Raw genomic sequence first — 60,948 nt, 5'->3', positions numbered from 1 at the left:
TTTACTCAAGTCCAGGTGCCGGCGGATGATCCCCTCTTTCAGGTTTTCATCATGATAAAGGCACCACACCCACAGGTATACATTTGACAGGATCTGCTTAATCCCACTGTAAAACTTAAAGGATGATGATCACAGACTCAGTCAAGTGTTTCATCTGCAGGTACATCCACTCAACAACACACTGTACTGAAGAAGAGCAATAGTGTATGTTATTTATCAGTACTTGATAAGGCAGAAGTTACAGTTCAGGACCAAGAGTGGACTGTCTTTAAACTGGAAGGTTGATGGTTTGATTCCCAGCTGCTGTCATTGTGATGAAATGTTTATTCCTTGTGTTGTACAAGACACTTAGATATCCTTTATTTTCATTGTTTTTCCAAATATCTGTTCATCCTAGAAGAGCAATCCTTCCTCTGTGGCTCTTCCTGAGGCGGCTACCATTGTTTTTCAGTTAAAGATTGTTTGTGGGTAGTTTTTTTTTTTTTTTCCACTCAAACCAAGGCTCCAAAGACAGGGTTTTGGATATTGTACGTATTGTTTCTGTCTGTGCTGAACAATGGTGATGTGATATTACACATACACATCTACATTCTGATTGTTTATTTGTTTTAATTAGGGTGCATTGAGGGTTATTACAAATTTTAAGATAGATAGATAGATAGATAGATAGATAGATAGATAGATAGATAGATAGATAGATAGATAGATAGATAGATAGATAGATAGATAGATAGATAGATAGATAGATAGATAGATAGATAAAGTTTTTTTACAGACTCATGGTATACACTAAAAAGCAAATGGATAAATACAAACACAATAAAAAAACAACTATACTTTCAAGAGGCAGTCATACCAGTGTTTCCAGAACTGAGATGTGTAACGAACAGCACTATATGCAAGATTAGCCAACAATAAAATTATAGTATTTTCTAAATGATTCAGGCGACACATAAACTTAAATATCAGATTTCTCAAGACGGCATGCAATGAATTTACTCACTGGCACTAGTTTATTTGGACTTTTTTAGTAAGAGCCTTAGAACATCACTGTATGCCATTGTCATATGAATGTCTGTTGTGTAAAATTCTAGCTGCACTGATGTTTTCTTACAAAAATGAAGTTGGTGAATGAATGCGGTGGTTTGATCTATCTATCTATCTATCTATCTATCTATCTATCTATCTATCTATCTATCTATCTATCTATCTATCTATCTATCTATCTATCTATCTATCTATCTATCTATCTATCTGTCTGTCTGTCTGTCTGTCTGTCTGTCTGTCTTTTTTTTTTTTTTTTTTTTTTTTTTTTTACATCAGTTTGGTTTTATTTGGGCCAAAATAATATAATCCAGTCAGCCTCTGACCCCCACATCCCCCCTCCTTATTTCAGAAATGGTTTGGTCCAGGTGCCAGAGCTCCTAGCTGATACTAGTAAATATACTTTTATCCACAAAGGAAAATTATACAGTATGTTATTCTGGATTTGTATACAAGTGGAAAAAAAATCTATTACTGTTATTATTGAAATGTAAAAGATGGCTTATACCTTTCTCATCAATTTTGCACAAAATCATGAATTCTACTGTAACCACAATACAAACCTGCAGTGTTATATTTTTATCCCATTTTTAACCCAACCCCCCCCCCCCCCCCCCCCCCCCCCCCCCCCGACGACCCATCACAACACCTCCTCATCCAAAATACAGGATGGATTCATCAACTTTTATTTAGGTTTAATTCTTTTTTTTTTTTTTTTTTTTTTTTTTAGCGTTGAGTGCATAAGCAAGTTTATATTCTTATTACTTACTTACTGTCTGTCTGTCGTCTGTCTGTCTATCTATCTATCTATCTATCTATCTATCTATCTATCTATCTATCTATCTATTTGTAAGTTGAAATTAAAAATCTAACTAAAATATCTATTACCTCCACTAATAAGCACATAGATAAATGAAATATAAAATACCTTAAATCTACAGTCTGATGCTTCTAGCCCATTGCTTTTTTGGGTTTTGTGTTTATTAGGGGCTCGGGGCCCTAGTTGTGGTTGTTATACTGTGTGGTGATTACTATGCAAACCATTCATTCATTCATTCATTCATTTCTATCTATCTATCTATCTATCTATCTATCTATCTATCTATCTATCTATCTATCTATCTATCTATCTATCTATCTATCTATCTATCTATTTGTAAGTTGAAATTAAAAGTCTAACTAAAATATCTACTATCTCCACTAACAAGCACATATATAAATGAAACATAAAACACCTTAAAGCTACAGTCTGATGTAAACATGACCATTAGTCCGTCCCTGTCTATTACATAATCCCTGTCCTGGGCCTGATGTGCCTCCACCTGCTCTTCTTCTTCGTGGGTTACTTCCATGTGATTGCACCAGTGGTCACAAGCCGCATGTGGCGCGCGCGGCCCGTGTGACCGCGCCTGTTCCACCTGGACCAATCAGGTTGCAGGAGTCTGTCCACGCCGCCGCCGCCGCCGCTGCCTCCGACTGTCCGCACTGTTTGCACCGCAGCTCGGCCAGGACGGCAGCCTCGGCCCGCCTATCCGGAACTGGAACGAACGCGCAGGTTTTCTCCTCTGAAAAGTCCAACGGCGTCGGAGCGGATTTACGCGTCCCGACGAGTCCTGTCATCCGCGTAAAGGTGAGTGGAACCGGCCGGTACCGCAGCATCACCGGTGCGTGTCCGCGGATGGACCGACCTGCCGTGGACAGTCAGTGTACCGTAACTGTGGAGGCTGGCTCATATCTGCTCCACGAAGCTGCTTTGTTTTTAACAGATACAACCTTTAGACGGTGTCCTGCAATGCAGCTCCGTCCTAATGCATCCCAGAATATTCAGGGGAGTTTAACCCTTTTACCCCTAAGCCTAAAACCAGCCACCTGGACTTTTTTATTATTATTATTTTGACTATAAAGGTTAGAAAATATGCTGTGACTAAGTTCTTTTACCCATTTTTTCCCCCAAAACATTCAATATCCAGCAGTCATTTACAATTTACTGTATGTTTTAATACTGGAACAACAGTTTAAGGCCTCTATTGTTTTTGTGTTTGTGACAAAAACAACAATTAGAAATTCACTTTATCCAAGGTTTCATACCAGAAGTGGACTAGTATAACATAGTGCACAGGTAAAAAGTTAAATAAGTGCCATGCATATGCAGCTGAATTGGTATTTTTTCCAAAGATAATTAGCTTTTCATTGTCACTTTGCAAGCATTGTGTTGTATTTCATCATTTCCAAGAGTCCTGTTATCACAGAGCATTAATACAGACCAGGGACAAGAAGAAATAACAACATACTGTCATGATGTCTACTGTAGCACAGATTATTTACAGCATCCTATTTATTTTGTAATATCATATCTCTGCTGAAGTCATATAAAACAATGTTTGCAGTGCAATGATGTGCAACAGTTGTATTGACTTACATTTTTAATATGGACCAAAGAAGACAACGGTGCAAGTTTGCAAATACTTCACCGGGATATTTCATCTACAGAGTTAGTATCATTTCATCAGCATATGTATCTGTGGGTTTTATTGGAAACCTCGTGAAAGAAAGGGGGAAAAAGTCAATGATTTTCAGATTATGTGGAGTGGATGTGACAGTTCATCCACATTTAAGCAAAACAACTTACTTTTTGAATTAATTCATCTTTTAAGATCTTTCTGCCCTTTCCTGGGACCCCTAACTGTAGTTAATCCTAACCCTAAACTAGGTTTATACAGAAGACTTAAGTGTAACATGCATGTTATTTGTTTTCATGTCTTCTATTTTGTGTGAGGTGTAATCTTGGCTCAAATATAATACTAAACCTAACCCTAAACTGGGCCTCTGGTAACCTGGTGGATCTAAGGGAGGTTAAGTAAACTGTTGAAATGTTGCATATAGTCTCCTGCAAAATAATATAACAGCATAATCAGGCTGCTCTATTTAGCAATAATGATCTAGAATCATTATCCTTAAAGTTTTTAGGCTTAAAACATCCTTTCAAATAGCAACACTAACATGAAGTAAATTAAAGTTCAGGTTTTTGTGTTACTCATGATTTTTTGTTTCGATGTCCAACCTCATTTTCTATAAGTAATGATGCAGTTGTTGTGGGGTCCTGACAGAACTCCTAACCTTCCCAACCCCAACTTTTTAGTTCAACATGTTTGTCTTTATAACTGTGCGCCTGTTGGTTTTGTTCAAACCCTGGCTTCCTTGGCTTTTGTACACGATTATACATGCTGAGATGAATTAGAGGGCAATCCATTCAAGTGTTGGGAACAATGCCCCTGTGGAAAAAAAGAGTTTCTCCGTGGGTCAGGTCAGGGGGGAGGGCGGTGTCACCCCGGTTGCTGTGGAGGCAAAGAGTAACATGGAAAACTCAATTCTCTGACGTCATACTGAGGAGGAAGATATTGGGGGGCTTGATTTATTTGTGTGGGAGCAGGGAGGGGCTGAATAGTCACTGCCAACTTGGACCAACTCCAGACTTCTTTATTGCCTAAAAATCTGCCCTTGTCTTTTGAACAAAATTGTAGAATGACAAAATGAAAAAAACGTTAAATAATAATTAAAAAAAAAAAAGACAGAGAGAAAAGAGAAGAGGTAGAAATTTGAAGTATTCCAGTCATGTCTTAAACTCTCACAATTAAATCTCTTCATAAACAAGTGAAAAATGAAGTCCAAAACCTGCAGTTCCTCAAATGGCCACTTGAGGCATAGACCCCGACTTTACAACATCAATACACATATTTACAGCCTGTTACAAATTTATGCTCTCAATAGCTAGTAAGATAATTTACATTTAACTTAATACTAATGTCTGGTGTGAAAGGTTTAATTAACAGCAGCTTCTGTTAATTGAATGAAAGATTGTTTTATTTTTTTTCTTTGTTTTTTTACTTCCAAGCATTTTTATTGTAGTTAAGAAATTAAACTAGTAAAAATACGAAAGGATTCTCTCATAAATATTTATTGAAGTTTGTAGCAATTAAATTTTTATATATAAATTTAATAGCTACTTGTTGCTGATATGAAGTTTGTGTTGGAATCTGTTTTGTGCTGAAAACTGAATAACTGACATTAGCTAAAATCATTTTTAGCTGAATATATCTAGTATCACTGCTGCAGGTGTAGAGGAGTGTAAGAAACTGAAGGACTCATGGAAAATTCAACCATAAAACCTTTACAGAAATTCATATATTGTTACTATTATCATGGACATAGTTGACAGAGACTGTTATTAGTTTAGAAAGGGTGTTAGTTAATGCTGACAAATGTTTTTATTGTTTTTAGAGTTTTTTTTAGCCATAGTCCCCGGCTTGTTAGACTAGCTTAGCTACTGGTCTGTTATATAACCTGCTAATTAGACCAGCTGGCACTAAACTCATGTGTTTAGGCTACGTCCAGATGACAACACTCATGGTATTTTTCTTTTGCGGATTCTAAAAGTTTCACATCCATAGACGTATTGTTTCAAGAAATATCAGCGTCCAGGTGGAAACGGGAAAACTGGGTTAAAACGATGTAATACATATGTCCCACCTGTATATGGCAGTGTACACAAACACAGACAGAGCCGCAGGATTCACTAAAATCACCACTGCGTATCTGTTTATGCAACTCCGCTGGTCGTTGAGTTGATGCAGCATTACCAGGTTTTGTTGTAGTCCTGCTAGTAAACTTTGGCAGCTGACATCAACCTTTAGATCGGATCGGGACATTCCAATCACAGATGTCATGTGATTGTTATGGAACCAAATAAATTTAAGAAAATAGTTGTTTATTCTGGGGAGTTTGTCACTTCTCCCATACGACTCCATTAAACAGATGACACTCTGGTCGACTTTCAAAGACTCCAAGGCCATGACATGTTTACACCTGAAGATTAGACTCCTGTATCTTTTGTCAACACGTCTCTGACTTTGCTAAATGTTTGTTAGTTGGTCTGTTAATAAGGCAAACTAGAGCTAATGTCCTGTTTTTATACACTAAAAGACATTACCGTTATCAAACACAACAAATATGGTTGCAACTAATGATTATTTTCATTGTCAGTTAATCTGCCAGCTATACTTTTGATAAAATTTTTTGGTGTCAAAAATTTAGGAAATGTGTTTTTAAAGCCAAAGATGGCATACTAAAATATCTCTGTCATTGTTTAGTGTCACTGAGGAGGGAAGAAAGCAAAAAAAAAAATTCAAGCTGTAAATCTAGAATTTAGCCCTTTTTTTTTTTTTTCGTAAAGTCCAAATTAATTATAGATCATCAAAATAGTTGTTGATAAGTAGCTAATTAATTTTAGTAGCTCTAAATACCACCTATTATCATAATCTATCAAGTATGAGAAATTCCTTGGTTGTGTTTTAGCATTACATGTCCTGTTCAGCAGATGTTAGGTCGGGTTTAGCATTAGCATTAGCATTAGCCAGGTGAGTTTCACCTCTTCCTTGGCTCCACCTTCTTGTCCAAAGGTGGTCACTTCTGGCTCTAAAAAACAAAACAATGATGGTCATATTCCAAATTTGATGTCCATGTAGCTACAACCACATAATTTACACAATCTGTTGTCTAAAATTGTCTACTCAAGAAAAAAAAAGTCCCAATTAAGATTAAATATAAAGACAACACTAGCAAAAGGAATATCATTGTAGTAAACACTTATTAATGTCTAAAAAACAACAACAACACAGTATTCCTTCCGTTGTATCTTGCCTGTATAAATATTGTTTTGGGGATTTATGAACATAGCTCAATAGTTACTGTTGTTTTTTTGTGAGAGTCTGTAATATGATCTGTGTGCATACGCAGCCTGTAACTAGTGTTTTGCAGGTATTAAACTGTATTCTAATGAAGCCTGCTGTGCCTCTGTACCCTTGGGCAAACACTTTTCCCCACTGCCAGGTAAACATGTTTGCTTTATCTCCATGTTTCCCTGCATGGTCTCTATGGTGACATAAACGCCTGCTTTATTTGTCGCCTCTGACTGTATTCAGACGTTGTTGGTTTAAAACCAGGTTTTCACGGCGTCGTACCTTTTGTTTTCACCGTCAAAAATGGGTCCGTGTTAAGATTAATGTGTAATCCTCTGTGGTGGTTTGAAGCCACACGAGGCAGGACTGTGGAGCAGAGAGCTACAGGAAGATTTGCCTAAAGCTCGTCTTGGCAGGAGGCTCAGATTGCTGAAGTAACAATTGGAGCCGAGAGCCAGAGGTGATGCAGACGCAGTGTTGTGCTGCAGGCCAGACACCGATCACCTGTTAACAAAAGAACAAACAGAGCACATTCAAAGCAAAGGTTTGATCCATAGCCGTGCAGATGGGGTATCCTGTCCTGTCTCATCCCTCCTTCTCATCGTTACCTCTCCTCAGTGGGTTTTGTTTCACCTGGTTTACCTTTTCTCTCAGTGTAATGCCTTTGTATTTTTTATTAGCAGAGTCAGGGTTTGCTCTTTAAACTGATGTGTAATGTGTTTCTGGAAAGTGCTAGTTCATTATTTGTTTCGTAAGTGCGATATGTGATCGTCGTTCTAGTTGCAGGCTTGCATAAAGAAACTGATTAGCAGTTTTAGTATTAGACTCATTTAGATGTGCATTAGCTTTCTGTAATAATGTTAAGCTCAGTTTTCAAAGAATTTAATAAACAGGAAATAAACTTTCACTACTTTATGTACAAAACACAGTGTGGAAAAATGTCTGACAGTAACAAAATTATCAGTGGTCTTGTATTTTTGAGCCTGTTGTTTGATGGCCGAATTCTCTGAGTCTATAGAGCAAGTAATAAAATAGAAATAGTGGCCTGGGATTTAAAAAAAAAAAAAAAAAATTACCTTATTTTTGTACCTTTTGTGATGCTGATTAACTTGTTTTGACTCATATGTATTTTTCTACTCTTGTTTTATTAAAAATGTTTGGCTTATTTGCAAGAACATATATTATAATCCTATGATCCTATTTTAATTTATGTTTGTAATGATCATTATAGTTGAGTATCATATTACATTTTGTGTCACTGTATTGTAAAACAGTACACAACAACAATCAACAGTATACAGTCAGGCTGTTTTTAATTGATTTTCAGCCATTTTGACCTGTCCATTCCAACCTTACAGTCTGTGCATTTCCATTTAGCTGTTTTTAATTTGTGTAGTTGAAACCAAGAGAATGTGAAAAAAATCTCAAACTATCAGGAGATATGAGAAAACTGCAATGTTCCTTAAAGTAATACATAAAATTATGAATGATTACCTAGAAACTGAAACAACAGCAGTTTCTGAAACAACAAGGAACGCTGCAAAAACAAATGATTCAATGAGACTTTGACAAACTAACAAATTCTGAGTTCAGGTCAAAAGTGTCTTTATAAAATACTACATCTTTTTTGCGGATTTTCTGTAAATTTGGTTAAGATTCATACTAAATTTGGACACTGCAGCACTTTGGTTTCATGAATGTAGTGCATTCATTTTAGTAGGAGATGTTTAATAAATGAGATTTAATTTATTACCATCATGCATATCATCACATTATTTTTACGTCGATACACAGCCTTATTGTTTTTAGGCTAAATTATTTTAATTACCATTGAAAATAGAAGGAATTAGATGAAAATGCCCACAAGTTACGTTGTGGGCCACCACAAATCCAAACTTTATTACAAATATAGAGAAAAGTAGCAAATTTTTGCACTTGTACCATTGATTTCTTCCTAAATAAAGAGGTTAAATGATTGATAAAATAAAGAATTTCCTGAAATAAATCCAGGAGCCAATTACAAGCCAGGTCTATAATAATGGCCAAAGCTGAGGTTGACAAACAAATAAATATAACATCGCCGTGCTGTGCACTTTTAATGCACCTCAGCCAAATGTAGTGTAATATTCTGTTCAAAGTTACTGCCCTATAATTCACATTAGATTGTCTTTGAGTAAATTTGGTGTGGATATCTCAATGCATTCTTCAGATAATGCAGTTTCGTCGTTGAAAGGACATGTCACCATTTGACCTTGAAAAAATAGGTCACGGTCACCTATTTTCAGTAGGCTTCTGCTCCATGCTAAGATGCATCCACAGTATAAATTGGGTGCAGATATGTCAGTGCATTCTTCAGATTATATGGTTACGTTATTGAATGGACAGATGGATGGACGGACAGATGACAAAATGATTATAATACCCCTTTGGCCTGAAGTTGCCAAGGGGTAAAAACCAGTTCCTCAAATACAGGATAAACATCTGGTGCCTGTCATCAAATGTGCTATCAGTGAAACACACTGTTCACCACTTTAATACAGTAAACAATATAATTCAGCTGTGCTCAACATTTTTGCTCTAGATTACCCATCTGAGGTGATGTCCGATTTCAGTCACTGCAGGTGTGTGCTAGTTTTACAAATTTACAGTTTACTGCAGGAAGACAACACTTTCACAATAAAAACTTGAAGTAATAAATACATTCTATCCACTGAGATGCTGGAGGGCTTTTATTTTGAAATGGCAATGGAAGTGTTGTATTTAGAAAAACTTATTTTAGAAAAGTCAGCATCTAATTATGTCTATTCTAGTTATTAAACAGAGGATTTAAGAGATTGAGGCCTGTGTCTAATACAAACCTAAAAATAAAGGCCTGGTACCCTCTACAGCTGAGGTAAATAAAGGCCCGGGTCACTATTTGAGAAAATATCTTTAAATTGTTGTTACTAGTTTTATGTAAGTCGAACAACAGTTTTATATGCCAATGAAGTAGTTGAAATTGTCCTTTAAGAAAGTTTGAGTGATGAATGTGTGTTAATGAGTGGAGTATTATCTGTGTTTTATAAGCTGTATAAATAACCTGCTGTTTATTTTGATGATTTAGACATCCCAGCGTTTTCCTGCGAGGTCAGCTGTGAAAAGGATAAACTCAGATTTCTGGTTTGTTTGAGTCAGATTTGCGCAGGTTATCCTCTTGGATGTAAGAGTCAGTTACAGGTTAGTCAACAGGCTCCGCCTAACCTGTGTTACAGGTGGGACAGTCATTCATATTAGTCTTAGCTGAACCCGTCTGAAGCTTGTTTAAACAGTCATTGTCAGAACAGGCTCGCGTGCTCTGCAAACTGGCAGCTTTAATCTCTAAAGTCTGAAAACCTCATTTCAGACACAGGCTGTTATTAGCAGATTTACCATAAGCTGCTGTGTTGGGGGCTACTTTACTGTATCTGCACACAGTCTTTAAAAAAATCCTTACTTCTCTGACTCTGCAGGTGTTTGTGCTAAAGGGAAGCAGAGGGAGTGGACTGCCGTTTATGGACAGGTTCATAGCTTTCGCCGCTGAAGCTCAATTTTTGTTACGTTGCATCTCTACTGAATTGTTGATCAGGCAGTTCTTGGCCATGGAAGCGCAGTATTAAATATATATTGCTCTGTACTCTGGCCCTGTGATTTAGAGCTGACGTAAGCTGCTACGCTGTGTGATTTGTGACAGTGTAGTGTTTTGGCAGCGCAGCTTTTAATTTCAATATGTATCATCAATAATTTCCTTAACAGAAAGTGATGATGCATTTGCTAATCAGCAGTTTGATACAGTATTTAATACACTTTGACTGCCTTGAAGCTTCCTTTCAGTAACCCTGTGTCCCATATAGATTTATCAAGGATTGTTGTGTTAGTATTAATACAATTCAAAATAAGGCACATTTAGAACACAGTGGAAAATACAAGTCACAAAAGAAAGCATTGATATTAAAATACAGTTTGATGTGTATTTCATTGTAGACAGTATGGACACAACATATTTTCAGGAGTTTCCGAATACAGTTAATGGAAATAAATGTAGCTCTTAACCCTGCAGGGCCACCCATACATAGTTAAAGTTACTCCAGACATTTAAAATGAACATTTTACACAAATTTCTGCAGGTCAAAGCGAATGAACCAAATCGTTTTACTGCAGACAGATTTTACAGGATCCCTATAAACAGAATAGACGATCCTCCCATCTTAAGAAATATAGGTTGTGTGTAATGGGATGCACCACTCCTTGTGTAACTTGTGCCCATTCCACACTAATATGGATATTTTTCCATTTCTGTTTTTTAATAAAACTGTCCACATAACCTTCAATTTACCAAATATCTCAGTACACAAGACAGCGCAAAAATGACTACAAACTGAGACAAATGCTCCAACAAATCATAGTTTTTGTTGGAATTGAAACTGTGGATAATACTTAACTTAGTAGACGCAGAGGCTTTAATCTGTCATGAAGGTGAAAAAGCAACAATAAGTTCAGTTTGAAATATCAGTGTTGGTTGTGATTGTGGATGGAGGTAGACAAATATATCAACCAGCCAATATATCAGGCCAATATATTGATTTTTTTCCAATATTGGCCTCAATTGTTTTTTTTTTTTTTTTTTGAAAGGCGATGTTTAATCAGTAGTAAAAATGTTCTAAGATATTTGATCAGGCACCTGTGTGGGCAGTACTTGAAGTTCAATAAATGTTAAAAGAGTACTAGTGTATGTGTATTAATAATTTCATTTATGTTCCTGCATAAAAATATTAATTATCTGAGTGTTTCTGTTGTATTTTACGGTCAATATGCTTTAAAAAAAAAAAATTGGCCTCAAAAATTGGCTGTAGATATCGGCCATAGGCTGACTACATTTTTACAAATCGGCATCGGCCTTAGAAAAACCCATATCAGTCAACCTCTAATTGTGGAAGTGTATTGTTTACATCACGGGTGTCAAACTCAGATCCTCGAGGGCCGGTATCCTGCATGTTTTAGATGTTTCCCTCTTCCAGCACACCTGACGGTCGTTATCAGGCTTCTGCAGAGCTGGATGATAGGCTTATCATTTGAATCAGGTGTGTTGGAAGAGGGAAACATCTAAAACATGCAGGATACCAGCCCTTGAGGATCTGAGTTTGACACCCCTGGTTTACATGTTGTGGATAGGGGTGTTAGAAAATATCAGTTCTGCGATATATCACAATATTTCATTTCACAATACTGTATCGATATGAAAAATTACTGTATCAATATTTTTAGGTGTTTATTCAAATGCAGATACGGTGCAGGTTCATTTTTGTTTTTGTTTATATTTTATTTATAATTATTTAACACTGTTTTATTAAATAATGGTTATTTGAAGCATCCTAAAAGCGCTTTTTACTGTCTGAGAGAGGCAGATGTTAGTTCCTTTGTTGAGACTGCACAAAAATAATGTTATGATGTTAGCTATGAACTAATAGTACAGTCTACTCTCGTTAAACCGCCCACCGTTATACCGCCATTTCCACCTATCGCCATCCTCCAGCCCAGTTCCATGCACAAACAACACTTATACCATTGATTTCCCGACCGTTATACTGCCAGCGCGATTGCCATCGAGTACACATAAATTTTAACAATGCACTGAAACAAACGCGCCAGACGCTGATTGCGACAAGCTACGAGTAGGTCTACGGAACGGCCACCGTTCATTTATCGCAGAACACTCAGTAGGTCAGGATGTCGGGAAGAGGACGTGGGGTTAAGCCAAAGCCTCAAGATGATGGGGTGTCATTTCCCGACACAGTACAATAATGCTTAAAATGTTTCCCCACTTTAAATGATCCCTTAAAACATAACAGAATCAAGAAACGCAATTAGAATGGGTTAACGGAGGCAGCATAGACATCATATAATAAAGACATGCACATTATGGACGCAACCCGTTGTAACGCCATTTTCGCTATACCGCCAATTTGGCCGTGAACGGAAGTTGGCGGTATAACGAGAGTAGACTGTATATGAATATTTGAGCAGGATCTTAAACTGTAATGTCTGTTAAACATAATTTAAGTTTTAACAGAGGAAAATTTTGTGATATAGCATTAGATACTGTTGTGATCAAATGAAAATGTCTTTAGTATTTGTGCATATTTCTGGTGTAATTCCATTCTTCCAGGAAATAATCTTTTAAAAAAGAACCAAAACCCCTCCAGAAATTGCCTTTTTAACAGTATATCGCGATATATCGTATCATGATATATTGTATTGTGATCCTTGTATTGTAATTTGTATGGTATCACCAGATTCTTGCTAATACACACCCCTAGTTGTGGATGTGTTCATAACTTTGGTCCAGTCCGTCTGCCAAAGGTATCGGTGCTGATATCCATCTACTGCAGGTCATACACTGGTTTATACGCCTGGATTTGATGCAGCTTCATGACATAAACACAGAAAAGACATGAACAAAATTGGGTGAGACACCATCGTTTTCTGTCTACATGAATACACACAAACCTTTTATTTATTTATTTTTACTTTTTATGGCCTAACATGCCATTAATGTGTTCATGAGAAGCCCAAACATGGAGAATCATACAGTGTCAGTTTTGCTAAATATTTGCATTAGTTTGAATGGAGTAACAAAAGCCAGCATAAGCTGAATTGTCCACTGTTACCTTCTGTGTTAGTACCTTATTACTTGCCGCTGTTTAATAAAAAAAAAAAAAAAAAAAAAAAGAAGAAGTGAATGTTCAAATACCAAACTGTATTCAAGTCCAGCCCTCCAAGAGTCAGTATATGAACGCCACATCCACTCCCTGTTGGTAAAGTTCTGTTTGTTCATATATTGAGCAAAAAACAAAAGTAGCAGAACCTTCAGTGGTGAGATTTTTCATATCAATCAGTCAATCAAAGTTTATTTATATAGCACTTTACAACAACATGAAGAAGACCAAAGTGCTTTACATCTAAAAGCATGATTGAATTATAAGATAGAAACAGGTTAGTCAAGTACCATAAATATGCATAAAACAATAGGACACAATACACGGTGATTTAAAAAAAAAAAAAAAAAGTGTCGTTTTCAGAAAGAAAATGGTATTTCATTTTATTCGGGCAGAGAAGTTGTCCAGTTTTATTGATAACATCTAGTTAGTACCTCCCTCATCAAAAAACATGCACCAACATACATTTGACAGCAAAGGACAAAAGAATGCACTTTGTATTCCTAAAAACAGGACTCAGTAAAAGAGAGTAGGTTAGTTGTTAAATAAGAAGGTTTTATGTTACGCAATTACAACCTTAGGTTATTTACCACAACAGGGCTCCATTTACTCTGACCCCATGCCCCATGCTCATTTTACCCCTTCCATTCACCCCTTCCACGGCCAAAGAACCACTTTTTAGCTTACCGGCCAACAGACTGTAAGCTATTGTCGGCATGCAGCATCCGGCGGCGTCGTCTGTCATCCGTTACAAAAATTTCAATCGTCTTCTTCTTCCAAACTACAATTCCGATTGACTTCAACCTTGCTATACAGCTTCTTTATGGTGATGTCAACAAAAGTTAGTGAAATTATTTGGATCCGGATCTGATTCTGGATTTGGTGCCACTTTGAAAAATTTCCCCATTATAACCGATAAGAAGTGGATCGATGCAATAACTCAGAAAATATAAATGATATCCAGTGTAAATTTCTACAGTCCAGCCCTGAACATAAACATAATGTCCACATGCTGATCAGGATCTTCTTCTGGATCCGGAAACATACGGAAAATTTAACGTGGGTTCTTATGGGGAAAACATTTCAATCGTCTTCTTCTACAAAACTACAGTTCTGATTGACTTCAAACTTGGTATACAGCGTCTTTACGATGATGTCAACACAAGGTATTGCAATTATTTCAATCTGGATCTGATTCTGGATTTGGTGCGACTTTGAAAAATTTTCCCATTATAAGAGATAGGAAGTGGATTGATCCAATAAATCAGTAAGTATCAATGATATCAAGTTGGTATTTGAATTTTTTACAGATCTGATTGGAATATGACCAAAACATGGGCTATTTCTGTAATATAATAAATACACATAACTGGGCGATAATAAATGGCATCTGGATACATTTCCCAAAGCTTTTAATTTGGCCGGTAAGCTACAGGGCCATTGGTCCTATTTTTTGGACATGTCACTGTTCTAACTGTTCTAAAAACCATAAATAATTAGAAAATATGTACCAGTGTCTTTACTTTTCAGGTGGTCTGTCTTTATATTTAGCCTTTTGAGTTGGACTGAGAGGAGAGAGCTGCAGAAGGGAGGGTTATATTTTCAGATTCTGGTGTTTCCTTTATCTTTAACTATAAAATAAGGACATTTTAATCATAGCATGTTGTAACACTTACTCTATTTCCAGCTCCTAAAACCAGGTCTTAAATGTATTCCCAGCCAGTTTTCAGCTGATAACCTACATTTGCTGGATAAGAAGCATAATCATTAGATGACAGCAACTAGTTTACAGACTCATTAAACCGGATCTAATAAACAAAGCCTTGATTATTTGACAGGATCATGAATCAAATCTTTACATGTCCCAAATAGCTGTTTTGTACTTTTTGATTAGAGCCCCCTACATGACCCAGAAACTCACTTTTGGTTCAATCCTAGGTTCAATCTCATTGACAAAACAAGAAAAAAGAATAAAAGGCTATCTTTATTCTCTTACTGACAACTTGTGTAAAAAAAGTACGTGAGAAGATCACTGACAATAAATTTCCTGCTCTTTATAGAAGTGGAAAGGCGAATAATTATGGTATAGCTTTGTGAATTAAAAAGACATTACTGTCACTTCCTCAGCTCCACTGTCACTGAATGAGACTTTGATGCAGAGACGGAACAGAGATTGGCATCTATTTATAGCAGCATTTATAAATTGTGGGCCAGTGTTGAGCCACAGCAGAGGAGGAACACTGGGGACTGATTTTAGTTGGAAGTAATTGCAGCTTAAGAACACCTGAGTACATTAAGAGCCGATGAAATGATCCAAGCAGGTCGTCACTTGTTTTTTAATCTGTTTTCGAGGACGTTGCTTTAAAAAGGACCAAGTCTTTTATGAGTCATGGTGTCACTAAGGAATGCATGTTACACTGAAAAAAAAGATTTTTTGGTGTAGTAATGTTTATTAGGGTAACTGTCACAATTTTTATTTTCTAATTGTCAGTATCAATGAGAACTGGAATTATTCAAGTAAAACTAAATATGCCATTCGTGTAATAGATAAACTGCATGGACAGAGTAAGTTCTATTATGTATTTTCACATAATATTCAAAGGTTATAGTCAGTGCACATGAACCTAGAAATACCAGGTAAGTTTTAATAGGCAATTTAAACTGCAGAAAAAATATGTACAATGTTGTGTAAATGTTACTTATATATTGTCCATTAATAAAAGTTAGAAAAAAGTATTGTAGTGAGACACACTAATGGGGGCAGTTTGTGCCGAGTCATGTGACTCGCGTAGTTTACGATGTCACTGAGTCATGTGACGGTTTACTACCTTGCAAGTTGTAAATATTCATTAAAAGCAAGTTTGTGTTCTGTGTTCTGTAGTTCTGTGACTCATGTTCTGCCTATAGGGGGGAGTATCTGAGTGAACTGGGTGGAAGGAGTATTTCAGTTTGACACCATGACTGAACGGTCTATCTGCTGTCATACAGTCTATGCTGTTTTACACACGTTTAATGAAAGTAAATACCACTGCGTTTTCATAAGCGTCTGTTGAATTGGAATCCAAGAAGTGCGACCAATGTTCACTCTCCCATAACTTTGCTCTACCAAAACATCCCAGTATTTAAAAATTACCTTGAAAAGCCATTAGCTTTAGGTGCATTAGCATTAGCATTTTTCAGTTTGAAGCCATCACAGTCTAAGTAAAACTTACAAAGAAAGAGAAAGTAAAATTCAGTGATCATATTAATAATCATCAGTAAATTACCTTTGGTTTTCTGGTAAAATAAACATATATCTGCAATTAAAGTCTACTTGATGATTGCCCTTGTAGAATTTACTTATAATTCTAAGTGCAAATACTTTCCTAAGTTTTCCTAAGTAAATAACACCCCCAATTTTTTCAGTGTAAAATGGTGAAATGTTTTATTTATTTAACCTTTATTTTACCAGGTAGGTTAATGGAGATCCAGTTCTCATTTACAATGATGACCTGAAATGAAAATAAATAAAACATGTTAGTGCAGATCATCACCTGCTGACCTACAGTAGCATGGAAAAGAGCCATAGAAAGGTTTTGTTTCTGAAGTTATGAGGTGCCATGTGCTGTACTGTACTTTGCCCTCATCAGGAATTTATTCTTTACTCTCAACAAATAACACCATATGATAATCTCCTCAAAACCGATTTTGCAGATTTGAGGAAAGGGTTTCACTATGTTCAAACCACGTTAAGCCTTTGAGCAGAGCCCTTTGTATCACACATAACTGTTTGTTTCAGAGGTTAGTAGTCTGTACGGGCAGCAGATTTGTCTGTCTATGATCTGGGTGTACCACAGGCTGTTACAGGGATACTTCTAAGACTGAGCACAGTGTCAGTCAAAGAAATGTCCGAGACTCTGAGCAGCAGTTCAGCTAAGAGGGGAGTGTGGACTCAGTGGAGAATAAAGACGTCTCTTGTGATAAGGCTTATCTGATTCGACAGCTTGTGGCAGAAAACTGACATGTTCATTGATGTTGCTCATCTGGAATTCAGATCCTGTTCGCTTTGAGTCAGGAGAAGTGAAGCTGGAAACTCAGCGATCATTTAAAGGTGATTATAACAGGAGAAAGTTACGTTTATTTGTATTAAATATGCACATGGTTGAATATCTACATTCTAGAGCAGAGTGTCAAGCCCATTTTAGTTCAGGTGCCGCATTCAACCCAATATGATCTCAAGTGGGCCACACTAGTAAAATAATATCGTAATAGCCTATAAATAATAACTCAAAAAATGTTCTCCTTGTTTTCGTGTAATTTTAACCGTATTACACCTCAGCCTCTCATTTACACGTGTGTATTACGGCTTACGCATCACAGTGAATCTACAAATACACAAAACATTTAGTAACAAGCAGAATGTTGGTAAAATTCCACTTTATTTGTTAAGAAATTTCACTGGTCACATTTTTTGTGAAAGGATAGTTTGTAAATGTAAACATTTTCATTGTGTAATTTTCCTTTTTTCACACTAAAAACCCTCATTATTGACCCCTCATTATTCATAGGTTATGTTTTTATTGTATGCTATGTCCCACTAAAATGATTTTAACATCCTTTATTCTTAGTATCTTCAATGTAGTTTTTTCATTTCATCCCATGGGCCGGACTGGACCCTTTGGGGGGCTGGTTTTGGCCCACGGGCCATATGTTTGACAGCCCTGTTCTAGAGAATGCATAACTTATATTTGCTTTGCACATCATGAACATGTTGCTTCTTAAGTTATAAATCTTTCACAAAAGCATAACTTTACAGAGGTAACATGCCTCTGGGTCATCTCTGAGCGTTTGTGCACACGACAGCAGGAGTTGGATTGGAGGAGAGGTTACTTTATTCATGTGGACATGAATAATTAACTCTGTCAGGTCCTGCCAGGGTTCACTCTGAAAATACAGACATGAAGGTACCGAGCACTCAGGCATCGGAAATATTTGATAAATCCAGGATTTCCTGAATAATAGGTTTCTTGTTCACATTGTTTCCCAGCAGCATGTGGTGGATTACACAACCAGAAATATGAGGTGATAAATGGCACGCAGTTAGATAGACCAGATATTTGATATTTCGTGAGTAATATGAGCACATTTAGTCTGGGTAACATGCTGTGAACTGAGCTATTTTTACAAAGGACACTGTCAGCACATCTGTAACACGTTTGACTTATTGTACACTTACTGTAAATTGCCTTGTACTTATGAGTAGAAGGGCAGGGTTTGTATGATTAATGAAACAGAACAGAGTTATACGCCTTCATATGCCTTGAATACATCAGCGGACCTGCTGCTGCATCCCAATGAAGAGCTGTAGAACCACAAAATGTTATCCCTGTGTTTTCTTCATGCACCTAGAGGGTGTTATTTCATATTCAGTGTGTATGAAAAGGGGACTTTTTTGGCAGCACAGGCCTTTTGTCTTGGTTTCTGGGCAGCAGTACCCTGGACAGTGTATCTGGTGTGTGTGTTTTTACTGTATGTGTGTTAGTGCTGATTGTACAGTGCTATTGTGTTTCCTTTTGTTAAAAAGACATAGATATCAGAGATAAGCTTTTGAATGAACATAATGTTCTTTTTAGTTTAGAAACAGCACACTGAGCTGCCACCATCTGTTAGAATGTAAATATTCTCATTTCAGATGCTATTATTGTCACTCAGAAAAAAAAAAAAAATAGTGTGTGCTTAAGTGTATACTGTTGGATATTATTAGAATATTTTCAGCTTAGTGGAGGAAAAATGGAGCAAATAAAGAAACTAATGTTATCGCTGATGTGAATTAAGAAGTAAAAAATGCTTGAATAATCTATAAATTAAACACAAATCAAATATCTCTATTGAGAAAAGATGTTAAAACTACCCTACTAACAAGCTAAATGTAGCAGTGAGTATTTAATCAATTTGTATTTATTCATAAGTTAAATGTATTTCAACACTTTATTTCATATAGTATCAGTTCTTTTTATGTCAGTAGTGTTAAATCTATACAGGAACAGAAAGTAGGAAGTATAGAGTACTGTTTATGTACACCATGGGTTGTAATGTAACTTTTACAAAGACTATGCATGTACTTTTGTGATTTTGACAGGGCATCATTGTCTCAAATCATGTTCATTTGACTTCACTTCAGTTTTATTAGAATTTAATGTGTGCTTTCTCTCCCTGTCCTGTTTCATGTAAGGTGGAAATTACAACATGTACACAAATAAAGTAGCATGTCATTGCAAAAGTAGCTTAAAAACAAACTAAGCACTAAGTTAAGTTTATGTTCCAGCTTCCTTGGCTGCTGTTTGTACAAGTTTATCGACATTATGCAGCCATATCTTTTCCACCAACACAAAACTGGGACTTGTGGAATACTGGAGATGATTCAGCTTGTGGGTCTGCTAGTTGGTTAAGCATGTTTTTACATAATGGTATACACTCTATATGGTGGCACTACTGTTGTTAGGTCATGGAATCTAGTTCAGTTTAGATGAGAGTTTAGGTGGTAAAACTTCAATTCTGGGGTTGATTTATCAAAATAGACAACTCCAGATAATCACCATCATAGACTGTGTATAACTAGTGGACAAAAGAACTCATCACCCCTGCTTTCCAAACTGTGGTTTTAGTTTGTAACTGGGACATGTCGGTCAAAGTGACTGTATTTGGACAAAAGGGATGGGGCTGCAGGAACCCTAGGGGTCAGAGCCAATGCTATAAATGCCAGACTCAGTAAAAGGTGAACTTTACCAAACACACAGTCATTTTACAGTATTGTTACTTTAACCCATTAATCACAACTGCATATAACTGTCTGTCAGGTAATGTGTCTGTCAGTCACACCTGTCAATCAAAGCCCAGAACAGCTGATGTCTTTTATTCAACCACAGATCTTGTTCATGAAAAACTCTGAATAAAAAAAATAAATAAAGATGGACCACCACAAGACTTTTTACATCCCAGAGTACCTATAGGGGAAAAAATTCGGCTTAGACTTTATCTTTTTGGAGAGAAGTTTAACCCGAGTCTGTAGGATCCAGGGCTTTTTGGAGCCACCCCCCACTGGTCATCAGTGGTATTACAACTTTAAGATAGTTTCACGTTGGCTTTGTTTTGGAGTTGATGTCCTTGCCCCTTGGTCAGCATCGTGGATGTGGGCATAACCAGCTCTATCTTGGAAAGTCCTTTTGAAATAATGCGTTTTCTGTCTCTTATCAGTATGAACTTATGCAAAATAATGTGTGTCAGTATAGATATAGATTGAGACAGTGTCTATTTTTGGTCATTTACACTGTTGTAAATTTGAGCAGGAAAATAATCATCTAGAATTCCATCAGTGGCAGTTCCCGCAACACCATTTGGACAAGGAGAGATTATGATGGTCAGGGGGATCAAAAACAAACAGGTCCAACAGTGACAACCTGCTGTGACCTACGTAAAACTGCTCGCTGCTAACGAGCATTCCCATGGTAATGATGAGGGAGCAGGATTGGCCAAATCCCTTGTGAACGCGCCTCTTTGCCCCAACAGTGTGAGTGAAAGACCTCAGCTCTGCAGGAGACCCACTGCCCCTCAGGAAATTGAACTGGAAGTTAGCAACAGGGGATTATTATAGATGTGGTGGCGCCTTGACCTTCAGCAGTACGCATTGGTGAATGAGAGTGGATTTTATTTGTTTTGGACTTGGTAGCTCCTTATTAACAGTTACCTCCAGTTAAAATCTCTTCAGTTTTTAAGAAAGGTAGGAAAAGTAGTACATGAAACCAGACGTCTGTGTGAATTACTTTACAAGGTAATAAATGAAAGAAAACCACAACACGTTCTTATAGGATATTGGGCTTTTACAAACCTGCAAAACAGTCATGATATACAGTAGTGGACACCCTTTAAAGTTTACACAATTTCAGATATTATCATGGAATATTTCCAGAAAAATCTTTTTTGTGTTCCGAAAGGTGTGGCTGCATCAGTCAGACACAAACAAATGCAACTAATTGAATAAATTTTTTTTGTGTGTTTATTGTTAACAACAAAAATGATGAAATTCAAGACTTAACAGTTTCAACATGTCATGTCCTGGATGTGTTTCATTATTTTGCGGAAACATCCAGTTTTAACCTCGATGGAACAGAGCGTGTGCAGAACGGAGAATGTGGGTTTGGAGAATGGAACAATACTTGGCAGAGTTCAGTGACTTAAGAGTGATTCTTAAAGCAAAATACCACAAATGCATTGGGGAAGAAAATCGTTTTTCCACCACTGTACAGTACAGTTAGACGATCGAAAACCTTTCGTAGCTGGATTACTGTGTTGAGATCCAATGCAAGCCACATCTTAAGACTCATGTCATCCCAGTAAAACCTCTACCACAAATCCATCCTTTCACTTGGGAGGGGTCCCAGCCTCAGTGTCACAAAAGATCTTCAGTTTAACTTTGACCTGTGTTGATTTAGGCCGCATTACCTATCAGTCACTAATGGCGCAGGGTGTGGTGCTCCTTGTCTGTAATGAAGAGTGATAGCAGTGGGAATGCCTCGGGGTCAGAGGTGGAAACCCGCAATCTGTGTTCATTCATGGCAGCAGGTGGATGTGAGGAATCTGGAAATGGTCTCAAACAACCTGCTGTGTCGCCCTCGGGGCAGGTCTGTATAGTGTTGCTGACAGGTGTGTTTCCTCCTCTATAAATCACATTAGGCAAATGATGTTGGTTACAGCTTTGTCGGTTGGTTTTCACCTCATGCATTTTGAAACACCACTCTGGACGGAGCAGATTTCTGTCGGGAGACAGGATTAACATGCAGTACAGGCAGGAAAACTGGGAGCTACCTCGAGGTGAGTACACATACAGTTTTAAAGAAGCTGACTCTCCAGAGAAAACGAGACTGGACAGAGATGAAAGTAGTCAGTGAGGTGGTGGACCGTTTAACCCTTTACTGAGTTTTCTTTGTAGTTTGACCTAGCCTTAGTTGTCACAGGTTCATTTCAGAGGTTCAGTTTGTAAGACGTGTGTGCTCATGTGCTTATGTCCGTGTTGGAGTATGTTTTGGGCTTTGAGTTGGTTGCCTTTTGACATTAGCAGAATCTATTTCTATGTTAATTATTATCTCCGCCAAGGAGGTTATGTTTTCATCAGGGTTTGTCTGTTTGTTTGTCTGGTAGCAAGATACCTCAAAAAGTTATGGATGGATTTAGATGAAATTTTCAGGAGATGTTGATATTGGCACAAGGAACAAATGATTAACTTTTGGTGGTGATCAGAGGGGGTTGATCTGCCTTGGCGGACGTCTGCACTTTTCTAGTTATGTATTTTCTGAAAATTCCTAGTTTTTCTTGGCTTCGTGTCTTTCAGCAGCATCAGTTTGCAACAATAGTGACCAATAGCTGACAATAACAAAATCACTAAATCCCAGAACAACATGGACAAAACATATGCACAGACTAGAGCTGAAACAATTAATCGACTCAAAGTGATAAAAAAAAAATCATTCAACCACAATTCCTCTGAATCAAAGCTTTGTTTCCTTCATTTCTCTGCTGTTAAACATTGGTTTCACTGTTGTGTTTCACACGGACACTTATTGTGATGCACAAAGAAGCTTCAATTCAGGAAAACTGCAGTAGAATATTTCCCTTCAATCAATTTGAGTCGATTAATTGAATCATGAATTTTTGCATTCGCTTCAAGCACCTAATCGATTAATCGTTTCAGCTCTAGCTCAAACTGTTAAATGGTCTGAGTATAAAAGTGAATACAATATTTTTTTCTTCTATTAGTGCATCATGGGTCCATTTAACATTAATGTTGTCTAGACAGCAAGGATAGTAAGGTCTGTTTTTCTTGTTTATTTACATTTCTCTATTTAGTCAACTTTAACCCTAGGAGTTGGTGTGATGCATTTTGTTGTTGCTGAGATAATTAGACATGGTGAATAAAAGGAAAATTCTCTGTGTTTTTACCAGGGTTTTTATGATGAACATAAATTAATATTGAAAAGTGTTATAATTAAAAGCTCTGTGTCTAACAGGTTGATTTGTGTGAGAAGCTGTTGTTTTGTTTGTTTGTTAACATTAGCTGTTTCATCTAAGGTGGCTTGGTTGTCTAGTCCAGCCTCAGTGATCTGGGCTGGTTTTGTTACTTACATTTGCTCCTGTTCTTCGCTGGTTCACTCTGCTCCTCTACAGCAGCAACATTGTACAACACTAGCAAACATTTCCTTGGAGATGAAGCTGGCGACCATTAACAAAGCTCCTAGCATAACTGATTAGCTTCGGGTGCTAATTACTGAGGTTTTGTGTTAATTTTGTAAAGGAAAAACTGAAATGCACTTTGTGGCAAATTGCAGTTTGTGAACTTTTTAGTAAGTACTAACTAGCTAGAAAGAGAAAGGGCTTCATATGCTTATTTTATTACCTCCGCCAAGGAACGGTGGCGATTATGTTTTCATCGGGGTTTGTCTCTGTCTGTCTGTCTGTCTGTCTGTCTGTTACCAAGATAACTCAAAAAGTTATGGATGGATTTGGATGAAATTTTCAGGAAATGTTGATACTGGCACAAGGAACAGATGATTGAATTTTAGTGGTGATCGGGGGGTGGGGTGGGGGACAACTGATCTGCAATGGTGGAGGTTTGCACTCTCCGAGTTTCATGAAACTTTCCTTGCATTTGAACAAAAATTAGGCATTTATTTTTATAGATTTTGTCTATATTTGCATCATATTCTTAAACTGAAAACTATGTTATTTATGTTATAGAAATTACTTTTTTTTCATTTATATATGTTTATCATTCACAACATTTCTTGTCAAGGTTAACACCTGAAGGTTTTACCCACAGTGTTGAAGTGTGCCATATGTCACTATTCTGCTGAAATATACAGAGATATGATTTGGTTTGCCTATAGTGCCCAGCTCTGACTTTACCATGTTTTCCTTTGTGCAGAAACAGATGACTCAGTGTGAGGTCAGATGTTCCTCACACTCTTATGAATTAGACATGAGTGGCGGTGTGGTCCAGCTCAGAGCAGGACGGCTGAGCGTGCAGGCTGATGTTGGCAACATGAGGCCATCTGTGACGTCTGCTTTATCAATTAGTAAAGGTTTGGAGGGTATCCGGTGGACAAGGCTGCTAACTAATGGCAGATTACTTCTGAGGCGTTACAAGAAAAGTTGTATAAGAGGCATGACGGAGACTGTATCAGAAAGTGGTGACTTTAAGGTGTTTGGTGTCAAGCGTTCTCTTTTTAACTGAACAAATCCCATGTCAAGGGGTAAACATGAAAAAAGCCGTTTTCCTTTTAAGCAAAATTATTTCCATTAAATTCCTGGAAGCTAAGGATTATCACTGCACCATCCCTCTGATTTATCTCTTTGTGTACCCCTATTCATCACTTTGTTTAGAATAAGTATCAGATAACTGTATCCAGTGAGTGATGATGTCCTGAAACACAACCAGTTTCCCTCCCGCTGAGAGCTGCAGTGCTGCTGGTGAGGTGAAAAAAGAGGAGGAGGAGGACTCAAGTACTTCCCTCCTTTCGGTTTGAGAGGTTTGAAGGCTGTTAGGCTTTCCTGCACTCATTTACCACAACATCATTAACTACTGACTGTGTGATTTATTGCATTATTTTCACATACACTGTGGCATTCTTGGTGGTTGTGTAGGAAAGGATGTCCAGTGACTCAGATGTTTACATTTAATCTTCAACAGCTAACACAATCAAAGCCATTCAGTCTCACACAAGTTTTAGCTTATTTGATATGTCCCTGTAAAAATACACAACAAATGATGGTCAATACATAACAAGAAAATACCAAAGGAATGTAAAATTGAACTTTATTTTTGATCACCAGAGGAGATTTTCCACCTAAAAGTGTCCAAATCACAGTAAAAAAACAAACAAACAAACAAAAAAAACACACAAATACATTTTCATTGGTATGTCATTATTTTAAATATTGGCTTCATTAATCTTGTATTAAACTCTAGAACGCAGCCACAGCAAAATGTCAGTGTTTTCCAGTTGTTTTCCTATTGCAGGCTTTTCCTACATGTAGAGAAGCTTCCTATGTTGGTTTAATGTTAAGTTATTGTTGCTTGTGTTGTTTATCATTTTAATGTTGTGTCTATTTTGCATTAAAGCTGAAAGAGCCGTTCTTTTCCTTTAAGTGAACTCACTACTCAGATCATGTATTAGGCTCTTTGCAGTTTCAGATTGGTAATCACAGGAAGTGACAACAAATGAGTCAGTTTTGTCCTGGTTTTACCTGTTCGTGATCTTTGTTGCATAACATGTAACACATCTTTGTAGTTGTTTCAGATTTAGTCTTGAACGGTTGCTCTAGATTTGCCTTGTCAGATCATAACTGTGTTGTTAGGTTCAAGTGTTGCTACACAGACGGTTAATCTCTAGAGCAGGAGATGATGTTCCTCAGAGTACATGAGAGAGCAGCTGTTCCCTACACAGCCTCAGTCTAATATTATTACATATTTTCTCATTACCATGTATTTACTATAGGGTTTGTTGTTTGGTATCATGAATGGAGAAAATAAATATAGAGATCAAAATCTGTTCATTTACTAAACTGTAAAACTGTCTCTTTCTGCTGTAAAGTTGGGTGTTTGAACATGGCAGCCTGTGAGGACTGACTTTCCACTTCCAAATTAAATTTTTCAGAACCACAGGTTGCACTTTGATTTGACTGGAACTAATTTAGTCTTCTTTTTGCGCTGCTTGATGTTAATTCTCTCGAGAGGAGATATGCACCAACTACTGTTTATTTAATCCATTTTATATGTGTATTATGTATGTGAGAATCTATTGACCAAAAGTTAACCAAGTCAAATGTTCCCTGTGAAATTGGCATTTACAAAGCCTAAAAGGCAAACATAAATGTGATTTTTCTGTATGTTTCAGTGTTCAATGGTAATACATTGCTTTTCTTCCTCATAAGGTGCATGTCTGTCATTACATAATTACTATTATTAGACTGATACTATGAATGAACAGGAAAAGAAAGTTAACCCTCCAGTATCCTGCCCAGAGAGGTCCTTCTAACCACCAAAAGCACATAATCTGTGCAATGCCGTAGTAACGTCAAAATGTTTTTCATACAGTTTGTTTTTTAAAAAAATCACATTTATTTATTTATTTTTATTTTGTTTATTTATTTACATTTTTTTTTTAGGGCTGTCAAAATTAATGCATTAAAGCGTATTAATCCATCGTCAGGATTCATCTGATTCAAAATTTTACCCATCTGCAGAATGACTCTGAACATCTCTGGCAATGCATTTTGGGCAGTTTGTCCAAGTAGAGTTACTGTCGCACATGAACAAATGGGCAGTTGATCCTGTAGTGACAGGCAGCAGAACCAACCCATAAAGATGGAAGACACTTAACAGCACATTGGCCCTCTGGATGGAAATATAAGGACAAAAAAAATGACACGGAACAGTTGTTTCAAGTTGTTTTGTTGAAACTGTTGAAGGTGTTAAATAAACTCATTAAGTGCATATATATTCCCTTCTTTCTTGAGTCTGTTGCTCATGCAAAATGAAATACGATTAATATAGATTAAAAATGAATGCTATTTAATTGTGATTAATTGAAATTAATCCACAGCAACCCTGTGATTAATCTGATTTTAAAAAGCCATAAACAAAAATACTAAATACTGAATAGCTGTCATATTAAACCATATAAATGTCATGTTTGTAACCTAAACAAACCATAATGTTTGATGCAAAAAAACACAAAAAGCTTTCTTTCTTTTTTCCAATGTACTAAATAAAAATTTGATAACCTTTTTAATTTTTTATTTTTGCAGTTTGGCATATTTCAATGATTAACAGCAGCACTGGTTAATATGCATTATTTTTTGTGCTAGGTCAAATGTTAAATGCTTAAATGTGTCAATGCACATTTTTTACTCACTTCAGAGTAGGGTGCTTGTGTATTAATTTTCCATCGATTACAATGTGCAGATTTTAGTGTCTGGGTCAGAATTTTAAAAATCATGCAAAAATGAACAACTTTTGAAGTCTGACCTAATACAAATTGTGAAAAATAATATGACCTTTTATAACATGAAGTGCAAAGTGTGCATAATATGCTCACCTGGATACCAGCAGGTTAAATAACATAAAATTCCATGACCATGCCAGCTCTAAACACATGATGAGTCTGCCTCTACAATAATTATCTCCTTTAGTGTCCGACTACATGACAACTACATTAAGTGAACGCTGAAGTCTGTAACACAAGCTAAGTTGTCTGTTACGTCTCTGACCATTTTACACCCCAGAGCCCAGCTTCAAAGCCTTTCAAAAATATAAAACAATAGGATTTGCCATTTCCCTCATGTTGAGCCCCTTTGACTGAGCACCCCTTCTTTGATCTGTCGCACCCCTTAATTTCCTCTAATTTCAGACTGTCCACGACAACATGCATGACTACCTCGGTATAATCCGGTCCTGTGTTGTTTTTGTTGCTCCTGCAGCTCCATGGCCATCGTCGCCCCCAGCCCTCTTCCCCTGAGAGGTAACCTTCAAAGGCTCTGCTCAACGTCATGGATGACCAGCTGAGTGATGGAGACGGACAGAATCAAAGGGCGAGCTCCCTTCATTGTGACCAGATGAAGGGACACGTACCTTCATAGATCAGTGAAGGGACACCACACTGCAGCATTTGGTTTTCTGTCATTGTGATCTTTAATGCACCTGAAAGAAATCACAATAATTCTCTGGAAATCGTTTTGAAAAGCAGAAAACACTGAATTCACAGCAAAGAGCTCTAAAAGTTTCCACCTGTGATGCTTGTTATGAGTTGTCCATCCACAACTAATGACGCAGAGAGCTGCAGCAGCGAGGGGAGCAGCTGCACCACATCCTCCATCACCACCTCCGACCCGTCCTCTATGTCCGGACACACCCACGATGACGCCCCTGATGCCTCCAAGCACCAAGCTCCACCGCCACCTCCCCTGCCGCCCCCACCCCCCGGGGCTCCCCCTCCCCCTCCACCCCCCAGTTCATCTTTACCCCCCAACCACAACATGAGGAAGAAGCGGCGGGTGCGAAGTTTTTTCTGGAAGCCGATCCCGGAGGAGAAAGTACGTGGAAAGCCCAACATCTGGACTTTAGCAGTGCGGCAGCAGCAGTACCAGATCGACGTGCGTTCCGTGGAGGAGCTGTTTGGTCAACAGGACGAGCTGACGGGAACACGAGGAGCAGCACCGACAACCGGGACGGCGGCTCGGATCTCCAGGTCCCGGTCCTTCAAGGAGAGCAGCAAAGATGAGGTGAGTGGTCGTCATCAGTTAAAGCAAATGAACAGAAAATGATGGACTTGAAGATGTCAGTAAAGTCTTTTTTGAAGTTGATACGTAGCACTAAACAACGACATATTAAAATATCTCACACATTACATTACATTTTAGTGAACTAAGTGATATTTTCCTGGGTCAAAACACAGTAATGTCCCGTCAGAGAGCGAACTTTAATTGACTGCCATTCCAACATGTATTTCAATATAAAGTAGCTCCTTGTTTTGGATAATCCCTTATGGTCCAACTAAAGCAAAAATGAATTTAAAAGTAAAAATGTGGATCATTTAGCAACACTAATCCATCAAATTGTCTCTAACATGTCCCGTCAGAGAGATTTTGAATACCGTGTTTTGACCCTCCTCTATTTCTTTTCACAGAAAATTATTATAAAATGGAAACAGGCTTGTCTGTCAAAAGAATATTATTATTGACGTGTTTTGCTTCAATATTCAGGGTTCCCGCTGGGTCTTAAAAAGTCTTAAAAATGTTGAATTTACAAATCTGCATTTAATACCTTAAAAAAAGTATTTAAAAGGTATTAAATTTGATATGGTAGGTCTACAGTTATGTTGCCATATAGTGCCATAAATTAGTTTAAATGTGTCTGTTAAATGTCCAAATTGCAAAGAAAGTAACATTATTCTACTCAGTTCCACCCGTTCCAACCCAGCAATTTATATTGAAATTAGTAACCAAGTATTGGTAACTTTGCAGCCCCTGGTGAGAAATGACTTGGAACGGTGAGAATCAAAGCATTGGAGTAAATAAATACATTTTCCTAAATTCTAGGAGTCAAGAAGTTTTGTCAGTATGCCCATAAATAAGGCATTAAATTCTGTTACAAGTAGTTTAAATGGTCTTAAAAAGTCTTAAATTTAACTTGTAGAAACCTGTAGGAATCTGGAATATTGTAACTTGGAAAAGTTTTGCACACTTTTACAGATTTAAGATGTAGAATACCTACTCACTGTGGTCTTTTCTGGGCTGCTACCAGTACTTGTACTTGTAAAGCAGATCAATAGGTGATATTTAGAACTGGTATAAGTTTATGTTAGCTTGTTAAAACATCTGTAGGTGTCAGTTTAATTCAAAGACAACTTTTCCATATTTTCCCTAAATAGAAAGTCAGTCTGCAGTGAATGGTAAATGGAAAAACAGGTGTTTTATTTTCACCAAGTATATACCTCATTATTTAGGCCACTACTTATCGTATATTTCCAGGACAGGAATGGAGGTTCACTATAGTTTTTAGTCCCGATTCACATGCAGGTTCAACAGTACTGACCAACAGAGGCCAAAGTAGTGCATTTTGAATTTATACATTGTGTTGGTTATGGTTTTTTTTTTTTTGTGCGTATGATACAGCTCAGTGTTTCTCACTGTCAACACAGCGAGAAGAAATGCAACTAATTTGTTTGACCATTTACGTCGACACCACACAGCTATTATATCCTCCTGAGTATTTTTTCATATATCGGCCTGATCACAATCAAGGGTACCAGAAAGGGTGCACATTTAGATAAAAAATAATAATGCTCTATTAAAAAATCAGACAGGCCATTTTATTTGTCTGATATTTCTCTTTTAAAGTCCAAAATAGTTTTGTATTATGGTGTCTACTAAAAATTTCGCAGGCTTGTACCCCTGTCAAATCAGAAATTATTGAGTGTACAGACATTACAGTCTAATAGCCTCCATATTTAATGCCTACAAAGATATACAAATGTTTCAGCACTCAGGATAATCATGCATTGTTTATTGCATAGATGTCATGTCCAAAACATGCGTGCTGAAAAATTCCATATATTGACAGAAACAATAAAATTAGATCCACATATTTTGATATGGTGTACAGACACTACTTGGTGTACGGACTCTACAAGATTGGAACGGAAATCTGGTTTACCACATGGTCGCATCTCTGTTAGATCTGTAACTAAGTCTTCCTGGTACAGGAGTAACTAAACATTTGTGAACAAGTCATAACAATATATCTATAAGGCATATACGGCATATTATTAATGGAAGTATATTGGTGTACGGACACTACATGAATTTTGGTGAACAACGCGCCATTGAAAACATGCGGTTCGACGTAAACATCCGTTTGCCACATTGTTACCAAATTTTCTGCAGCCAGGGAGCATACCAAAATCGGTCTAGTTGTGCAAATTTAGTCATAATAATACTTAAACAACAGGTTCCCATTCTATTATTACAATTAAAGGGCTGTAAAAGAAGGGTTTTCAGAACAAAATGGTTGATTGTCTTAATACTGAAAATAAGAATTGATAATCAAACAGCTGTTCAACAAAAATGATCAATAAATGAAAAGCAATGTGATGTGTGTATTTTGTAATAAAAAAGACACAGGAGTTGAGTAGTAATTATTTATTGTGTTACAAAACATTATGTACAATAATTTTGCTCTCTTATAACAATAAAATTGTGCACGTTTTCACGCTCATTGGGTCGCCATTTTATCAGTTTTTATCCGATTTTCTTCAAATTTGGAGGATTGCGAGATCTAGTAATAAGATGGCCAAAGAAACATTTTGGGAATGGTTTTGGGGGTATCTTTTTGCAATACTGATAGGGATGCACCGATACCGATACGAGTATGGGCATTGGCTCCGATACTCAGTGTATGTACTCATACTCGTAAAAGACATCCGATACAAATGCACCGATACCACTTACGGCCATGTGACATTCACAGTTCAGTGCAGCAGGTAAGCGGCGGTGGAATAATGTGTGTGGAGTGTGGAGATTTTTCAAAATAAATGACAGTGATAAAAGTAACGCTGACTGCAAGTAACGTTAAAGACAGACAGATACGGACGCAGCGTTCTGTCCGTCCTCTGCGTACATTCCATCTGTTTACCAGGTGCTGGCGGATGCGTAAAAGCAGCGGGTGTACGGAGCGATGCGGACCGCCGCCAACAGAAGTGAAAACGAAACGTATTGCTCATTTGTCTTTTCTCTACCTGCTGAAGCTAAGCTGTTAGACCTTACCAGTGAAAGCGCTGCAATATTAGTATCACATTAGTGTTGCCTCTGTCGTCTCCATGTTTGTTATTACTGACTTTCTTCTTCGTCTCAAAAAACTTTACTCTTCTTCGTGGTATTTGTCCAGTATGGTTAATTAAGAGCGGCACCCCCTGGTGGATTAATTGAGAAACGCTCATTCCAACACATTAAATGTCAGTAGCAGCACTTTGTTCCAGTCAGACTAATGACAATGACAATAAAGCACATTTACAAAAAGAACTAACAACTGGAATGGGATTATTATGTACTCGTATCGGTACTCGGTATCGGCAAGTACTCGTACTGGTACTCGGTCTGGAAAAAAGTGGTATCAGTGCATCCCTAAATACTGATTAATAACTGATGCAAATATACTTGTACACCTTGATTGTGATCAGGCCAAATATATATCGTAGGGTTTTTAAAAAAATCGCAATGTCAGTTTTTTTCCAATATCGTGCAGCCCTTGTAACTACCCATGTGTCACCTCAGGTTAATTTACTATCTGATAAATAAAGTGACTGAGCAGGAAACTAGGGTAGAAACGTTACTGTGACTATATTATTTTGAATATTTGACTGTTTATTTAAAAAATGCATGTGCTTGAGGTCACATGATGTGTAGTTATGACACAAACCACATGAGTGCAAACGCTCTAAGCAGCGAGTCCACAGTTTGATTCCTTTTAATGTGTGTTATTCTCCAACCCTCTGCCCCACATTATTATCTCTCTCTACTGCCACTGTCAAATAAAGGCAGAAAATTAAAGACTGGAGGCGTTGAAGTGCGCTGCAAGTGTAATACAACACATTATGCCTTGGTCAGGTCTTATACACACCACTTAGAAAATACCACATTCATATCTGTACAACGTTATAGCATTCACTGTATCTCTCCACTGCTCCTGCTGTGTTAAAATAGCCCTGTAGGGACACAACCCATTAGATAGCGGTGCTAAATTACAGCTATTCTTTCAGGAAATTCTGCTCATACTCATCACAAAAGCAGGCTTGCGTCATTATAAACTATTAGATAGTAACATGTGAGGTGTAAAGCAACACCAGTGTGAGGCAAAAAGAGGCTCATGTCACAAAATGTCTCCTCTCTGTGCCCATAATAAGCAGAGTGCAGCTGGTTAAACCTCAAAGTCAGGGCAGTTTGCAGAAAATGCTTGTTGCCAAACAGTCCTGCGGGAGTTTCAATTAAAGCCACTGTCTTAACTTTAGTGCTGTTGTGTGTTAGAACTGCAGCTATGCAACAATTACAGGATTAGTTGATCAGCGGGAAATGAACAGGCAGCATTTTTATCATCAGGTTAAAGTAAAATGTGATAATTAGCTGATTTTTTTGGGGGGTCTTGAAATGTACAAAATGTTTCTACTGTTAGCCAGACAACAAAAATACACCAGGTTACTTCACCAAGATCAGGAGCACAAGAAAATATGGCAATGTGTGCATTTTTCCTATGCTTTTAGTATTTTTAGTGTTTCTTGTGTGACTTCAAATGATGGTTGGTGTATGTATGGAGCCAAACAGGGATCAGAGTAGAAAGTGTGTTTTCTTGTATCAGTGTCTGTTTGCTGAGATAAAATACAGCAAAGTAATATAATATTTAATAATGTCTATCAAATCTTTTTCAGATCGGCATCCTTGATTCCAAAAGAGGGATGAACGTGGGTATTTTCCTCAAGCAATTCAAAAAGTAAGTCATTCACAGGCTACAGTACAGTTAATTACCAGTGACAATAAATATCCTGTTTTTCATTCCTTAAAGCAGGAGTGTCAAACTCATTTTGGTTCAGGGGCCATATTTAGCCCAATTTGATCTCAAGCAGGCCAGACCAGTAAAATAACGATTTAATGACCTATAAATAATGACAAATCCAAGTTTTTCTTTTTGTTTTAGTACAAAAAACCCCAATTAAATATGAAAATATTTACATTTAGCAAAAAAAATTGGAAAAACCTGAAAAAACAGAAATTTCATTTTAAAAAATTAGTGCAATTTTAACAATATTGTACCTCAACTTATTATTTATACATGTACATTACACACAATCTTACATAAACATTTGGTAACAGGCAGAATATTGTTAAAATTTTGGAGTTTGGAACTAAAATTTAAACAATTTCTACAATATTACATCTCTTATTATTAACACAGTCACAGGCAGAATATTGTTAAAATTGCACATTTCGGGTTGTTCATCTTTATTTTTATTTATGTATTTATTTGCATTTTATTGTGAAAGAATAGTTTTGTAAATTTTCACAGTGTAATGTTATTTTTTTCACTTAAATTTTTTTCCGCATAATTTTTCACAAAGAAAATTTGTCATTGTCATTATTTATTGGTTATTGTGTTGTTATTTTTACTGTAGATCACATTGGTCTGTATGTGGAACCTGAACCAAAATGATTTTGACAACCTTGACTGTTCAGGTTCATTTTTGCTCTTTCATCCTGCGGGCCAGAATGGAACCTTTGGCGGGCCAGATTTGGCCCCCGGGCCGCATGTTTGACACCTGTGCCTTAAAGGTGCCCTGCCACATGTATTTCATTACTTTTGTGGTAATGTCTGAACTTCGACCATGGACTCTGTAACATTTTTTTGTGGAAAAAATGCCTTGGTTACTAAGTTTCCATCCATTCTAATGTGGTATAAAAATCCTGCTGGAAGACTTGGCTTGATTTGGACCAGCTCTCATGAATATTCAACATGCTAATCTGCTTGACTCTGATTGGCTAACAGCTAGCCAGTGAGAGCCTGGCTTTTCAGTCCTGCGCAACAAGTAGAGGAACAGGTGGAAACCGAAAAAGAAACTTAACATGCTTTGTTTGTTTCTCTTGTACGGTGGACCTTACACAGAGTTTTCACAACTTCTAACCTGTATCCACTGGACCCCCCTCCACTGCTCTATGGGCCCCCCGGGAATGCTGGGTCCCATGAATTTGTCATACTTACTCCTCCTTTACGGCGCCCCAGCTTGCTATATAAGAAAACTGTCACTGAGCTAGACGAATTCTGTGGGCGTGGTCTCATACGGGTGAGCTCATGAATATTAATGAGCTCAGGCATTAACGCGTCACACTGACCAGCTTTAATAATTGACCTGATTTCTCCACTTATTTCTTTTCAGTGGTGATAGCAGACAGAGGAGGTAGCGGTACATATTCAAATTCACCACATAACACAAACACCTATGGACTGAACATATTTCAAAAAATACAAGTAAAAACGTTTTTGTGTGGCAGGGCACCTTTAATGTAAACTATGTGGCATTTGTGCTGTCTTACATTTGTCTTTTTGAATTAGTTAATCAAACCCAAACTACGACTAACTTAGTGGAAAACACAGTATACCACTAACACTGCTAAGATGAACACACAAGTTATTTCAGCCACTTCACAATGTGTCCCATTAATGATTGAGAGCAGTTTTAGTAAACAAGCATTCAGCTGTTGACTGTTAGGACCTGGAAAGGAGTTTTATGGCAACATGACATCAGACTTAACAACCAGATTGAGACCAAAACCATTTTCATATCAGGCTGTCAACATGTTTATTTCTGATGTGAAGTGGGGTATTTTAACATGCAGGTCTATGGGGACTCAGTTATTTTTTTAATCAGCCTCAAGTGGCCATTCAGGGAACTGCAGGTCTAGTTCTTCAGCTTTGACTTAATTTTTCAGCCTCAGGAGCCAAGTTGCCAAGTTGCCACTTGGCACCACAACATAAATAAAACCCTTGGTACCACAAGCACTAAATGCAGAGATGGAGAGGGTTATTAGCAGTAAGTATGCTAACCCTCTGGGTAATCTGCTCTGAAAAACACTTGGGAAAACTCCAATTAATTCCCAAGTATTGAGATACTCAGAGAAGAGAAAGACTGATAATTAATGGAAGACAAAACAGAAGAGCTTGTTTTTTTCACCTGTTTATTCTGAAGTCTAGGGTCAAAATCTGTCAGTCATTTAAATTTTTTTGATCAATTTTTAATTTATTTTCATTGTGCATCTCCAAAAGTACAACACAAAAAAAGAAAGAAATTCAAATGTTATGATATAAGATTTTGTGACACACAAAGTATAACCCCCCGAACCAATGGCGACCCCTATACCAACCCAACCTGGATCTGAAAATACGAAAACCACTAATAAAAACAAATACACGCATATGGATGAAAGAGAATATGATTAACAGATATAAACAGATTAGTTGTAGATAATTATGTTGCACTCAGTCATTCTAATTTTATTAGCGCTCCATCGTCTGTAATTAATTGGTTTAATAAATCTTAGGAGTTGTTGGCCCTGGTTGTGCAGTTTGTTGCATGTAGAGTCTGGGTCAGAGTACAAACACTGCTGTAGTGTCTGTTTGCATGGCTGATCTATTTGCATATGCTGCCCACTGTATTTTAATGATATTTGACTGTTGTATATAGTGTACTCCTCCACGTCATCACACTTTCATTTCACTTTAGTACAAATATTTGTTTATGATGTCACCTGTGTGTTTCTGTGTTATCGCCCCAGCCTATATGTGCTTTATAACCACTCTGAGTTTCATAGATAATTGTTTTTTCATCAGTACATAAACCATTTCAAAACTGTTGATGGAAACAGTTTTCTTTCACATTTTTTTCTTTTGCTTGACATTAGCAGTTGTGTAAACTAGAACAACGTATGTGATCAGAAACATGATGATGATTTCATTTTATTTCTTTTACATACTGTTGCCAGTGTTTCTAAATGGCTCTGTTATACCCCCAGAGGGTTAGGGTATATAGATTTACCAGGAATTCTGTCCATGCTTCTGTCCGTTGGAGACTTTTGTCCAACCCATTTCTCCAACACTATTCACCTGATGCTTTTCAAATTTGCACATTCACAGAAGTTCTTTACCACTAGGAGAGATGCAGTGCAAAATTTGATGGCTGAATTGCAATTTTTTTTAATTTTTTTTACAAATTTCTGACAATTTCAACTTAGATAATTTGTCAACCCAGTTTCTCAGATGCTGTTCACCTGTTTCTTTTCATATTTGACACATTTTTCTTTTACATGTGCCTCTCAATAGAAGACCGAACCTGCTATATTGAAAAATACATACAGAAATATAAAAATGGCTTGATAAATTAATCCATGTGCCAATACATGATACAAAAAAAAAACAATTAAAAGGCATTTTCTATGAAGTTATTTGTAAAATGCGACAAAAATTGTTGTTTGTATAGTCATTTCTAACTGTTTTAAATTAATTTTGTGTTAAAAACTCCAGCTATTTACTTTAACATTTAGTTTTCCGTACCATTTATTTATTTATTTTGGCCTTATTTATATTTTTCCTTCTTTAATTTTTATCCCTGCAATTATTTTTGTGTGCTATTTACATTTTCTATTGACATTTACATATTTTACAATTTTCTCTTTACATTTTCTTTATCTCTTTATGGCCCCAACAATATTGTTATGAAATTTTATTAATTTATTGGCATGCTTTTTTTTTTTTTTTTTTTTAACCTTTCTCTCAATTTTTGCATTTTTTTCCAAATTTGTAAAAGTTTTTGAAAAGATTGAAAGTTAACACTCAAAATTAATCCCTGGGCCGGCAGGGTATCAGTGAGCAGAAGGGGCAAAGGGCTGTGCGACTGAGTGGGGGTATTCGTAAGATGCATTTACTTTTTCACTTGTTTCTTAATAAAACCAAACCAGGCCTGAATACCTGCAGCAGCCTTCACCTGCTCTTCTGTGTCTAAATGTAACTGAAATGGCGGTTCTGTCCTTCAGGTCCAATCACTCCATTGTGGAAGACATCCGCCAAGGCGAGGGTAAAATATACGGTGCAGAGCTGCTCAAAGACCTGCTGAAACTCCTGCCTGATGCAGAGGAGGTCTGTATTTGTTTTTTTAACAAGTTCTGAAAAGCTGTCAGAAAAAGGCAGTGAATTAAACGGTAAATCCTGCTGAGCTTCAATCTTTTCTTCATTTTCTGCACAGATTAAGAAGCTGCAGGCGTTTAAAGGAGATCCAGACAAGCTGACACTCGTAGATTCTTTCATGTACCTTTTAATCCAGGTGCCTCGGTAAGTTGACTTTAATCATGTGTGCACAGTGGAGTTTGTAAAGAAGAGAAATGTGAAGAGATTTGTTTAATAGACAGTGAATGATAGAGTTACATTATGATACAATAACACCAAAATGTTTATTTCAGTCGGTGACATGTAATGATTTTCAACAGGGAAGTTCTAAAAAGTAAAAAATCAATGTTAGGTGTTCAAACCTTAAGAATGTTGTGGACACATTAATGCATCTGTGCTTTTAATTCTTTTTTTTTGTTTGTTTGTTTTTTTTTATACCAGTTCTTTAGCACCATTACTGGCCACACAAAGTGATGAAATTAAGCCAGATCAGAAACAATAAAAAGAATGTAAAAAAAATCTTTTATGGACAGAAATTCTGACCATAAATGTTAACATATTTGACTGTTTTACAGAGAAAGAAAAAAAGCATTTTATATGTAATATTTTATTTTCCTTATTTTATTTCCTTACACCCTGTAATTCTGGGCCATTCTAAACAAAACATGACAAAACATTTCAGTGGCCACATTCAGCCCAGTATGATCTCAAATGGGTCAGACCACTAAAATTATAGCATAATAACCTATAAATAATGTCAACTCCAAACTTTTCTGTATGTTTTAAGGTGAAAAAGTTACAATAATAATCTGGAGCAAAACTTAAGAATGTCTTCTTCAATTTGTGCATTTAAAAGGATGTTAGAATTTATTCTGACATGTGTAAGATTTGTTAACATACTTTAAGGAACTGATATGGGACTTTGTGATCAGTAGAAAAAGATGGGGTGGGGTGGGGCTATAAAAGTTGTTCTTCTTCCTGCTCCTTTTCAAATGTTTGGTTTTTTTTTTCCTTGTTTTATACATATATATATATATATATATATATATATATATATATATATATATATATATATATATATATATATATATATATATATATAAATATATATGTGTATATATATATAAATATATATGTGTATATATATATATATATATATATATATATATATATATATATATATATATATATATATTCAAAATAAATAATTAAAAAATAAAACCTTACCTGGCTAAATAAAGGTAAGAAATTCACCCCTACATTATTTGCTTTATGGTTTTGTTCAGAAATGGTGCATCCTCTCTCAAAACAGTTCATTTACATGTTTTACAGCTAAATCGCTCACAGTGTAAACAGACTTTTTTTCCCCAGGATTGACTCATTTTGAGTATGTTAAAATAACCCTTGTTGTAAAGATGAGCAGGTATAGTATTCTTAAAGCCTTCATTTTTACATTTGCTATAAATCCTTCATTATTTCTCCTCCCATATTGAGTTGCAGTACATTGCATTAGTGTGTAGCTGCTAGAATGAAAAAATCCACTCAGGGTATTACTTTTCAGTGTTTTGGATGGCAGCTCCCACCAGATCTCAGCTTAACACAATGATATCTGTGCTTAAATTACATAAACTGTGCATCTTTGTTCTCTCTGCACACCCTGCAACTTTTCATTCTTGGAAAGTCAGTCAGCGTTTGACTGAACCCCGCTCTGCTCCGACAGGTTCGAGGTTCGGATCGAGGCCATGGTGCTCCGTGAAGAGTTCTTCCCTTCCTGTGCTGTGATGAGCCACGAGATCAATGTCGTCCGAGTCGCCACTAAAGGTAATAACACTCACACTGTCACATGTGTTTAGATCAACGACCCAGATATTTGAGCTGACAGCTGTAGTGAACACCTGAGAGACAGAGTGGAAAGACAAAGCTCTGTCCTCTTAGTGCTCTTTAACATATTCCACACTTATCTGTTTCATATGGGAATGACTTATGGATTTATTTAGTACCCTAGTGAAGGCGACAAAGAAGAGGGAAACATGAAATAGTTTGTGGTCTAATAATAATTGTGGTATGAATGTGCATGTGGACTAGTGGAAGTCTATTAAGAGACCTTCTAGGAGGTAAATGATTTGTTGTTTGATGCAGTAATTGATATAAACCACTGCATTTTAGTTTAATCTCAGGTTTAGCTTCATATTTTATTACTATCCACTGACAATTTTCCGACTCCGAGGAGGGTGAGAGGATACCAGATATTAAATTGAATCAGTATCAATGAATAAAGCATCAAAAACAAATACACAGTCTGGTTGATTTTCCGATAAGAGTAAAAAAGCCTCATTCATAAACAGAGATGGGAATTGATGGGAATTTAACAATTCCAATATTGATTTTGCTTATGTCAGTTCTCATTGGGTGAGGGAATAAAAGAGTACAACCAGGTTTGTTTTGCATTAACTGTGTTTTATATTTTCATCTCTGCACAGAAAATATAACATACACAGTATGCACTCTGTCATCATCATCTAAATGTGATGGATGGAGATGATTCATATGGTGAAAGGAGTGAAATGGCGCTAACCTTAACACAACAGACAGGGCTTATAAGAGTTCAACTTTACCTCCAGCACTAATAACAGTTTGCTCTGCGTTGCTAAGTTGCGTTTCAAACACGTGACATTTCTGCAAATGGATTGCATGCTGTGTGGACAAATGTTTGAGCGTATTGGAGGGATTTCCCCCCTTTGAAGAAATGGAAGCTTCACAAGTGTTACCAGTGGTGCTGGTGTCATCTTTTAGCATGAATTATAGCCATACTTTGGAGTGTTTCTGCCTCGACACCATGTTGGCTATATTCTAAACCAAAACAATGCAGCATACGTGTGACGTCATCACGCATGTGCAACAAAGGTGGAATCGATAAGCAGAATTGTTAAGCAGACAGGCAAACGATTCCAAGGAACTGAGTTACTGGGAACCGGTTCTCAAAAAGAACCGGTTCTCGATTCCCATCCCTATTCATAAAGTATTTATAGTGTTTATACTGTTAAGAGAAAATAAAAACAGTAAAACAGACGCTATCTTATCTTATCTCAAATGGATTAATTAGATTACAGTAAGTCAATAATACATTTATTAAAGAAAGTTGTCATTTATCAGGAGTCAGTTGTTTCTCTAGTCAAGATAACATTATACGTCTTGGTTTTGTTTATTAGATCTGCATTCGATTTTGCATGTATTCTTCCTGGATGCAGTTTCATAGGTGACGATACAAAATACACATTTATACTCCTCACAGTACATCAGTACAGTGAAAACAACACAAACGCTGAAGAAAACTCACAGAATCCAACTGAATCCAACATGATCAGACAAATAAATATGATTTATAACAAACAGAACAGATATATAGCTCAAAGAATATGTTTTAAATGCAGAAATTGTTTTCTGGTTCTTTTTAAACATAATTTTTATTTTGGCAGAAAATGTATTTCATGCATTGTTCTGTATATTAATGTATAGAATACAATAGAATATTTATGTTGTTATTTTGCCATAGTCACACCGTCATATTTTAACGGCATAATTTTTGAAGCCACAAGAAAGAGCAACAAAAGCTTCTTTATTCCAAACATTTTCAGTTTCCTTATATTATACTGAACTGTTGAATTTAAACACCCTAAAGACAAAACCAAGGCTTGTGTACTTGTATAACAGTCTGTTGTGCAGCGTATTTTGAATCTCTGTTAATAACAAACTGTTTCCTGTTTTAGTCACGATGCTGTGTGTGTGTTTTTCCCATGATAATTTAATCTAAGATAATTAAGTAACACTTCTTCCACCTCCTTAATGAGTGTATTATTTATTCAGCTTAAGCTTATGATATGTTCTGGAGACAGCAGTAATAATGATCAGGAGAGGGGTTTATTTTGTTGTTGTTTTTTTGCACAAATTCACAGTTCAAGGTCTAGGTTTAACTGTGCAGTTGTTTGAAGTTTAGAAACCACTGCTCTAAAATATCCACTAAATATAGTCTAATAGGAGCTAAATACTAGATTCATATTCAACAGTATCTTCTTTACACTTTTTGTATCTTTTGCATCTTAGAAAAGCATAACGCTGAGCAGTATGTAAAAAATGATGGTGACTATTTTGATATTTTAGTAGGAATGGTAATTTCTTTTGCATTTTGTGGTTCCAGGCACAACAAACCCATCATCAATCCAGCTGATGTCATCATGTTTATGTGTGTTTATGTGTGTGGTGATGTCAACATATCAAATATATAATATAAATTGCGTCTGTGTGCCAAGTGTGCAGTAAATGCTCCTGAAGGATTCTGTTGGGTCTCTGCAAACTTAATTTGATTCTGATTTGAATTGATAAAGCACTTTGTGACTCTGTCTGTGAAAAGTGCTCTATAAATAAAATTTACTTACTTACTTACTTACTTAAATTGAAACAAAATTGATGTTTTTATAGACATTTGAAATTTCGCCCATTATAAGTAAATCGGAGAAAAAAAAGATGTAAAAAATTCATTAAAAAATTTGAACTTTGACCTACTGTTTTCAAAATGTAATCAGATCTCTAATCCAACAGAGTGGAAGTGCTGCTGGGTCTTCTTGGTAATTATCCGCAGGTGCTCTTTGGAAACTTGTGGTGTGTCTGGCTATTTAGAGTAAAAAAAAATCCGCATTAGCATGCTAGATTTCAAAAAATATTCCCAAGGCACATTGTAGGATTTGTGTAAAAATAAAATGCCTTTATTAGTTCATGACAGTCTGCTGAAATACAGCCAATGCGTTGCGACCTCTGGTCTTCATCAGGGCTTTGTAATCAGATCTATTCTGGGTCACTGGCAATCTATAAACCCAATTTGGCATGAATTCAACCAATAGTTTCGCTGCTAGAGTGTTAACAAACAAAGAAACAAACAAACCAAACCAAAAGCAAAACCCCGTGCCTCTCCTTCAGGGGGGTGGGATAAAAATGATAATAGGATTTTCACTGGGGTCTGCACATACTAGCACATTCCCTCATGTCTGCAGAGCATGATTCACATCTATTGATCTGCAATTTCTTTCATAATCATACACTGTGGCACATTGTTCCTCCATCAAACTATTGCAGCTGCTGTGATTTAGATGTTGCACCGTGTCATGATTTCAACCGTATTTTTATTAATTACTCATTGTGAATGAAGTCAATAGTTTTGCAGTTAACCTTGATCTGATATGAGGCATACTGGACTGATGTTATGATCTATAAAGCTGTGCTGCTATAGTGGCTGAAAAAGTCATGTGCTGCTGACTGTATAATTTACAGTGAAATAGAACACACAAAACACACACTGTAAATACAGTAGCTGCATCTTTTGAGCTATTTCTGTAGATTATAAAATGGCTGAGAACTTGTGAGGAATATTAAACAGGTTTTTTTTTTTTTTACACTTTTTTGAGCCAAGTGTCATTTTAGCTGAGTCACATTATGGCTCTCTGTGCTTTATTGGATTTCTAAAATGCTCTTGTACTGCACTGTGACCTTTTCACTGCATTGCAGGGCCATCAGTTAAATGTTGCATGGGACAGTTTAAGGACAGTAGAGCATTCAATTCAAACTACCTGCAGTATTTAACATATGCTTTTAATGTCAGTACTAGAAGGAAAACGGGTCCGAATGCAGCTTTAAGTAGGAAATGGACAACAATTGTTATTGCTGACAGTAATTTTATAAAAAGTGTATAATATGATGCTGTGGCAACTCTCATTGTACAGAGTTAATGAGCTGTGAGGAGCTTCATGCCATTCTACACCTGGTTCTGCAGGCTGGAAACATCATGAACGCTGTAAGTCACATTCATGTCTTTTGTCCCCACCTGGGTGTAACTCGGTGGTTCTCAATTGTTTTCTGTTAAGAGCTGTCAAGTTTTCTTTCAAAATACTCAAGCGGCTTATCGTCTCTAAGTGCCGCTGTAACTTATTGGGCTTCATTCTGTTTGCTGCCAGAGTTTTCAGACATAGCACACACACTGGTCTCTTCTCATCTCCCACTGTAGTCACTGTGAAGCCCAGCGCTTTCGGTATGGCAGTAAAAAAGCTAAGGCATCAGTTCTGCCGTGCATACACCCCAGGGGCCGCACCCCACAATTTGAGTAAAACTGGTGTAACTACACAAATAGTTCATATCTTTCCATCGAATAATTAGTACAGTGGTTAATATGTTTCATATGCAACAAGTTGTTTAACCCTTTAACCCTGATGCAGTGAGTAGCTTCTCATTTCTTAAACAGCTGTTAGTTTGTGTTTCAGTGGATGAAGGTCATGTGGTCTGATGAGTCCAGACTGACAACAAGACAAAATAACCAAACTAAATTCTTGTCAGTTTCAACATGTCATGTCCTGGATGTGTTTCATTATCTGCTGAAATATACAGTTTTGACCTCAATGGAACAGAGCATGTGGGTTTGGAGAACGGAACATTACTTGGCAGAGTTCCATGACTTAAGAGTGATTCTTAAACAGTACATCACAAATGCATGGGGTGAACAAAAGCTTTTTTCCACCTCTGTATGATATGAAACATGTTATCACCATATGCAGGTAAATCTGAGGCTACAGCGTCAGCAGTTTTGAGATGTGAGATCTGCTCATTTGTGTGTGTTTGGTCCTCAGGGTGGATACGCAGGTAATGCCGTGGGCTTCAAGCTGTCGTCTCTCCTCTCATTGGCTGACACCAAAGCAAACAAACCAGGGATGAACCTGCTGCACTTTGTTGCCATGGTCAGTAAAAACTGCACTAAAATAAAAACAAAACAGTCACAGAGTGTTGTGTACATAAGGATCCATAATTGTGCATCCAGCTGGTATGTTTGTCTCTCATTCTCATTATTATTGTGTTCATGTGTTTGTGTGAGGTCTGTTTATTTCTCCATCCATTAATTACTGCCTGTATAATCCTAGGACAGCTGATATTGTAGTCTGAAGTCTGGATTTACGCTTTTACTCTTACAAGTCTTGTGAATTTGGAGGCATTTCATACATATTTTTATGCTTTTATTTAAGAGTAATGCTAATAACTACTATTACTGCATTATCATCTTTTTACAAAACCTCAAATAATTGTAGAAAACAGAGAAGAAGAGTACTATTCTACTTATTTTTATTCAACATTTAACCAAAACTAAAAACTGTCACTTTTCTCATGTTACTTATTGATTAGACTGCCTCCTCAAACTTAGAGTCATAGATCCAGGTATATATAGGTTAATTCTGACCCTGATGAAGATCTAGAGTCCTAATGTGTGCTATGTACTAATGCTAATGCTAATGCTAATTCTAGGTACTGTGTGTGTGTGTGTGTGTGTGTGTGGTAAAGTGCATAGACTGCATTTCCCTAGGGGGATAATAAAATGAGTTAACCTTAACCTTAGGACAAATTAATTAGGACAAATGAAAGAAGCCAAAAGCTGCAACCTGCCAAATAATAGCATTTCTGCTGGAAAATGAACCAAAATTTTTATCACCAATCAAATTACCCTCATCATTTCATTTCATCATTTCATCTTCTCTGTTTAAAAAATGTTTGTGAAATTACACTGAACTTGGACCACATGTTTTTAATATGGCAATCACAGACAACGTAGTAGTTTTATACATATTTTCACAGCGAAAGAAAACAAAGCTAACAGTGCAGGTTTGTACGTGGACAGCAGATGGTGACAGGAAACAAACAACAGCCAAGAGCAGCAGCCAAGCATTACATAAGCCGACAAAGAGCAGTCCTTAACACTGCACTGATGCCACTTATCGATTTCTCTGTACACACAGGAGGCAAAGAAAAAAGACGAGAAGCTGCTCAAGTTTCCAGAGAAACTGCAGGATGTCCAGAGTGCAGCTAGGTAAACCGCTCACCACTTCATAAAGTGAATTCACAAGTACCGCCTGTTATTTTGTACAATGACAATATTTAAAGATGTCAAGTTTAACCTTTTAACATCCATCCTTTTATGTAATGCACACTTAGGGTTATAATCAAGGGGTAAGGAGCTCAGCACAAAATGAAGCCAGTGTGGAAGTATGTTAACGTTGTAATACCACTGATGACCACTGGGGCGCCCATAGGGTGTATTCACACCTACTTTGTTTGGTCCATTTAAAACTGTGTGAATACAAACATGTGAACTCTGATTCAAACCAAACAAGAGGACCTCTTTCAAGTGGTCTCAGTCCATTTCTATACAAACTCAGGGCCAGTTCACTTCTGGTGTGAATATAACTGGCCTCGAGCTGAAACAAACCAAGGAACCATGAGCCTTTTTGTGCTTGACGAGCCACCATAGCCATGAGCAGCATGCCTTCGCCGATGCCGAATGACACATAAAACATTGACAAACTGGCTCCGAATGAGCTCTTGTTGACAGTTAACATTATTTTCATAAATTGGTGTCTAAAAATAGAATGCATATTCCGCAGGACTTCCATGTTTGTTTTCATCAACACACGCCGTCTCTGATTCACCCCGCCCTGACTTTTCTATCCAGTGCCAGTGCAGTTCGTCACATGCGTTCTTCTGTTTACAGAGTTTGGTATACTAGCAAAGAGTGCAATGAGGATGCAATCTGACCCAAAAGACAAAAATAAAGTCTGCATTCAATCCGAATCAAATAATCGGACCAAAGGACTTTCCAGGTGTGACTCCACCCATAGACTTACATTCAAATTCTCTGTAGATTAATCTTTTTTTTTCTGGACTCATTCGGGTCCCATCCATTTTATTTGGACCTACTAATAAGTAATGAGTGAAGTGAAATGATCCGTCTTCTGGTAATTAGATTCCAGGGCGAGAAGGAGCTTTGATGTCTGCTGTGTCAGGTTTTGATTGACAGGTCTGTATGTACCTGCCATGTTGGACTTTTGGAATTTCCCTTAATTAATAATTAATTAATTAATAATTGCACTTGATTATGCATAACTTCTGAGATATACAGGGGATTTGTCAAACATGGGGATGTTCGTTTATTATCATTATTATTATTATTATACTGGGCTGTAAACATGTTAATTTCAGCAGTAAAGTTGGGCAGTTTGACATGGGGGTCTACATGGATTGACCTGAGAAGTGGGTCCTTCAGGGGTCAAACCTCCAGACTGGCTTCATCTTTCAGCTCCTGAAGTTTCTATTGGGTTCAGACATGGCTCATATGTAACCCTAACCTTAATCTGGTTGCTGGTGACCTAGTGAATGTTAAAAAAAAACAGGTAACAGTTGAGATAGGGAATAGGTCTGTCCTCAGTGTGTACGTATTTCTTCTTTTCATCAGTACATTCTAGCTCTCAAATGCAGTCCTAAGACTCTATTGCACTTTTTATGATATTTAAAATGTATTTTCAGAATCTGTCGTGCAATTTTTTAGATATGAGGAGAGACCAACCATTGTTTCTTCTTTATATATTGCTGAATTGAGCAGAAACAGCCTTTGCTCAGGCAGATTTAGGAGTGGCACATTGAGAGTCCAGCTGAGACTGCAGTGATGCGTTGTTGCCTCTGTCAGCTTCACAAGGTCATCTCAGTTTGGTGTCCTCCTTCACCACAGAGCCAGGATTACTGCCTCCTCCTTCAGGATATGTGAATGCAGGGCGTACAGTGGCTCTTTCTTTACCCATAAAGACCCAGCTCTACTTTTGTGATAGTTCTCAAATGAATTTTTCTCTATATTTTAACATTTCTTAAGTGATTTATCACCATTTATTATAATATTATCCTCAGAGTTTTGCATTTTTTTTCACTGAAAATCAGGTATTTTCCCACATTGAATTTACTAATCATGTAGATTTTCATAAAAAGCTCAGGTTAAAGTCGAGGGTTATTGTATCAGAAACAGAGAAAACTGAAGAAAAGTGACTCTTTTCAGCAAAGATATCAATAACTGAACATAAATCAAGTGTCTATACACTGTCATTGATCAAACTCCATGGGTTTTACTGGTGAATCAATGTTGTAGAAGATGACGATGTTTCCACGGTAACTACAGAGCCTCTGAATGTCCAAATGGGTCATATCTGATGACCACGAAAAGATGACAAACTGCATTTTACACCAGTTATTTACATGTATTGATAGTATTAGTGGATCAACAGGTATTAAACATTTTAGATCAGTGGATGGTTCTGGTCGTCAGTGGATGTTTGGGTCTTTATGGGTTAACTTCTCCTAATGGTAGCCTGACATTCCTTTCAACAAAATATGGAAAATGTTCATGTTAGACAAAGGTCAAGAGTAATTTACAGTGTGAGTTGTGATTTTTTTATGTCTTCCAATCAGAAATATCTGATGAAATGTTGTCACGTAGGATCTCAGTGGAGAACATCGAAGTGGAGTTTTCCTCCTTGTATGTTCGGATCAAAACTCTGGAGGAAAAGGTTCAAGGAGACCAGGAGCTACAGCAGCAACTGGAGCCATTTCTGCAGGTGAAGCATGTGTCATGTGATGTGTTTCATACTTCAGACACACATACACAAGTTGGATCCAAGCCACAACACATTTATGGAGCTGCTGAATGAACTGCTATACATAATGACACCCATAAAAGTCAATGACAACCTTAAAAATAATACATGTGCTTGTGTCTAATGGCCCGTTTCAGAGTTCAGCACGGACGCTTCAGGATCTGAAGAGACGCAGGTTGGATCTGCGGAAAGAGGGAAACAGTCTCATCGATTTCTTTTGTGAAGACAAGGACACCTTCAAACTGGACGAGTGCTTCCGCATCTTTCAAGACTTTTGTATCAAGTTCAAGAAAGCTGTTAAGGTCAGTGTGACTTTAGAAAAGGGAATTTAGCAGCAAAACTACAGAGAAATGATGTGGGTTTTTCTTTTCATTTGACACACATCAGTAAATGTTTAGTGATGCTTGAATGAATCCTTTACTGTTCGTTGACCTTTTCAACATGTAAGAGGCAGAGTCACAAGTAAGTACTGTCACATAAACAACAGTGTCATCAGGAATTAGTTTTAATTTTGATGTGCTTACTTAAAACCAATGCTAATGCTTCCTGTAAAAGTTCACATCCCAAAACTTTATTAATGAAACAATAAATTACAAAATGCCTGATACACTCCTTAAGGGGTCCCAATAACGCAACAGAGGCCAGACTCACCTCTGGAAAACAGTTATTATGCTTTTACCAGCCATCAGATTCTGGGCTGACGTGCCACTGGTTTTATTTTGTCTGTTTTTGTGTTGTTGCAATGTTAATTACATTACATTTACATCGAGGAACTTCTCTGAACTCACTCTCATTTAAACAGTAACACAGGCCGCTGGCATTTCAGGCAAAACACTTTAAAAACTACTTGTTGAAGTATTGAACTGGACTTAACGCCTCTAAAACTGAACTGAATGTGGCATCAATTGGAGGCATTGGCTGAGCTGTCTTGTCATCAGACAGGGATTTTTTCCAACAGCAGACAAACATCATCCACTGCCATCAGTTAATGTCATCTTATTTGCTGAGACTGATGGAATGATGGTATGGGGTTCAGTTTGAGCCAGAATTTCTTGGAACAGTCATCTAACTGCCACCAACAATGTTACACTTTAAGACACTTACTTATTGACTTCAGTTTCAAGCTACCTTTTTATTTGAATTCGTTACCCATTTCTGTATGGCAGCATATCTTTGTCATGAGCTATTGTGAAGGTGTTATGTCAGTCTTCATTGCCTTCATCAGCAATTGCTTCAAACGTCTTGATTTCAAATTTTTTAGCTTCCTTGAGACAATGTCTAAAATATTTGTTCACAGTTTTGAAAAACTTTGATTCTTGAATTTTTTATAATTTTTTTTAAATATTAAAAATTATACTACTTATAATGGTCCATATTTTGATGGCTTACAACATGTAAAAGGTTACAGATATCAGTATAGTTACTATTGAGCACTGATAGGAAGTCATATATGGACTTTCCTTTAATTAGTTGAGTTCTCCTCCAGTGAAAGTACCACCCACTTCTATTGGGAGATTGATCTCCTGCATCAAGACCACAGGACTCTAATATAGCAGCAGAACCTGACAACCTCACTAATTCAGCTTGCTATTGATTGTTGATAGAACGTGCCATTGATATGCTGAGCCATTGGCCCTATTTTTATTCACATCATGCTTCTCAACATGTTCCTATCTTCCTGTTCCTCTCAGGACAACATGGACCGTGAGATGAAGGAGGCAGCCCGACAGCGTCGTTTGAGAGAGCTTGAGGAGAAACGTTGTGCGTGGTCTGCCGCAGATCAGAGCGGAGGATTCGGCCGTAGCAGCAGCGAGAATGATGTGGACATGCTCACCAAAGAGGGCCTCCTGGACTTCTTCCAGCAGAGGTCTCAGAGTCCACACAGCCCGCTTGGACGTTCTGCCAGCGCCCGTCGCCACCGCCACACCATGACTAGCATTGCAGACCGTGAACTCCAAGGATACCTGGAGCTGTTCGGAGGAGGCAACGGGAATCCCACTGACTACTCCAAGTTTAACAGCCTACCTCGGTCAGGCCGAGCCCCTCAGCGCAAGACAACCCACTGGATCTTAGCCCAGAATGACAACCGCGAGCTAGGATGTGACAGACAAGTAACATCTCCACATACAGAAACTGAACCCATCAGCCCACTTGCCAGGTTTTCTTCTTCTGGGTTGAATGATAATGAGGATCCATACGATAATAACAATAAATACTCATCTGTGTCAGAGGGCAGCACTCTGCCTCGATCCTTTTGTGTCTTTCAGAAGACAGCCCATCTTTCCAAAGCAACAATTACCGGCCATATGAATGTTAGTCTGGAGAAACATACTTTAGTTCGTGGACCTCAAGCTTTTGAGCTGCCTAGTCCAAACAATAACAATAATCATATGCACTTTGAGGATATGGAGGATTTGGAAAAGGAGAGACAGTCACCTTCCATGAATCTGGACAACTGTTCAGCTGATCAAGTTTTACAAAAAGTGGGAGATTCAAAGGCCAGCAGGGAAGGGAAAACAGATCCTCCTACACAGGCTGGAGCCTCTTGTGAAAGAGAAAAAGAAGAAGAAGACAACAGCACAGTTTCATCAACCACCTGCGACACTCCGCTCCCTCTAGATACCTCTGTATCCAACAAAAAGCCAGTGTTTTATATCATAGACTGCACAGAAACAGACTGCTCAGTTACTTTGGACTACTCTGAGGCTGAAAGCTCATCTTTAATCAAAGAAGGACTTCATTTCAGAAGCTCTGACAGCAGCAAAGATCAAGAGAGCCAACAAGACCCAAGCTCTCTGTCCTCCAATTTGGAATCTGCATCTCCCAATGACCAATCTGTTTCAACCAATGAACTCTCAGCGCCCAAATCTGTGGACGCAGCGTCCATGACTCCGTCTATAACAGCAGATGAATGGGACACAGAGAGCTGCGACACCGCTGAGGGAAAGCAAGCTGCAGAGAAAAACACACCGAGAACCAGCAGGAAAACAGCGCCAGCAAAGAGTAAAATGATCAGAGGAAGCAAGGGCAGTGGAGGTCGTGGAGTACGAACACTGACCAGCAGCGAAAACCAGGGGATGCGGAAAGTTGTACCAATTACCAAGTTGACAAGGACGGGCAGCAACAAGAGAACTGAGAGACCTGACAGTGCAGAGCCTCGCCGGCCTCTTCGGGACCAGAGCACCCCAGCAAGAGGAAGAAGCGAGAAGGCAACTAGACCCCCACGACACTCCAGCATGCCTCCTGATGAGTCCAAAGCTCAGAGGGGAAGTGGCCTCACAGGTTCAAGATGGGCACGGGATTCTATTCCAAGGAAGGCCTCAACCCACAAGCCGAGCGCCAAACCCCTGAGGAACATCCCCAAACCTGCACCTGAGGAGAAGATGTGCCGATCCACCATGAGGGCCCAGGCTCAGGCCCTGGCTCAGGCCCAGGGCGGGGCCTCTTCTGAGAACAGCAGCAGCTCTCATGCGCTCAAGAACATTGACGTCCCCAGCTTCGCTCGAAACACTGTAGCATCATCTTCCCGGACCAAAAAGGATCTGGGTCCACCATCTGTGCCCTCTACCCCTTCTCGCAGCCCCTCACTTGTGGCTCGACAACCATCCTTGAAGCAGAACAGGTTATCTCCTATAGGTCACAGCACAGAGGAGCAGCCTCAGGGGACCAGCCTGCGACGGGTGCAAACTGTGAAGGCGTCCAGTCGAAGCGCCTACCGCAGTGAGACTCCACCTCCCCCTACAGCACGAGAAGATAATCGCAAGGCCAGTTGTTTTTCTGAAAAGTCAGGCCTGTCAAGAGACCTGTTAACAACCAGCAGAAACACAAAACCAAGCTGGAAGTGAAACAGCGGAAACTGACCAGAGAAATATGAGTGCAGACTTTTCTCGAATCATGCAAAGACAGGAATCTGCAAAACATTCAGTCTGTCTCACCTCGTAAGGTACCTCTAGTAGCTGACTTTGTATCAGGTTTATGAATTGCAAAGAGCAAGATGCAATGAACTCCTTCATGTGTTTTTGTTTTGTCGTTGCAAGAAAGAAATCATTATTTCCTAAAGTCCTTTTTTTTTCAGAAGGAGGGGTGGAGCCTGGTGGATTGTTAATAATTTAAAGGGTTAGTTCTGATTTTTGAGTCTGGGTTGTCTGAACTTCTCATCCATAGCTGGTGCATGACCTGCATTAGACCTGATCCATTTTAAAGAGGCAGACAGGAGTATTGGCATGGAAGCTAAGGAAAAACACCTAGAAAGGCTCATGTAGAACAAATCTGTATCATTCTAAACATACACAGCGATTTACGAGAGAACTGAAGCTTAGTTCAAGGCCACCACACAAAACAGTCATTGTACCTCGCAGAACATTGGAATTGCTGTTTTATCGCTGCCTCAGCTGCTTTGTTTATGACTGATTTAGCAATAATGATCAAAATAATTATTGCAATATGAATTCCCTCATTCCTAGGGTTTTTGTTTGTTTGGACTTAAAGTGACATGTTAAAAACCAAAGTTACTCAATAATACAATCAAAGTGATCCAGACAGCAGTGTCCTGTGAGGTCTAATTGCCGTTTTGTCAAAAGAGCTGTGTTTTTAGTGTTTTTTAAAACTGCTTTCCTCGCTGTCTAACAACGTAAAGAGGTGAATATTGTGCAAATGTAAGTGTATCGTTAGATTGATAGGTTTTTTTTATATGGGCTATTTGTTTTTAAAGGTGGGGTATGAGATCTTAGAAAAAGGGTTTGAGCAAGCTACACTTTGAAAATACTCAATTCCAAAGTCCAAACCCCTTTCTTCAGACATCCCCCCGAAGCCACGCCTCCAGAGTACTGGCAGGGTTCATGAGGGCTGTATGGCAACAGTTCACCTGGCTCATGCATACCTCATTCAGTCTTCTCCAACACCCCCGCTCTTCCAGAACAGCCCCAGTTCATACCTATCTGGCTAATGTTACATTTCCTAGTGATTTATGTTTGTGACAAAACAGTTTACTGATGAACTTTCCATCCTAATATAGCTAATATAGCCAAGCTCTGGCTCTGTTTCCTGTACAAGTACTCCAAGCCTCTAAGAACACACGATTCATGCACGAAGAGGGGTACGCACAGAGGGGGGAGGGACAAATGGCAGTTGAGTTTGATAGACATATCACCGTTCAATCATTTCGATTGGGTGCTCAAAATAATCGGATGGTATTTTTTCAATCCTGTCCGTTCCACAGGTGACTAAGTTTTTTTATTTTTGTGTTAGAGCATTTAATTAATTGGTTGTAATTGGGGTGTGAAGGGGATTTTAAGCAATATAGTAAAAATGCTCCAGGAAAACTTCTCACACCCCACCTTTAAGTGACTATAATACAGTGTTTGCCTCTGCATCCGTCCACAGCCGTTCATTGCTTAGCATTCATACTCCTGTGTACCTCTCTAAAACACGTACCACTATGGATAAGTACCTCATACAACCAACCTTCAAAAACACCCACACGGACCCTTTACTGACAAATGGCAAGTTGCTGTTACACAGGAACCTCTTTGCCTGCTTAGCTGTCTTTGTAAAGTATGTGCTCGTGTCTGTGATAATGTACAGTAAGTAAACACTATTCACTATATAATGCTGCTAATTAGCTCCGACAATTTGAGACTTGAGTTTCAGTGTCTTTTTCATTCAGGGTTGCAAGATTTGTTGTACCTTACCTTTGCTGCTGTTGTGGTGTCTTTTCGTTTCATTGCATCCCTTAGTAGAGTGCAGCTGTATTTTCTTTATTTTTAATTCCTTTGTGTTGCTTAATACCTCAAAAAGATCGCAGTGGCCTTTTTATCAGCAGAAAAATCTGTTTGTTTCTGCATGATCAAAATGTAGACAAAATCCAATCAGCTGATTTAAAAATAACTGCAATGTCACTTTTTACAAATTCCTGGTATATTATTATTACAACAATATATACAGTAAGTTGCGTAGTTTAAAACCAATGTATAACAACTGTGGTACTTCCTGTACCTTGTATATGTAGATGTCAGTAGTGTAAATGTTATAGAACTCCTTCATAATATCATGGAGTAGATGTGCACGTAGCTAATGTTTATGCTAATCGACGACCAGCGCTAATGCTATGAAACAAAAGCATTGAGTGCAACTGAATATTTTATTTTGATTTCATTTTTCTACCATGAAAAGTCAATGCCTGAATTGACCATTTTTCAGCTTTTCTGACCATTTCACACCACTTGCCTTTCAATCTGCATTGTGCCATTGCCTTGATGGCAACAACTTTCACAACAGTGCATTGCCTTAAAGCTTCTTTAATGTGTCCGATCCATCACCAGTAGAAACTCCTTTGTCGTAAAGGAGAGTAGTAATCTTACCTACATTCCTTCACAAACAGCTAGTTGGTGATTCACTCTGTAAATAATGTAAAGACATAGTATTTTTCTGACTATAAATATGTTTACATAGCATTACAATGAAGGGTAAGGTATGAGAGAGCACAGTTGTTTTCCATAGGTCAAAGCCTGCATGTTTCATTCGATCTGCCCGGGGTGTTGGCATGCTTTGGGTATCTTCCTCTTCCCTGTGATGCAAATGAAGTCGATGAACCGGTGAAACAGAAAAAGCCCAGTCACATGTCCCTGTGTGTGTGTGGCCTCATTTACAACTTCACAGAGGATCAGTTCAAGGAAGCACTGAAATTATGCATACATTCAACTTTCATTTAGCTAAACATCTTGTGGAAATTTGTCTTTTAATCTTAAAAAAAAAAAAAAAAAAGGAACTTTATATGTTTGCAGCTCAGTGGAAGTGAGTATTTGAAGCAGAGTTCAAGTACTAATTTAACTTTTCCACATTATCATAACATGAAAGGTAGGAACATTTGGTATATTGCTGTACATTTTGATTTAAAAGCAGAATTTTGACTTATTGAATCCTACGCAACTGACACAGCTGTCAGCCTTTTGGGCAGAACATGAAATATTTACACCAGTGATAAAGTTTCATATAAATATGGCAAGCTGTTTTAACTAATACACCACATATACTCCTGCAGATATCAGTCATATCTTGGCAGGACAAATGATATGGTTATGTTTGCCCTTTTAACATATGTATTGGGCTTTCAGATGTCCTATATCTATAATTCTTACATGAAAAAAAAACAATACAACAATCTACAATACAATCATTACTTATAACCTTAAATTTCAGATATCTCTAGTTTTATTTTCTTTTTTAAACACATATCTTTATTAAGGTTTTCACACATTACATATATTTTCTGACATGAAATGATAATATTGTGTGGGTCTCCCTTGAAAATAAATCCCTATAAGTTTCTGGAATGAGACCTAGAATACAGATCTCCGCGCACATTAGGATTTCTTTGTCTATAATACTTGAAATTGTGTTAATTATTCTTCTCCAAAATTCTTGCATATGTTCATATTTCCAAATACAGTGATACAATATAGTTTTATTTTCAGTGTCTAAAATAACATCCATCATTATGAATATCAACAACTGACATGATCATATCTACAATTAAAATTATGACCAGAAACAATGCAACTGTAGATTCAACGGCTTTAACATAAAAAGGTTAATATTATAGATATCCATTATCACATTTCGACTACTTAAATTGTCTTATGTTTTAGAATGGTGGTCAATCCCTCCAACAATTAATACTTGCAATTTTGTTCAATCATTACAACTTTTTTACACATATCAACAAATCAACATAATTTCTTAGTTTTACCATTTCTGAAATCTAAAATGTTCTTGCAGTTATGATAGAAAAGTGATTTATACTTAAGCAGCTTGCCATATGGGGAAAACTTTTGCGTCTGTATCCAAGGTAGAAAATTAATCCGTGCTACAACAACAAAGCTTTGCAAATTACACTTTCTGTCTCCACCAGTTAAGCAGCCACAAAAGTACTGCAGTCCTTTAGTGGCTCTGGTTCCAAGTCTGACTCCAGTGCACTCAGTCCTTTGGCTCCTTTGTGTATCCCACAATGCCCCCTGCTGCCGTAACGGTGCTGCTTTCAACGGCTGCTCTTTAAATAATACCGGACGGGTTTACAGCAGCAGAGCCAATGGTGGAGTCCAAACACTGGATTTCTCCTTCCACAGCTTCCTTGTTATAGCATAGTTACCATAGCAACACAGTCTAAACATCAATTACCGTGATGGACAAAGAGGCCCGTATAGTAAAAAGGTCAATGCTGTTCCCACACTTTATTAGATTACAACTCCTGGAACGCCTTGTTTTCATACAACTGGAAGTTTATAATATGTGACGTTAATATTATTTGAGTATCTTATGTCTTATCTGTGTTCATTTGAATTTTAAGATTATAACATGCCCCATCTGTGATTTCTTATTTTTATTTTGCCTTAAAAGTCATTTTATGTTCTGACAGAATTTCACCACTGATGTCCTTTTTCTGGAAAGGTATGACTAGTTACTGTTTCCATCTTGAATGTGATTGATGGTGATGAGAATCTGTCCGCTGTAGTTTTCACACCTGAAGCAAATAGGTGCTGTGCTGCTCTGCTTGGTCTTTTACAATCTCATAATGAAAACAGAGAAGACTGATCACTATGTTAAATGGTCATAACTGATCATTAGACCGCAGGGCTGTAAATTGTGATGTTACTGTTGCAGTTTATATTTCGGGTGATGACGTCCAAGAGATAAATAAAATCACATGTTGCTGTGTAAACTGAAAAGTTGAGTTTTGTTTTATATGTGCACTGATTATATTTCAAAAGCTGTTGATGATATGGAGAAATTGGTTTAAAAAAAAGATTTTTTTTAAAGGCGCTGTAATGTAGTATTTCTACTTTCTTATATTTAAAAAAATGCCTAAAAAGATCATTAGGATGTTTAGAATAAAGAGCCCTGAAGTTCTGCTGAAGATGCCAATGTGTTGGATATGAAGTGAATGTATTTGCACCATATGGCCCGCGGGCCAAAACCGGCCGCCAAAGGTTCCAAACTGGCCCATGAGATGAATATGTGAAGTGCAAAAATTACACTGAAGATATGAACAGTCAAGGGTATTAAACTCATTTTAGTTCCAAACTGTAAAATTTCAATCATATTCTGCCTGGTTCTAAATGTTCATGTTTGTAGATCCAGCTGTTAAATCTTTAATTTTATCTCTTTGTTGCACCCTGCAGTGTCTGTGTGTCTGTCCGTCAGTGTCAGCGCCAGATTACTGTTAACAGCCATTAAAGGAAAGAAAAAACAGGAAATAAAACAAATGATCACATTATAACCTGACAGTTTCTACACCCAGATACAAGGCAGCACCTGTTAGCGTCCATTAAAGGTGACAATATAGGAATTTAGGTGAGTTATCACAATACAACCTGAAAATGTTCACATTAGACTGTGAAGTGTCATCACACAGTTGAACTACTGGAGTCAAAATCTCTTTTTTCACATGTGCAGCCAAACTGTTATTAGTTTAAAGCTTATCAGGAAATCAGTCAAAACTTTAGAATGACATTCATGTAAATCCTGTTGATTACGTCACACAGCAACTTGAAACTCCTGTATTCTGTTTTCCTCATTTAACTTTCATCGTAACGTGCACTGACCTGTCAATCATCTGGAGTGACATTTGAGGGGTCCAGTCAGGTGCAGATATATCCAGTGCTACCCTAGCAACTGGACTGTGGACTTCCTTCAGAGATTTATGCCAATAATTGACTTCAAAGATCTGAAGTTTAACACCCAAACACCAGGCAGCAGCTGTGAGGGAGAACTGTTCTAACATGATGTGCCATCATGTTATTCATGACCGATAAGTTAAGAAATAAAAACAATAAAAAAAAGTTATGTTGTGCTGTTATTACCTTTGTGTTATAATTACAATAGTCTGAACAATCCTATATTATAAAAGGGAAGTGGACTCAGTCTCAAATACCATATAAAAACTAGAAAGAGTTGACTGCTGCAGGAAGTTATCCTTATGTTTTTTTGATCAAGGAACAGACTGGTGAAAACAGTAAGTTGATAGGACCAATATTTAGGGAGATATTAGTATTACTGGAATAGCCTTACAATGTAGTAGTGAACCCCTCTGCTGTAGATTCTAATAAAATCTTCTGTTATCAGAAGTCTTACCTGCTGGGTGTCACATGTGCCTGTTTGCCACTAGAGGGCAGCAGAGGGTCTCACATTTAGCAGTTTCAGAGACAATCAGTGCAGTTCTGTGGATGAACCTCATTAAAAAAAAACATTTCTTTAAGTAACTTTACACTGATTTACCTCGAAACACACACACACACACACACACACACACATATATATATATATATATATATATATATATATATATATATATATATATATATATATATATATAAAAGCAGCTCCATCCTCTGTTATTTATCCAAATCCATGGGTTTTACTGGTGAATCAATGTTGTAGAAGATGACAGTGTTTCCATGGTAACTACGAAGCCTCTGAACGTCCAAATGGGTCAAATCTGATGACCATGAAAAGATGACAAACTGCATTTTACATCAGTTATTTCCATGTATTGATAGGATTAGTGGGTATTAAACATTATAGATCAGATGGTTTTGGTCAGTGGTGTCTGTTTGGGTCTTTAAAGGTTAAAGTTCACCCTCATGCTGCTTCTTACTTACCTGAGATGTACTTTTGGGTTTTTAACCCATTAAAACCCAGTGCTAATTTTGTGGTAGTTTTTTCTCTTCATTGAACGTTTCTTAAGTGATTTATTGTCATTCATTGCAATATTGTCCTCTGTATTTTGCATTTTTTCAGTGAAAATCAGGTATTTTCTTATATTTAATTTATTGATCATGTAGATGTTCATAAAAGCTCGAATAAAGTCAAAGGTTATGATGTCAAAAACAGAGAAAACTGATGAAAAAGTAAGGTTTTCAGCAAAGATATCAATAACTGAGTGTAAAAAAAAATGAGCAGCTCCATCCTCTGTTATTTATCCAAATCCATGGGTTTTACTGGTGAATCAATGTTGTAGAAGATGACAGTGTTTCCATGGTAACTACGAAGCCTCTGAACGTCCAAATGGGTCAAATCTGATGACCATGAAAAGATGAAAAACTGCATTTTACACCAATTATTTCCATGTATTGATAGGATTAGTGGGAATTAAACATTATAGATCAGATGGTTTTGGTCAGTGGTGGATGTTTGGCTCTTTAAAGGTTAAAGTTCACCCTCGTGCTGCTTCTTCTTACTTACCTGAGTTGTCAAACCACTTGTGACTTGCCGTGTTCATGTGTAGATCAGGGCTTCCTCAGCCGTGTGTGAGGGATTACGGTCCTGTCAATCTGTCGTTGATCCTACAGCTCAGCCTAACACCTGAAGAGTACGAGGCTCACTTTCACTCGGACATTCATGGGCAGCTGGTCTTCACTGTGCGGTCCAGAGGAAATATCTGCTGTGTGTTCTCTTTCTAGGACTGCAGGTGTGTGACATGTCGGTCTGTCTGGGTTTAGATCAGGCGTGTTGTCTGTTGGCGATGGAATGACTCACCTGGGGGTTGAAAACAACACTTTCTGCAGAGGATGAGGAAAAAGTGAGTCTGAATTTAAGTCTTTTTTCAGAAACTACAGTAATGCACTTGAACTTCCAAATTTATGTCAGTGCTTCTATTCCTATCAGCTGATCCACCATTAAATAACCGTAGATTTAGCCTCGAGACTAAAAAAACAGCACGTGGAATGAAAATAGGCTCTGACAACCTTCGGCACAGGTTTTTTTTTTTTTAATCATGTGTTGAAGGTTTGTTGTTAAATCCAGGTGACAGTGACCTGGTGATGACCGTAGACTCCTTCACTGTAAAGGACAAATGTCAACACTGATCTGTCTCCGTCTGACCTTTAGAATGTGTATAAATGTACAGTACTATCCACACCATGCACTCCTCACATCCAAAAGCACAACATTTATAAACTGACATTTATACAGGCTGTAAAGTTCTTCTAATTTAGTGAACAGATAGATGTTTGTGTGTTCCTTTTTGACTCTTTTATTCTGAATTCTGTTGCTGTTTGTTACCTCCACCGAGGAACAGCGGAGGTTATGTTTTCATCTGGGTTTGTTTGTTTGTCTGTTTGTTTGTTTGTTTGTCTGTTAGCAAGATAAGTCAGAAAGTTATGGATGGATTTTGATGAAATATTCAGGAAATGTTGATACTGGCACAAGGAACAAATGATTAAATTTTGGTGGTGATGGGGGGGGGAATGACAGATTTGATAATATTTTCAGGAAATGTTGATACTGGCACAAGGCGCAAATGATATAATTTTGGTGGTGATGTGTGTGGGGGGGGGGGGTTTGATGAAATATTCAGGAAATGTTGATACTGGCACAAGGAACAAAGTATTAAATTATGGTGGTGATGGGGGGGGGCACAGATTTGATCATATTTTCAGGAAATGTTGAAACTGGCACAAGGCACAAATGATATAATTTTGGTGGTGATGGGGGGAATTTGATGAAATATTCAGGAAATGTTGATACTGGCACAAGGCGCAAATGATATAATTTCGGTGGTGATGGGGAAGGATTTTGATGAAGTTTTCAGGAAATGTTGAAACTGGCACATGGAACAAATGATTAAATTTTTGTGGTAATTGGGGGGGGGG

The 60,948-nt window shown here is 37.5% G+C and overlaps 1 protein-coding gene and 1 long non-coding RNA gene across 3 annotated transcripts; both read left to right on the top strand.

Annotated features, from left to right (window-relative positions):
- The first annotated feature begins 2,545 nt into the window (after positions 1 to 2,545).
- Positions 2,546 to 53,004, top strand: fhdc1 (FH2 domain containing 1). 2 transcript variants are annotated; one of them, XM_030130145.1, is made up of 12 exons: positions 2,546 to 2,674; positions 28,022 to 28,822; positions 33,520 to 33,581; positions 37,670 to 37,772; positions 37,879 to 37,964; positions 39,520 to 39,620; positions 43,571 to 43,641; positions 44,468 to 44,575; positions 45,623 to 45,693; positions 48,145 to 48,262; positions 48,439 to 48,603; positions 49,993 to 53,004. In XM_030130145.1, exons 2-12 carry the CDS (start codon positions 28,334 to 28,336, stop codon positions 52,144 to 52,146), a joined length of 3,528 nt encoding a protein of 1,175 aa, XP_029986005.1. In that variant the 5' UTR covers positions 2,546 to 2,674; positions 28,022 to 28,333; the 3' UTR covers positions 52,147 to 53,004. The 2 variants fall into 2 exon arrangements, with proteins under 2 accessions (XP_029986005.1, XP_029986081.1); XM_030130221.1 differs by lacking the exon at positions 2,546 to 2,674 and adding an exon at positions 17,331 to 17,600.
- Positions 53,005 to 53,644: 640 nt separating this feature from the next.
- LOC115417267 (uncharacterized) lies at positions 53,645 to 57,024 on the top strand. Its single transcript, XR_003935100.1, has 2 exons — positions 53,645 to 55,507; positions 55,762 to 57,024. It is a non-coding gene; the product is annotated as an uncharacterized LOC115417267 (long non-coding RNA).
- The last annotated feature ends 3,924 nt before the right edge of the window (positions 57,025 to 60,948 follow it).

This window comes from Sphaeramia orbicularis, chromosome 1 (assembly GCF_902148855.1).
Source record: "Sphaeramia orbicularis chromosome 1, fSphaOr1.1, whole genome shotgun sequence".
NCBI lineage: Eukaryota > Metazoa > Chordata > Actinopteri > Kurtiformes > Apogonidae > Sphaeramia > Sphaeramia orbicularis.
This window is presented reverse-complemented; position numbering and strand designations above follow the sequence as displayed.

Bases quoted from the DNA above. Each gene is read 5' to 3' on its own strand.
- fhdc1 (XM_030130145.1), top strand. From the start codon at position 28,334: ATGCTTGTTATGAGTTGTCCATCCACAACTAATGACGCAGAGAGCTGC. The intron at 33,582-37,669 runs GTAAGTCATTCA...TCTGTCCTTCAG, and splicing joins TTCCTCAAGCAATTCAAAAA to GTCCAATCACTCCATTGTGG. The intron at 37,965-39,519 runs GTAAGTTGACTT...CTGCTCCGACAG, and splicing joins CTTTTAATCCAGGTGCCTCG to GTTCGAGGTTCGGATCGAGG.